Below are 72,089 nucleotides of genomic sequence, written 5' to 3'. Positions count from 1 at the left end.
CCCAAAATCATTTCTGGTTTATTTCTGCCTATTTGTATCATTCACGTGTAACACAAGCTCTCATAGAAATTCAAAAGACTCCCACCTACAACAGGATAATACTTCTGGTCTACTTTTACTTGCTTATTTCTTCACTTCAAAGGCCTGCATGTTTGAAGGATGATAAATTTTCTGATACAGGTCGTAGAAAACTGCACTGCTATTTGGGGGTAAAGTTCTTTCTTAAATATTAGAAGTACATCAGAAACTTTTTTTTTTTTTTTTTTTTTAATTATTCAGTCTGTAGCTGCTGTTCTTCCTGATTTAAGTTTGGTTGGAAATGCCACATCTTGCCTAGCTAGAGTTTCTTCTCCTGAAGAAAGCCTCATGAGCAGTATTATTTAGGGGAAGAACAGAAGATTTAGGGGAAGACCTAAACATAGGTCTTCAAGATATACAGCACAACTCCAGCACAAAAGGGAAAGGGCCAGGCCCCAGCCTAGTTTTTGTTATGGGGTTTCTTTCACTAGTCTGGTTAGCCCAACCACTCATACACATGTCGATAATGTGATCTGCAGTTAGTGAAACAGCACACATCTGCAACCAAAGTCTGGTTCATCTCCTAATCACTTCCAAACATTTCTTTCAGATTCTTCTTGCCACTCTTTTTTTTCAAGTCCCTAGTTGAATGGCTGAAAATACCTTTAAGTTTCCTTGGTAAATAAGAGCATGTACTTTTGTGAGGCACGTGCATGAAAAGCCAACGCTTACTTAAGATTTGGAATATTTAGCAGCAAAAAAGACTTGGATTATAAAACAAATGGGACAGAGGGGTAACTACACACAAAGCTTGTAAAGGTAAGGTTTTAGTTAGGAGGAGACTGGGAGCCTAGGTTACATACACACTGGGGAAAACACAGCTTTTGGAGGAATAAGCTGAAGATTACATAATAAAGTGCCAAAGCTTTGAAGTCTTAGTAACAGTCAGTACTTTCTAATAAATTAATCCCTATGTGAGGCAGGACGCAACAGCATGCTTGGCCAACACACCGTCATTCTTGAAAACAAGGTCAAGAACAGAATACCTCCTGTCCTAGGTAAACGCAGCACATCGTCTTCAAATTGCACTACAGGCACAGCAAAGGTCTGCTGATGAACTCTCAACAAAATGGGTGAGTGTAGCTGCCCATTATCACAAACTTAGTACTCTTGCTACTCATATCAAAGGACAAATGCTTACACTGGAACGGAAAACAATAATATGTTGTGTTTGGCACAGCTCTGACATTCTCTTTTCTTAATGATAAACATTTAAACTATCTAAAAGCAAGAAAGGACATTATTTTGTAGCATCTTGTACTTCTGTCCACCATTAGAAGATTTTTCTTGCTAAGTAAAGCCATTACAAGGGTCTTCTCTACAAAGGGTAGTATTGCCAGTATTGTCATTCAAGTTTCTAGATCCAGACAAAAAACAACACTTAATAAAAAAAAATTAGAGCTGAGACTATCAACAACACAAATTCCCTATATAATTTTCTCAGAGTAATAAATTAAATGCTTCAAACCAAAGTCAGACATATTAGCAGAAGACCAAGAGCCAGCCACAACAATATACCAGAAAACCTCAGAGACACCAGTTTTAGAAAATCCACAATTCTGTAATAAGTAGCATAGCCAACAATGTGGTGATTTCACATTAGTAAAATAAAACAGATTACCCCAGCAGGGCTCATAACTGCAAGCAGCAAACATTTCAACAAAGAATACATTAAATGCATGCCATCATTAACACCTGCTTTCCCCAGTCTCAGTTGTAGATATTTTTCCACAAATTCACTTTTCACTTACCTTGATGACTTCATTTCAGGAAGTCCCATTTCTGTCAGGTCATTGGCTTGAAGAGTCTGAAATTTTATCTTGGGGTAATTTCACTGTGGTCTCAGCAATAAAGCTAAAAGAAACATTTTAAAAGTTATTTAGAAGTCTCATTTTCAGGGCAAAATACCTTATATAAAAAAAAACAATTTAAAGTACAACACTCCCAAGGAATCGCAACTAAATAAAAATACACACAACTCTGCCATCTTAACTTTTGACCATCATTCTATACAATGTTAATTCATAGTCTTTTAATTCATAGTCTTCTTACATGATCTCAAGAGCATGGGGAAAAGTGGTACCAGCCTGCTAGGAGTGCTATATAGCCACAATATCCCATCCTTCTGAGTTTTCATATTCCATCTTCAAACAGATGTACTTAAACAAGTCCAGGAGGCAGCACACCAGAAACTCACATTAATTTACCAAAGACTATAACATTTGCTACCAATTAGAACTTACAAAAAGTGGGTTAAAAAAACCTACATAAGCCCATGAGCAAGGCTGAATAGTTGACAGCATGCTTATCATTAAATATTTGAGTTGGAAAGAACCCCTAAAGGTCACCTAGTTCAATTCTCCTGCAATGAACAGGAACATCTGCAGCTCAGTCAGGTTCTCAAAGCCCTTTCCAGCCTGACACTGAATGTCTCCAGGCAAAGGACATCCACCGGACCTCTGGGCAGCCTGCTGCAGTGCCTCACCTACCCTACTGTAAAAAAAATTCTTCCTTACACCCGGTGTAAGTCTCCCTTCTCTAGTTTGAAACCATTTTGCCTTGTTCTACCCCAGCAGATCCTGCTAAATAGTTTGTCCCCTTCTTTCTTACAGCTCCCTCTTAGATATTGAAAGGACACTATCAAACGTCTCAGAGCCTTCTCTTCTCCAGGCTGAACAGCCCCAACACTTTCAGCCCACCCTTGTAGGGCTTTCTGAGCTGCAAGAACACATTGCTGGCTCATGTTCAACTTACCATTCATCACTACCCCCACATCAGCACAGCTGTGCTCTGCTTCCATCCCCCAGCTTATACTGATAGCAGAGGTTTGCCACAGCCCAGGTGCAAGACATTGCACTTGAATTTATTGAACCTCATGATGTTCACCTGAGCCTACTGCTCCAGCCTGTCTAGCATCCCTTGGGTGTGTTGATCACACCACACAGCTTGGTGTCATCTGCAAACTGCTGAGGATGCACTCAGACCCACTGGTGAAGACATTAAAGAGCACAGGTCCCTGCACTGACCCCTGAGGAACACCACTCATCTCTGATCTCTATCCAGACATCGAGCCATTGACCACCACTCTCTGGGTACAATCTTGCAGCCAGATCCTCATCCATTGAGCAGTCTACCCATCAAACCCATATGATATTTCCAGAGAAGGATGTTTTTCCTCGCACCAGTACCACCAGCAAAAAGAGTAGCTCAGATGCCAATACATTGGCAATGAAGGCCATTACACAATTTTACATACACATTAAATGTTTTGAAAAGTGCTTCAGTAAACACATAGCATTGCCAGAAGGTGCATTAGGCACTGCACAAAACTACGAAGGCTACTACTCTTACAAAGAAGTGCTGAGGATTATATAAATCCAAACAGGATAAAGATTCTACTTCCTTTTAACTCCAAACAAAGGGCAGAACAGCAGATTAGGTCATTTCTTAAGTATAGATATCTCCAAGCAAAGGGAGTAATCAGCTACAAAGGACTCCCACTTATGCTGTGTTTTGAGAAAAGATTACTAAAAAGGAACGTAACATTACCATGACATTTGCCAACCAATATGCTGATTTGCAGAGTAGAACACTATCATAAAATTCAGATTATGTAACTTCTATAATCATTCTCAACCCCATTGTCACATGAGTTCACCAGAAAATACTTGTTTTCTATGAACTTTTGTAAATATACATCTAGAGCTAAGAAATATATCAGTGCCATTTTGACACTGTGTGCATCCACTAAGAGACTGGGCTTAGGACAAAACCATCAGGGAGATTTGATCCTGCCAAAAGTTTACTTGGCCAAGAGAGTTGTTTTAGTCATCTTTGCTCATTAACAAGATCAGACCAAAGCCTTTTCCTCTCTTTCTCATTCTCCAAAAGCAACAAGAGGATAAATTCCTACTTCAGTTCCTACAGATTTCACAATCCAGAAGAGAAGCATCTTGGTTCCTGCCTTTTGGAGAAACTTCAAAAGGATGAGGACTGCACAAACAGTCCTGCAATATTGGGCCAGAGCCATTGGTAAACAACAGTAGTTGAAATCCAAGCATAACTGACCAGTTTGTTATCCCAGTTCCCAAATCCCAATTCCTCATCCCTTAAAGCTAACATAAGCCATCTGTTATTTGATAATTAGAAAGAAACAAAGGGCTTTTTCAACAGGTAAAAGTGGGTTTAGAAAAAAAAGAGTGGTTTGGTTTCTATCAAAAAATAAAAGTCTCTTGGCTCACTGCAACACAAAATTTGTGAAGTAGTGATAAAAATGCAAGACAAGTTTAACACAGACACAGAATTCTCCAGCTAAATTTGCTGAGCGATTATGCCAGGGCTGGTTTATAACCAAACATATTAGTAGATCCTTGCCATGGTATACATTTCAGAGACTGGGTTTCAGAAACAAGCCAGCTCCACTTTTATGCATCCCCACATATCTGCGGCTCTACTTTTGCATAAGATATCTGCACCCTACATTTTGCTTCAGAGCTCAAGCTCTCACCTCAGGCCCTCTCATGGACTTGGCCGCCCCACTAGCAGGCCCACTGTCTTTTCCTCAGCACTTACAGAAAGCACTCAGACACAAAAGCACTGCATCAGCAGCCTCACCAGAGCTACTGAGGTACAACTCGAAGTTGCACCCAGAGCATCTGAAGTTTTACCTTCTAAAGCAAGAAAAAGATGGGATGGCCAGGTGGTATTCCAGTCACATTGACTCACTTTTCTTCCTTCTTTCAGATCAAAGGGAAAAAAAACACACTGTGACCTGTAGCTGAAATGTATCTACCGTATTTTAAACCACACTGAACACTTTTTTGTCTCTCCAGAGCAGTCCCCTTGGGACTGTACTTTGAGAAGGAGACAGTGAGAATTCAGTAGCTTGAGGGGCCATAATCAGACTGAAGCTCTTGTAAGTGGTTACCATAGTTAATTTTAAATAAAAAACGGTCCTCAAGAATATGCCTTCCCTCTCTCCCCACTGCTCTAGCACACCTGTACATCACAGGAAGGGCTGGCCAGCACAGCCCCCCTAACTCTTAACAGCGTGACTCACTAACGTTCTTAATTCCTGGAGCGCTGTCTTGATGGCATGTCAGCCCATGCAGCCAGTCCAAGGTGAGAGGTGATGCGATGGAAAGGTTCACTGTAATCTCAGACTTGATAGACAAGTCACCATCCAGAAACACAGATCTGCCACAGACTCTAAAACAAAATAGAGTGCTTGAGACTATATCTTTGGACATCACTTATAGTTCAGTTCTTAAATTCCAAGTATTCTAATAGATCTTTGCATAGCTAATGCCTGGGCCTGCCTTCTCACCAGCCACAAAGAGCAGGAAGACAGTGGATGGTAGAGGAGAACGTGGAATGCAAAACTGAGATCCTAGTAGCCAATGCTTCTTAAGCATGCTTACCTAACCAGAGCACAAGTGACTTGAGGTCAGTGACTGCCATCCATTCAAATGTCTGAAATTGAAGTGACTGAAAGCAAACCTGTACCAGATGCCACTAATAAGTCTGCAAGAAAATTGAGCTGCAGGTATCACCTCTCCATTGTCTTCAATGCCTACAGGCCTGCCTTGGGTTTCAGCTGTAACAGCAACTCTGTAACATCCAGGGTTGAGGACAAGGTGGTGAACTGCCACTTAGTATGGCGAGTCACCAGAAACAGCAGGCCCAATTGCCTCATTTGGTAAGCTTCTTCACCAGTTTCAGTGAATGGAAATACTGTTTTCCCCCTACTAATCAGACTTCTGGAATGGTTTCATGCTAGAAAACACTATTAATATCATTATTCAAAAAAATATTTACTATTTGTGAGTCATAATCAGGTCAATAAAACACTCCAATATGCAGAAATTTGGGAAGTTACCTATTATGTCTTTGCATGCGAGCAGTTGGAATTGTGACATACATACTTGCTGTTCGCTCCACATCTAGTGTCAAAATATGCTTCATGCCATAATAACATGAGCCTTGGCCTCAAAGAACAAGCACTATGCATGAGAAATTAAGGCTATGTTGATTGTCACACAGGTGCCTTCTAGTATGGTTGCACTGTAGGCAAACCTGTTAGGAAAGCCTGCAGCCACCAGAGCCATACCTACATACAAGCTATGAGAACAGAACACAGCACAGGGCTCAGAGACCACTGCTTAACATCTGCTCATGGATTGTTCCTTTTAGTAGTGTTGCAATGAAGCTATACCCAAACTCAGTTAAACAAAATAAATCTTGGCTTGCTGAGCTCACCAAGAGAGGCTTCTACTCTGACAACTTGATCTGCCCTCTATGGAAAAAGTCTTGCTTTTGCTTGTCTTAATACAAAACGCCAAATCTAAAGACTAAGGACAAGAAACTCTCATCCTAGTCTGCTGCAGTCATGCAACTCCATTCAAGATGTGGCTTACCGCTTTTACCAATCTTTATATTTTGAAGCTTTCTGCTTGCTGGAAAGTTTAATACACTAAGTGTAATTAAGCTGTTCTGGACTCCCTCAGAATTTACATTCTTACTTGTGACTGTGTATCAGCAATAGAAGAAAAAATAAATCCCCATAGCTCTCTGAAGCATGATAGAATAAGAGCGTGAGTTACGGCAGATATGTGACATAGCTCCTCCTTTTCTTATAGGCCATGCAGCACGATAAAAGCTTGAATCCGCCTGTGAAGTAGATGCCTCCTGCTTTTTGTCTAGACTTCCAGCTGAATAGTTTGTCACAGCAGTTACTCTTCTTTTAATCACGTGTACAAGGGACAAAAAGCCAAGACGGTGCAGTTTGCTCATCATTGGAAGAGCAACTGAAGCATATTTGATGTCGTAGCATTGTTACCAAAAACAGATCCCACACTTCTGAAAAAAATGCATGTTTAGAAAGGAAACCTGGTTTACTTTCAGTGCAGAGTGCCAGGTGCAATATTTCCACAAATCAAGCACAGCCTCTTGCTCATTCAGTTTTTGTGGGTTTTTTTTGTTTGTTTTTTTTTGTTTTTTTTTTTTTGGTTTGGTTTTGTTTTTGTTTTTTTTTTAAATATACTGTACTACATTATTAACGAGGTGGAGTAAAGAGACATCTACTACCTATATATTCACTGGGTTAAGCAAGCATTGTACTCCATCCCCTTTTTGGCTACTTTCCTTGGCCACCTGCACTTGAGCATTGTATGGGGGTCTTACACGACCCTCAGTGACTGTTTGGGAGTGCCCTCCTTACTCATTTTGCACAGTCCTTACTGCTTTTCAAGCTGAAGCATTAGGTCAGGCAGCACTGCCAAGAGCCAGATACATCTCATAAGTTGTTGCTAGGATCTCAGTCAGTATTACCACTTTCATTGTTCATTTTCTTCTTAATCTGATACAGACCATAAACTCTCCTCTACAGACCCAGCCGTTGCCAGCCTAGCAAAAAAAAAAAAAAACAAAAAACCACCTGCTTTAAAGCTAAATAATGGAACTCTTGTCACCTATAAATATTAACCAGAACAGAAATACTAGTGAGGGTGAAGAGTTATTAAAGATAAAGGGCAACTTTGTTATGAGATCAAGCAGCAATAAAACAAGAACAAATCTAGGCTTAAAATCAGAAAGCTTCAGAAGAGTTCTTGAACTAGACTTCATATCTCAATAAGTTAAAAAAAAAAAAGTAGATATTTGCAAAGGAGAACACAAGTTTGAAAGAAACACATCCTATTCTTCCACGTTCACAAAAGAGATTGCATTAGTTCAATCCTATTATCAGTTGTGGTTTATTTGCTCTTGGCCAGGCCACTATGATGCTCTAATCTAAATGTGTAAATCACTTATTTTAAACATCCACTGTTTTAAGATCTGGGATTGTTCCCTTGCTAAATAACAGCCATTCACCTAAGGTTTCAGAAGTTACATCTCTGGTCATTTCAGTACCTGAGCTTAGAAGTCTTTCATGTGAAACATGAAGACTTCTATGAGGATGAGAAATGAGGTATTTTGCAAATAATAAAAATACAGAAAAGCACAGGTTATTAGCAAAAACGTACACATGCACTGGATGCAAAGCCTCATTTCATGATGTCCTTCAGACTTCAGTGATTGCACTGGATTTTAATCCACCAGCACCGCTCCTGTAACTCCCCACTATTCTTTGTGGTAGAAAGCTCTTAGGAGCAGTATAACACAGTGGAAAGCACAGCAGTGCAGCAGAACAACAAGGTCCTAGGCTGCTCAAACACAGCACCTGTGTGTACAAAAATAAAAGAGACTACTTACCTACAAAAGGCCCAAGCACACAAGAGGGTCTCCAACAAGATACATTTGCCTTCACTGCCAACCCTTAAACGAGGCCTGGGAAGAGGTGGATGCTGGCTCCACCCCTTCTGCTCACTCAGGTACATTGCTTGCACCTGAGCTCCCCTGGGTTTGTCCCTGTCCTCCTACCAGGTGCTCAATCACTGCTTCAAGCTGTGACTTTGCATTTCCACTTCAGGCCACCAAGAGGAACCAAGCTTTATCTTATCTTCTTCTTCAGTAATCACATTGGCATTGAAGTTAGTATAACAGCATTATTACCCTAGATAGATAATAGTACTATTAACTGAACATCACAGATGGGCTAAGCCCGAACAGAAGTTGGTGTGGTACTCTAGAAAGTATTTTGATATTTCAGGAAGAGGATGAAGCAAGTATACTCTGAGAATGGATTCTTTTCTGCATGATGTACTTCACCTTTTTCTTGTTTATCGTAACACATTCCTCCTTTCTTCTCTCACATTTGCTTCTTCTATTTGCCACAGAGCTCTATTAGCCTTATAAAAGTTACTCATGTTTTAACAACTTCTTTACACGTTCTACCCTCCCTAAGCTGAAAAAATCTTACAATATCACAATGAGACTGCCAAATGAGCTGTAACTATCATTCACAGCTGGAGACAAACTTTGCTACACATAAAATGACAGGTTATGAAACAGCAGAGGCAGGATCCTCCATGCGAATTGAATTGAATCTAATTGATCCACCCGTGGACATCATTAAAGATGCTTCATCACCTGCAGCACTAAGTCTCCAGAATGATGCCTGTGGTGCCTTCCATCTCACAGGTCTGTCACGGTCTGTTTTGTTTAGGTAGCCATGTTACTGCATGGTTTCATTGCTGGCAGGAGTTGCAAAATCTGACTGTCCAGAATCTCTGAAGATCCCAGAATTTCATCCAAACCAAGAGTTGGGAAGAATTGGGAAACTTTGAACAGTCACTCCTTAACACACACCTATCTGGAGGCAACTCAGTGAGCACTCAGATAAAAGTAAAGTTTGTTTAGTGCTGCCTCCTGCTCCGTCAAAAGCCTGGCTAATTCAGGAACACCTGACTTCAATCTCCATTTCTCAGGGCGGCCAGGAGCACGCTCAATAAATGCAAGACAGTAGTTTGTAAATCCGAAGTTCACTGCAAACTTGCAGTTAACATGAAATCTTCTTTTCCCTAATTGGAAAAAAAAAAACAACAACCAAACTCCTCCCTGCCCACCTTGCACAACCGTTACTGAATTCTAATCAGTGTAGGCATGCAGTGTAACTGAAATCATTCCCACCTGGTGCAGCCTCCGTACCTCAGCAGCTGGGCTAAAAGATGGGACATTCTGGGAGAAGGAAGGGTTGAGTTTGCCTACTCCCTTTTTTTTTAATCTTTTGTGCTTTGATTGAATACCTTTTTCTCCCTCACATCAGCAGCTTTATCCTCACTTAGCTTTGTTGACCATACAGGCTGTCAGTAATGTATTCTTTCAGAATCAGAGTTACTATCAGCTCAAAGGTACAGATTTTATCTCCCAGCCAGCTCTGATTACGGTCCTTACTACTAAATATATCATAAACATGCATTTTGTGAGAGTTGTAACTGCTCTCACTGCCGATAGCTCACAGCATCGTGTGGAAATGCCTTCCTCAGCGCTGCCCTTCTGCCCCCCGATAAAAAGGCGGGAAAGCAGCAGCACGGCCAAGCGCGAGCCAGCAGCGGGTTTTCCTGCCTCAGCGCCGCCACGTGGCGAGGAGCGGGAACTGCAGCGCCGGGACGCGAGAGCCGCCGTTAAGTTGCATCATTGCAGGTGCAAACAAAAAACGCGTTCGTTCCCAAGGCTCCTGTGAGCTCCAGCATCTCGCAGAAATTCACACATGTCACGGCTAGGTAACAGTGCAGCGAGTTTGGAGTCTCTGTATGAGTCTTTGCCACAAGCTTTCTCCATGACGCCAGTATACAGAGCAACCAAGATCAAAGCTGGCTAATTCCTTAGTCACAATGGTGAGATCCGTCTCATGGACAACTTTGGTACCTGTGAGGCATACCTTAAAGTAAAAGAAATGTCAAAATCAAGTGAAGGACAGCTTTTCTAAAATACATAGCCTTCTTCCTCTCAACTTTTATCAGTGGGAATATTCACTTTTTGAACAGTTGTTCTCCAAGTTGCCCTCGCTGCTTCTTAGAAAATCTGCCACTTTCTGCTCCATTTAAAGATGTTATTGAGTTTCCCTAAAAATGCCGACGGGCACATTGTGGAACCCAGGATCTGACTGTGGAAATATGGTTAGCAGAGAGATTTTAATGAGATTTTGATACTTAAACCTGGTGTGAGAAGGGTCAGTCTCCTAATTGGATTAGACATTGAAGAGATTACAGGAGGGACTTTTTCTTCACAGCCTCCATGCTGAGCCTCCTCTCTTCAAGCAGGTCAGACCATCAATGTAACCTGATAAAGTGTTGGCACTTGATGCTGAATCAGCTATAAAGTCAGACATAAGTTTATTCTTTCTGCAGTGGGAAAAAGGACAACACCCCACTCCACATTTCTGCTGGAATAAATTCTTGGCATAACCACAAACGTCCAGTGAAACAAATGCTGGGAATTCTGACAGGATTTGTTCTGTCTGCAGACTTCACTGGCAGAAGCAAACCAACACAAAAATAAAACTACTTCTATCCCCAATCTCTCCGTGAGTTTTCTCCAACTAACGATCCCTACGGAGGTCCAAAATAGTACTTGAGGGCATCTCTGCCACTTCTGCTGCCATTTCTGTTCTGAACTCATGCAAAATAAGGGCATCGGGAGAACGACTTCTGTTTTCAGAGAAAAGCTTAGAGCTGGAGGACAGTGAGGGAGAAGATGCTGAAATATAAGTACATGGCCTAGAAGGTTACGTTCATCAGGATTTATGACTTGATGTTCTCCTTTCACACACCTCTCCTTCTTCCACCTCCTTCCCAACAAGCACAGACCTTACAGCTTAAGACACCTTTTAAGTAATTAGATCTGCCTTCCACAGTTTTTCAGTAGCACCAGCATTTTATTTTTTAATCTAAATTTAAAATTGGTGTGTGCTTTGGAGCAAAGGTTGGACTCTGAATTACTCTCCCTGATTTTGCATGTAAGTTTACAGCCATGGGATCAAGAAGCCTTAAAAGTGAAAGAAAAACTCTTACTGTTATAGCAAGAATAACCTACTTTCTCCAAAGACATAATTCTGGGTTGCTGCTGTTCCCATGTACAGCCTGTTGAGGAAAATAGAAACAATACTACTCATGAGAAGCAGAAGAAGCTGTTGTACTTCAACATCAGAATCAGTTTGCCATTCTAGGATGCAGCCTTACCAACTTCCAGGATGATGTTTTGTACTCTTAGTATGTATTCTTAAGATGCATGGCCTGATTTTACAGAGACCGTTTCCCTCAGTTATGTGCATTCTATGCCAGTTTTCGTTCACTACTCACATACCACTGGCAGACAGAAAAAAAAAGTAGATTAAGTAAGTGTTCAGTCCCAAAAGAAAGAGTAAAAGATACTTTTAAAGCTAAGAAATAAAACATTGTAAAAACCACATTGTATAAAATCACTGTATAAACTTCAACTCTGGGAACAATATTACTGCTGAGCTTTGTTCGTTGCAGAATTCTTGTCAATTTTAGTTTAAATGTGTGAAAAATGGTATGAGAGTTAGATGCTATCTAGAAGGCAGGGTGGAAGCAGGAGAAAATGTTCATCTGCTTCTTGTTTTTAGTAAGCTCATTTTAGTTGACTGGCCTGGCTGAGCACTTCAATAAGCTGTTCTGAGGCAAGAAATACCACCATAGATGCAAGGAAGTTGTTGAAAATGGTAATGAACAGAATCCAGACAAGCACACTTTTATGAAAAACAGTGCTTAAGCCAATCTGACAAGGAAAGAGTTATGCTAGCTAAAGCCCACAAACAAACATGGCCATGCTTCACCCTCGCACAGCTGGCCTCTGAGGAAGCTAATTGTACTTGCTCTTGAAAGAGAAAAGAGCAGATAAGCCACAAAGAGTCATATTGTGGGAACAGCTTGTATCAACTCTGGTGAAGGACATGAAAGGAGCCAACTGAAAATACATTCAATCCTTATTGTGGCCAGCTTATTTTGATGGGGACTATTTACATATTTCATTCAGATCTTTAATGTTTCTGTGGTGAACGTCTTTCTTTTTTGAGAAGCCTCAGCCATTAATTCCTTATTTACTTTTTTTTTTTTTTTTCCCTAATCTAATGGGAAGCAAATCAAGATATTTAGTCAAAGATGTAAATTTTAGAGCAGAATGAAACTTGTTACACTTGGGAAATTATTTTGGACATGTAACAAGAAAATCCAAGAAGATATCAGAAAGAAATTCTTTACCTTGAGGGTGTTAAGGGAACACTGGAACAGGTTGCACACTGAGGCTGTGGATGCCCCTCCTTGGAAGCATTTAAGGCCAGGCTGGATGGGGCTGTGAGCAACCTGGGTTAGAGGGAAGTGTCCCTGCCCATAGCAGAGATGGAACTAGATGATCTTCAAGGTTTGTTCCAACCCAAATCATTCCATGATTCTATGATGCAGTGTGCTTTGCTATACAGAGCAGGCAGCTTTTGCAATGTAGTAAATTTATGTGACTTGCTGCCTATATTAAGTTTTAAATTTAGAATTTACACATCTTAATTTTAAACTGAAATTCTTAGAATCATTACTGTTGCTTGGAGATTGAGTGTCCTGCAGAAAGAGTAATAGCTTCCTAACATTTGAAAGGCCCAACTAAAAATGAACTCCCACAGTTTCGGAGAAATTGAGGAGCAGCAATTAAGATCTGTTTCATAAGTTTTTTAACATTGGGTTCTTCCTTTAATTCTGTCTTCTGTAAACTATTTTGTATTCCCATGGCCAGCTGGCTGCTGATTTTGCCTGCTGTTGATGCACAAGGGAAGGGACTACACTACCAGTGACCATCCACACATCTTAGCAGTGACAACATTATACACAACTGCTGGACGTTAAGTCACAGTCTGTATAACAGATACACTTGTCTTAATTTAAATGAAAATTAGGATTTACTGACAGAAGCACATCTCAAATATGTTTCAGTCTGCTGAAGATAGGAGCTTTTCAAAAATACCTTTTTGAAATGTGAATGGTCTGTCAGAAAGGCAGAACTTAACTTCACTAAGATTCACTGCCTTCTCCTCCTATAGAAGTGCAAAAATACAAAACATGAAGAAGCTGCTTCTCATAAGCCCTCCAACTGTGTAGTGGCACACTGCCTACAGCTGACCTTCAAACGCTACCAATAGCTTACTGTATGTAAGCCTTGGAGCTTGCATCAGGAATAAAGGACTTCGCTGTACCTTCCTGACAGTGGCATTTCATTGAAAAATGGAAGAAGTTACGTCAAGAAGACATCTTCCAAGTTGGAGCTGGCAGGCAAAACATATGGTGAACTGTCTAGTAAAAACAAAACCAATTTTATTTGTAAAATAGTGCACTTTTTACTTCTTTAGCAGTGGATCCCACAATATACATGCATGCAGCATAGTCCCACACTCTCCTTATTACTTTTTATTTTTTCTTTAACATCATGGACTCACTGGCCTACTTGCACAGCACAGACTTCTTAAAGGTCAGAATCTCTGCCTGACTTTGCAATTAACCTGTTAGCAATGTCATTTCTGTGGGCAACATAAGCATCCTGCCACATTTCTATTTCAGCAATGCTATTTACATTATTTATATTGCCAGAAAATTATAGAAATCATTAAAAGCTGGAGTGCTTCAGTCTCGGACACGCTACGCGGGGATAAATTAGGCACATCTCCTATTGCCACTCAGCATTAGCCAAGTATCCTTTTACTTCTGAAATTATCCAGTTTGTTCGCCCCTCCTACTCATCACGCACAGTACAGGCACTGGCTCTAACAGTTCTTGAAGCACTAGGACAAGCTGCAGGAGCTGACAGAAAAACAAGCATCAAGACTGCCAGAAGGAAACATCTGCCTGGGTGGCAGGTTCTCCTGTGGCTGGCTGAAGAGGCGTGCCATGACAACGTTTTTCCTAACAGTGAGAGGTCTGCCTTCATAATGCTCAGGGCAGTGAGCGAATTTTGGTCAGAACTTGAAAACTGTACTCAATTTCCCATAGGCAGGGGCAGTCTATTCAGAGCTGCCAGAGCTTGGGGTGTGGCATGTGACCATTAAGCAAAAATCTCTGCAGAAATCCATCGTCTACTACCCTGCACTGTAGTTCTGACTGATGCTGTCTGGTGTGGCAAATTCAGAATGATGTGGTACCTCTCCCTGGGGGAAAACAGCACTTGGTATTGGCAGGATCTGCCTGCAAACCTGGGCCAGCAGCTACATACGTAGGGGGATAATTACTCCCGAATGGAATTAGAACTTTTGACCTCTAGAGCACAGCATGAGGCAGTTTCTTCCTTCCCAAAGGAATTACTGAAGAAGCAAACATTATTATGGGTGACGCAGATGAGAAAATGAGGAATGGGGACAGGGAGGAAAATGAATTGTTTAAGTGGAAATTTTAAAATTTATCGTGTTTCGTTTCCTATCAGCGCGTGGAGAATTCAGAGAAATACAGTTTAGATTAATAAAATGAAAAATTACCACTCAACATTAATTTACAAATAATTTAGGTAACTGTGGTGGTATTCCTTCAAGCCCAGAGTACCACCAAACCAGGCAGCCTAGTGCCCTCTCGTGGATTTGACTGTCTAAAGCAACATTTTATTTTTCTGAAAACAATGTTTGTGCTTTGAAGGCTGAGCTGCACCAGGAAAGCAATGCACAGTTCCTCACAGAGAGGAAAGCAGCTTTTTGATTGCCTGCTTTTTTTTGATTACTAGTTTTCTGAAGTGAAGGCTAAAGCAGGCAGCAAACAAGAAGTGTCCACTTTGTTCTAAAGTAGGATTCTTTTTTTTAAAAACATTTCTAATTATTAGAAATCTTGTCATAGAGTTTTTAGTTATAGTTAACTACATACGGCTCTGTACAGATAGTACCAACTTAGTCTGGTTGTATTTTGATCGCAATGTTCTCACCTCCTTAACAGAAAAGGGTTTTATTGCTGGGACAGGAATGGAAGATGATCATTCTGTTACCCTCAGAGTAGCTCATTGCTGGTTTGCTTCCTTGACCTTTCCCAAGCTACTTCCAGGTTACATCAACACACCCTTTCCAAAGGAAATCCACTACAGAGAGGGATATCTTGCCTAATTAGAACCGACTAAATCATAAGTGTTCATGAAGTACTGAATTAGTTTTTATCCACATAGCATAGAATAACCCTAGAGAACCCCATCTACTTCATCAGTAAGGATGTTCACTTGATTACTGATACTAAAAACACACCAAAAACACAACAGGCTACGTAGGTCAGGCAGTAGATGGCACTGAAATCCATCTATGAGATGGAGTTATGCCATCCAAATGCATAAAACTTCACGAGGACAAAGTGTATGCATGTCTCAGCATGTTTTTATTGTAAGTTTAGATTTGGTGAAAGAAAATAGATACCTCATAGCTGGACCCACAAAAGTCAGAGGAATAAAATGATTTTGTAAACATTACCATTTCTACAGAATACTTGCAAGTAAGTGTTAAAACTTACTGTTAATTTGCTTACTATTACTCATCCAAAAATGTAAAAATGATCTCTTTACAAAATTTTTTATTTACAAATAAGAAAGCTTTATTCTTTCCTTTTTTCCTTATTCTTTCAATTGCCTTAAGAATGTGAGTGAAATCAGTTTTTGTTTTCAAAACTTGACCGAAGACTGTTCTTGAAGAATCTTAATTCAGTAGAGCTCACCCTAAAGATGTTTTCTGGCTGTATTGCTGCTGGAATCTGCTACATACCAACACCATCCCTCTCCCATCTAGTATGTCCTATTTCCCAGAGAGAACCTGAACTATAAAACTCTTACATAAAGAAAACTTTATTATATTGTTCTTATTTAAGATAAAAATCTGCCTAGTTCTAGATTTCTGCCTTAGAAATGCTATTACAAAGTGAAACAACCAGGAACACTATTACAACTGAGATGACAGAACTAAGCCTATCAATCAGCAAGATCACACAGATCAGAGCAGTGTGTCAACCCTGATCTTTCTCCCCATACTACTAATCCATCCCATAGTGGTCAGCTCACAATCATCCAATGTAAAGGATCACTGCTTTCCCACACAGCTAGAACTCCTGAGGGCACAATATCTCATTTGTGTTTCATGGTCTATAGGCATCGAGTAGATCTCAGCTATTTAATAAGGCAGTAGCTCCAGACCCACGAGCCTTTACTCACTTCAGCACAACACCAGGCTTTCAAGACTAAGTTGGCACGTCCACAGAGCAGCACTTGTGCCATCTGGGCAAACACCAACCCCTCTGCACCACATTCCTCTGCACAGTCTGGATCTGACTCAACAGAAGCACTGAAATCAGATCACAGAAATTCTGTAAGGTGAAGACAGATACAGTATTCCCAAGCAATTCACTATAGCACACAGAACAGAGAATAGGTTCAAAGTATATGCAACATTTTATTGAAAAAATACGAATGTTCTGTACATAAAGTACAACTCAATGGGCTTGACAAAATCTCCAGAGACTTATTGGTTAATAAAGGTCATCTTTTCTTCCTTTTCCTCTAAGAACAAAGCAGACAATGAAGCAGCAGGTCCCTCATACTTGTGCAAACGCAATCCCATCACTGTGCGTGTAGCACAGCACTTGGCTCTGCACACGGGACTCCAACATGTTCAATGTACTTTGATGGATGGTCTGCAAGAAATTTAAAGCATGGAGGAACTGCGCAGGACTGGTCCTTCAATCAACTGATGATTCAAAATTTATTACGAGATCTCTGTATTCCTAAGCAGCCTTGTGTATCCATTATTTCTGACAAATAAATACAAAAATAAATAGGGATCTGGCCTCACAGAACCTCAAGTCTCAGAAGCAACACAATTTGTAGCAAGCTACATACATAATTCCAACTATATCAACATAATTTATTTAAATCTCTATCAATAAATGTATTAAAAGTATAAATTCTTATCCAATACTGAGAGTTTAGTTCTGGAAATAAACCCAGAAGAAAAAAAAAAAAAAGCTTTTTCAGTTCTCTTACAATTTAGTGTGCTCTTAGAAAATGCTTTATAGCTGAACTTCAGCAGAAACTAGCTGCTATATAATGTTATTCTATTCCCCAAACCTAATATAAAAAGCTTTTAAAATCTTTTTACAGTAACTGGCTTTCACGTCCTAACTTTACATACAGTTACTAAAAATACTGCACATGGCAGTGGTGTCCAAAAATAGGTTTAATGGTAAAACTACATGCACAAATGCTGGAGTATCAAAGCAGAAACTGAATAATGTGGCAGCTTCACAATTAAATTATGTTGCTAATTGGATGGTGTAACAACACTTTAACCCCAAAAGATATGTAAATTGCAAACGGAAAGACAATGAACAGAACTGGATGAGAAGAAAGTTAGGCAGAAAAACCTTTTCTTCTTCTCCAATTAAAACTGGAATGTCCGTTATCACCAATAAGGTAAATGTAGGCCAGCATTAGAAATTTGCACTAAATCAGGAGTAAATTGTGATGACTTCTCGTCCACCTCCTCTGACAAGTAATACTCTCTCCAGACCCTCCGTCAAGACTTCAAGAAACTCCATGTCTGTTTCAGGAAAGTCAAGGACAAAGAAGTGTTAAAATCAGAATGCACAGTGCCTCCCCCCTTCCAGAACTGTAGTAAAACATTGGATTCAGAATGTTATAGGCAACGAAAAACCAGAACTCTGAGCAGTCCTTTTAAGTTTATACTTATTTCAAATCAGGACTCAATTTGATACACCTGTATTCATCCTTCTAAATATAGATAAGGTGGCAATAGGACAGAGTTAGGGAACACTTATAAACTTTAGGAGTTTTTTGAAAGCAAGACTCTTTCACTTCCCCAGCAAAATGATCTGAGCACCAGGACACACAGACATTTCCTCTCACTTGTTGTTTGTGAATACTGCATGCTGTTTGGCCACAAGGGCTCAGCCTCTCTAGGGATGGCTGGAGGAGTAAGTAGCATCACCCAAAGTTACCCAGAGCCTCAAGTTCAAAATCTCTCCTGCAGCTGTAGCAGCTGTGCTTGAAACACCCTTATGCTGTGGAGTGTTTTTCTCTCTTCTTCAGCCAGCAAGCTGTTGTGTGCCAACTGTTACCACTGTTTCCCTCCAGAGTTAGGAGAAAACTACAAGCATTTGGTCTGTGATTCGCAACTCAATACACATACGATACACATATTTTTGGCACAGTTCAAAGAAAGGTTTGCTAACATGAAAGTACAAACCAAGGCTGAAGAGAAGCAATGGGCAGAAAACTAGAATGCCAGGAGGCTTTGCAGATTGCAACCCCCAGCTCTGGCCTTGCTTAGAGGCACGGTGCAAGTATTCTTCTAGGTATCTAAATACTGTAGGTTTGAATTTTAATTGTACCAGAGCATTGCGTTCACAGCTAAACTTCCAAATTCTGTTGTGAGAGAATATACCTGAGATATGCCCGCTCTATCAGCACTTCCTGCTCACTCAAGTTCAGACACTGTCCTGAATTCAGAGCACTGACTACTGTGAATGCCTCCTTAAACATCTGCTACATCCACTATTGAGAATTAATCTCTAAAGTCAGCACTGTAGACTTCGTTCCCTGATGCAGGCCCCAGCATCTAAATGACACTGTCATATGCCTTTCAGAATTAGCTTTTGCTCCTTCCCTAGAACATGTTAAGTGTTGTCAAACTGTTGACCCTTTCCTCTAGTGATAAAACAATCACAATGAATTGCATGTTGTTGCACAAGCAAGACTTGCAAGGACTTGGTAAATTACGTTAAACAAGAATCAAGACAACACTGATTTCAAATCTACAAGTCTTTCAGAGCAAATTCTATTTTAAGCAACTACTACGTTGCAGCCCCAAGCAAGTACTCTCCACTCAGTGGAAACTGTCACTTATTACAGTCTGACATTTGTGTCAAAACAACTTCAAGAACACACATTAAATAAAACGTTTGCATGTGGACCAGGCCTTGACTGAAAGGATACAGTTCTCATCACCATCAGTGTTCTTCGGAGGACCAGGCATATTCAGGAGAACGAGTCTGGCATCATGGGATCTATTAACAATAACTTCATTCAGCTTCACTGCTGTGTGCATCCTTCGGACATTAGATTGGTTCCTGCAGAAAAGCACATTTGGACTTCCTGTTAGAAACATGCATGAAAAACAGAATGTCCAAGAAGTCCCTAAAAGCATACCTTAAGGTCTCCTAAATACCCCGTTCAGTGTCAACTCAACCAACAGTACATTTCTTCAAATAATGACACAGATACTAAAAAGATCTCACAAAGTCCTTCAGATACTGCCAGCCCATCCATCTTAAGATTCCTGGAGTTAGGTCTCCAAGTGTTGAAGTTATGCTGCTCTTTGGGAAGCACGTTTTATAAAGATCTAGAGCTCTCACAAGAAGCTGAAAACACATTCGCCCGAGGGGACGTGCTCTTTGACCATGGGTGCTTCTGAATGCAAAGTCTTCACTTTTGGCAGCCTCCTCTAGATCCCCTCCTGTGGCAGCACAGACCTCCCATGGCTCAGTACCAGAACACCAGTTTTCTCAGATTCATCAGAATGAAGGCACAGGAGGGCAGCATTGTGTTCCATCCATGCTCTCTGTGAGTGGACTTGTCCTTTTGTGTGGAACAGCATTTGACATCTCCAGAAAAAGCCTGGTTTACTACAGCTTCCTACACTACGAATGGCTGGATGCATGCCTGCTTATGGGACTTTACTGATGTTTAATAAAGATTTTAACCTTTACTTCAGTTTGACACTAATCAACCTCTCTGCCTGGTTATTTGCAAAAAAAGCCCTATGATCTGATCTTTAAAATCACAATCATGCTTTCAAATCTGATCAGCCACTTGATTCAGAAATTGTGGGAGACAAGAAAATAGGTGCAGAATGACCTTACAAGCCTGCTCTTTCAGAATCCTGGCACACAATTAATTCTGTACACAGGCACATTATCAGTTTATCAGAATATATCACCACAAAATAACATCAATTCACGCAGGAATAGAACTGGAAAGTATCCGTTAGGAATTCTGAGTCAGGAACTGTTTCCTTCCTACAGGAAATCAATTATTATTTTGGTACTGAAAAAGGGAAAGCAAAACAGGAATAGACTGACAAAAAGGCAAATATATTTCCAGTTGTGAGGATTCTAGGATTTCCCACTTGTTTTGTTTCTTCATTTTAATGCATTAAAACAAGGTATTAGTAGACAGACTGAATATGAACACGCAGTTTTCCTGATTCAATTTTACACATTATGAGTTAAAAAGCCTTTAGTAACCTTGCTGCTCTTCCAAATACTTAGTTTTGCAAGAAGTATTTTATATATACAGAAAATAGAAGATGCAATAGTATGATTAATATTTGTTATACTAACAGCAGTCTATCCACTTCAAATTACTGCTGTTATTTCAAGTTCCTATTTAACATAGAGCAAGGACATCCTCTGTCTTCACCATGTCAGCTTCAGGAAGCCACAGACAACACAGAGAGGCAGCAGATTATGTTTACAGGAAGTGTGGAAGAAACCAGCACCAGAAACAATGCACTGCTATTAACTATATATAGTTGATATATATAGTTTTAGAAAAGTAATGGAAAATTAAAGGTTTGGTATTCTATGAAGTGACATTCAAAACTTGCATCTTTCCAGTGATGTGAAGGTGTAGACTATGAGAAAGGGCTTTTTGTTATTGTTCTGTTTGTTTGTTTTTTAAAGGGTCCAGAGACTGCCAGAAATAACAACATAGCAGTGTGGAGGAAAGATCCACAGTTTGTGAGACACTTTGCTTAAGAAAAAAGGTTCAGACCTGTAACTGTTTGGTTTTTCTCCATGATTTGTCAGCATAACTTTCAATTTGTTACGCGTTATTTATGATGATACTTAGCTTACGTGGCTAACCCTGCTCCCTTTAAAACCATTGCTAAGACTGCTTAATTCTAACTCACTTTCTGTTCTTTCCTTCCATAATTACATAGATTTTTCCTGCTCTTAGTTGAGATAACAAAGCGTTCCCTCAATCACCTTAAGGCACTTCTACGTTAAATAACAAACTTACAAGTTTTCCCACTCTCTGAAAGCATGGAAGAGGAAAAAGTACAGGCAGTTAACACCAAATTCAGCAGAATTTCTACAGTACACGAACTATATATGATTTCACCCTAGAGCAGATTTGATTCCTCACTGCTTTACTGCCAAGAAAAATCTGTAATTTTGTCAAGTATGCAAAGCTGGTGGGATGAACTCTTCATGCAAGATGCAATACATCAAGAGATCACAGGATATTAACATATTTTTATACGAAGCCACCATGAGCTTTACTTCAAGCTATTCAGGTGGTGCACACCACGTAACACTAAAATGGTTGTTCTATGTCCATACTCTTTCAACAATAAATTCATCTTAAAGGCTTTTAATCACAAACATATTCTATTCAGTCACTCATCATCCTCACAGCCTCTTCCTTGCTGTATTAAACATCCATATTTGATATTAGGTCAGTGAAGTTATCAGCCTTTTATTAATTGCCATTAGATCCGTGAAATTATCAGTCTGTTTCTTGGAGAGTGTGTTTTGTTAATGTATTTGGGAGGCAGGAGGAAAGAATAGGCTTTAATATCTCTGGTTCAGAATTGACTGTATCAAGTAAAATACTGAGGCATGTGTGCCAGATTTAATATGTTAGAAATTTCTCCGGATGCTAACTGCTGTCTTTTCTGTAGTCAGGTTCAATGTTTCCTGTGCAAGTCTAAACCAAGGATTAGAAGGGAAACATGATAAACTCATAGCTCAACTAGACTTTCGGGAGGTGCAAACCATTGACTCTGACAAGACTTACGGTTTAATGCTGATGAGATCTCTAAAGCTCCCCACAGCGCTGCCTCGGTTCCGCTTCTCAGCATCACATTTCTCTTTTGTCCAAGTCATCTGAATGTTCTCAGGCACAGTGTCCCCCTCATCTTCTTCATCTGAGTACAAGCTTTCCAGACGTGCTATTGAATGTCTGTCCTTTACTAGCTGAGCCTAGAGGGCATGTGAACAACAAGGTGAACTCAGAGTTTGTTTTACCATTTACAGTTCTTTCTAAGCAATGAAAGACTTTTTGTTCTATTGCATCTTTTATTACATGCAGTCAATTTAGTGCCTAGTACAGCTCAGTACTAAATGCCTGCCCTAACTAAAAATCCTACATAACCTGATTTAGATGATTGTGAGCCGTGCAGAATTCAGTCTAACGGATGCCTGTATCTATACAACAGAAAAGGAAAAAAAAGACTCTCCATCTCACATCATGACATGATCTGAAACAACCAGTGTTTGACACAAAATTGATGACAAAAAGTTGGACAAATGCATGCACAAAACTAAGACTGAATACTTCGAAGGCTAACAATCCAACCTACAGTGAAGCTTCCAGAAGGAAAACAGATTATTCTATAAACTGAGACAAGCCCTCAGACATCCCACACAAAATAAAAGTCAAAATTGGGTTCAGACTTACATCCTCACATCACTGAGCATCATCTGCATTGCAAACAGGAACAACATAAATTGTTTCTGCAGCTTATATGCTGGCATTGTTTTTTCCTAAAACAGATGATTTCTAACATGGGTTTGCATGTGCAGCAAGGCTATTTAGTGACAACAAGCAATTCTGGGAAACAAAACGCTACACCAAAGGTATTTCCTTTTAACTTTAGAATACAGGAGTTTAATTTAGAAGCAGCTATTATAAAACAGCACCCGGAAGGCACTGCGTCATGCACCTCAGCAGTCCACAGTAATCAACCACAAATGGCATACCTCTCTTTCCCGCTCTGTTTTTGTCAGCCTCATTTGCCTCAGCATCTGAGACCTCTGCTCCATCATAAGAGTTCTCTCATAAGTATATGCTGAAATATCACTATTATGCTGCAGAAATAAGAAAAAAATATTGCTTTCAAGTCATAATCAGACACCATCATTTCCATCATGAAGTGAAAAACAGGCTCAAGTCCCTTACCATTTCTACCACTTCTACCTCTGCCTCTATTCGGAGTTGATAGAGGAAAGTAGCCAAGTCCTTCTTCATCTGGATGCTGTTGTCATCCATCTGAGCCACAGTAAAAATTCTCATCTTGCATTTTCTCCAAACCTGGTGAGGGAACGTGAGTTCTCAATATATTTAATAACACTCTGCTTTATGAAATGAGCTTACGAATATAACTACTGTTGTTTATCTCTGCAAACAATGCTACTGGGCCTTTTTTCTTTACAGTAATGCATACTAAAGTAATTGGTAACAAACATTCTTTTTCTAAGCTCCTTACTTTGTGCTGTTTGAGTAGAAAAGGAAGAAGCATCAACATGCCTCCATCATGCACAATCCACCACACATCAATGTTGCCTTCATTGTAACGCTCATGGTTGCTGGGATAGAAAGACACATTTTTGGGAACCAGCAGAGCCAGGTGGGCTGCAGTTGTGCAACGAACAGTACCTGCCAAGAGGGGAAAGAACAAAGAACAAACAGTTATCTCCAATTCTGCCAGAGTCATCTATAGTAAAAAAAAACAACCAAAGAAAAAAAAACAACACTCAATAAGCAAATGTCAGTAAACTACAAAAGTTATCACTTACATAAAGAAAAGTACATAATGGGAGGCTTGCACAGACAGATCAGACAAACGACACAGCTAAGATAAAATAGACTTACATGAACACAAGCCCTATTTCATGTCTGAAATAAAGGCTGTGATCTTCAAAGCTAAATACAAGGAAGAAGCAGATGTTCTAATTTGCCTGTTAAGTAGTTGGATATCTGAGACAACAGGAGAATGACAGTGATAGGGCAAGGGCAGTGCTAGTTCCCATAGTAAAGATGGCTAGATTAGCACCCGTGGAAAGAGATTATCTAGGTAAAAAATAATAGTTTGCCACCAAAACAGTATCTCTCAAGTCCATCATTTTGAAGCATTCATTAGAAAGATTAATTTAACTACTAAATCAATCTTTGAAGAACTTTCATAGGCCTCCTTGCTACAATAAATGATATTTCAAATATAAATCAGTTTTGTAAGAAATCATCTACAGACAACTTGCTTATTCCTTTGCCTGAAAGCATAGCCATACTTTCCCCTCTCTCCTCAATCTCATCAGCTGGTCTCACATGAAAGATTTTAATTCCCTCAGAGCTTAGCCTCACTTGCTGTATTTACATCTTTTGTAACATAAATCCAGCACACACAACCCCAGCAATACCATGTAGTATATGAGACCACTTTTATTTTTTTAAGACTTAAGCTTTCTTAACTCAACATGAAGTTCATGATCAACAGAAGAAACAAAAACTGTAAAAATAATAATAATAATAAAAAATTTCACAAAAATTCAGTTAAAATCCCCAGTGTGTAACGTGTGTGTAATAATCACCTTGGTGCGCCATCTTTGGTCCCATCAAACCTTCAAAACTCACCTATAAACGTCTTCCATGACCTTGGATCTTCACTTTGCCTCCATCCATACGGCCATCCCAAAACCACAGTATTATGTTTCATGCCACCGAGCCCACAGGACTGGATCAAGTGGGCAATTCCCTCCCGAACTTTATTGGCTACAACTACTTGACAGAATCCTTTCACCTTCTCAATGTCCATCATATTTTTAATAGTCTGGAAGACAGTCAAGGAAAAACTTCATGTGCAAGAAGAATTCCATGCCTTTGTCTATCATTTGATTACAAAGTACGCTCCTGATACATAGGACCACAGGTAAAACACGCCCTAAGGCAAAGTTCAGCTCAATCACTTTCCTTAATAAAACGGAAGAGAAAATGCCCACTTGTATATAACACCTGATGCTAAAGCACACAAAATTCCCTTCCAAACACAATTTGATACAAAGATACAAGGCAAGCTTTTCTTTCGGGTTTGTGCTATAATCTCTTACAAAAACTGCAGCAGTTAGCAGTATCTGTTCCTACCCCACTTTCCATTTTCTAATCTTAAAACATCCACCTTTTTAAACATACAGTTAATTACCTTCACTTGGATTTCCAGTTTCAGATATCTATATGTAGTTTGATGTGTTGTTATATTCATTTAACATGTACAAGCACTAAATCCCCACTTGAATCCCACAGACACCCCACACAAGAACTCCCTGCCCTCTATTTGTTTAAAAATTAAACTCGTTCAACCTGTAGGCCTATGAATTCATTTTTCCTTTTTTAACAGTGCTCCTGTACAAAAACCTTTGGGGAAAACAATGATATGCAGATAAGACACAGATGAAAGCAGGCCTATAATGTCAGGTTTACACAATGAGAAGGATTAAATGATTTATTAACAATTTTTCAAGACCATCTTTTAATGCTTTTTGAGATAAATTTATCACCATGCAGAAAGAAATACAATGTTTGCTAATTTATAATAATTGAAAGTCACTGAAATGTTTCTTGTTATGTCAAGAAACTAAATAGTCATCTTCCTTTCATTAATCAGCATACATAAGCTTCCAGAGTAATTACTTTCTATAAATAAAGACAGTTATATGCAGTTGGGCTTCTTTTACAGATTGGAAAGCATTCATCCTATATTTTCAAAGAAAACTGACAGCTGAAATGTTTGCAAGCTCTTTAACAAACAACTGTAGCACTACTCAGCTCATACTGTATTTCATGGAAGTCTTACTGATATGCTTTTTGCCAGGAAAGATTATGAAATTCCTTTAGGGACTGATTTAGCACACTGACCTGTTCAGCAGCCTGGGCTTCTCCATAAGTTTCCAAGAAGTTCCCTTGGATGACTGATCCTATGATAGTCAAACCTTTGCCAGCTTTCAGCTGGGATGCAAACGTTAACAATCTTGGGTATTTTACATGCAAGTCTTCATCAAGTTTCAAAAGCACCAGCAACTGAGGCCTGGAAGAAATTGAAAGAGAATTAATTTTTTTATTAATAAATTACAAAGACACTTCTGAAAAACTGCCTCATTCATCACTTTAATTGTACCTGAATATTAACTCTGATAACCACACTCTCTCCCCTCCATTGGGAGGGCTTTAATTAATAATTTCTTTCTCTCGATTCAAAGCAGATTTGAGGCACTGAGGGAATTGTATTGTTTTGGCAGTCATAAAACCCATTCATGTACTTAGCTTAAGAGATTTTCATTAGTGTTTTATTACATGGTTGATTTTTCAAGGCTCTGTTAAGCACAGTTATGGCACATGGTCTGTGAGAAAGGCTGTCCCTCCAGACCTATCTTGTGCCAAAAGTTTGGGAAATACAAATGTTTTTATCATTCTGCTTTTTGTTCCTTAAGATATTTTTACAGATTAGTTACATTATTCTCTCTCTTAAGCTAAGGTTAAGCAAGTTCAAAAAGACTTACAGACTTTTTTTTTTTTTTTTTTTTTTTTAAAAAGGGAGATTCCTACTCCTCCTGCTCAGAGCCTGACAAGAGCTGCGCAACACAACTCAGAGGAGAGTTCTGTAATCTGGCTTAACATACAAAGCCAGAGGGAGAAACGTTGGCCTCTCTGTCAGTTTTTAAGCCTCAAATGGTAGCAGTGACTTCTTCATGCTCCCAGCAAATTACAGTAGGCCTCTGGAACTCTGCATGTGGCAATCTTTCAACAGGTTCCACTTCTGAATAGATATTCTGGGCGTTTAAATTCAATCACACAGATCCCCAAAATCTTGCTTGGAATCCAATTTAATGCCTTATGTGTACACAGACAATCAAATCAGTGCAATCTACTCGACTAAAATGAGTACCTCCAGTTCTTTGTGTGTGGTGGACCTTCCTCCAGTCTGAGTAAGGCATATCTCGCAGCACTGAGCGAAAGACCCCGGATACCATCACCCCATTCCTTCTCTGCACTGTGAAGAACACACAGTTTAGCCATCATTCAGTTTCATGAGCATTTAAATGCACATCCACAATCACGACACAGAGAAATTATTACCTTATGAGTTCAGTACTGTGATGCACAGCACGCATCACACGCACATATGTATAGCTATGTGTGATGCATATCACATGAGCAAAATGCAAATATTTCAGTCAAATGTGTGTGACACCACCTTCCTGCATGTAATTGTAATCAACACTCCAGAGGTTTCCCAAGCATAAACAACAGGCATTTCAATATTTGCTAAAATCAGGTTATACAATGATACCAGCCAGATTTAATCAGACATTAACAGCCTGCCTTCAGCTGTTCTGGGCCCGAAGCAGTTGTTTGTGGTAAATGAAAGGAAAAGTCCCCAACCAGGGTTTCTGCTTCTTGTGACCCACGTAAGTAATCAAACCTCTTCAGAGACTTAACAAAACACGTCCCTAAGATTTCAGTGGCTTTCGATTAAAATAATGAAAAAATTATATATATATTGCTAAGAAAAACCTCTATGTCACTCTCTGGACTGTGCCATTCCTTCATTAACTAAGATACAGGTTGGAGATAGTTAACAAGTAACACAGCCAGTCTTCTTCCTACCATCTCCTATTCAGTTAATACTTACCCTTGATATTCAATGTACTTGTAAATCATTCCTGCAATTAGCATAGCTACCAAAGCATAATACCAAGATGAAATGAACATCAGTGCCAGGCAAATACTCATGCCTAAAAATGAAAGAGCCCTAAAACAAAAAGCAAAGATATTAGTGAGTAGTGGGATAGAAAAGCAAATGCATAAAGAAAATCTAACTTCAATTATTAACTCCCTCCTTTTTCTTTAAACATTCTATGGCTTCCAGAGAACCTCCTATGTCTCCCACAGTTTCAGTATCCCGTTGTAAGAGCAAAACTCATTCCATTAATTATCTGGGTCAGATCCGCTATGAATATTACACTGATGTCCCCTTGTCTAAAACCAATATCCAGAAAAGAGAACATGCCCACAGCTCTCATGGAGAGGATTCTCCTCAGATCCACGCTGTACATCACACAGCAGGTGCTGAGCACACTGGACATTTGCTTACCAGTGATAGTATTTAAATCGGGGCCGCCAGTTTGGAGTTCTAAGAAGCGTTTGTACTGCACATGCTAGGTTAACAAAGAGGTAACACATCAAGAAAAACCTGCAGGAACAAACATATAACATCAGCAATACTTTTCAGCATACACATTGACAGACTATAACAACAGGGATTATTTATTATCGAAGTATGACTACCATATAGTTTTTATTAGCTGAATGATCAGCATACAGTTCTTAGATCTTCTAATTGGACAAATCGAAACGTATCTACAACATCAGCCCTATCTTTTACAACATTCTGTATTGGAAACAATATTTTTCCAAAGAAAATATGCCCATACTTAAAACACAGAACATTCCAGAACTTAAACAAATAGATTTATATTAAGAGCCACAGGTTAGAGAAATAATAAAAAAGGAACTCAGGCTCCAGTAATTTGTTTTACCAGTTTAGGATACGGTTATGACATACAATCAAATGACTAAAACTTAAACACATGTTTTCTGTGTTTTGTTTCAGTTCACAGTTTTTTGTTTGTTTTTACAGTAACCGCCTTGCTTCTTACATTGAGAGAATGGGAGCCACCATGTCAAGGGAAGCAATAAGGATTCCCAGCTCAGCAATTAACGCTGTTAATAGAAGAGCCCATGTTGGTTCGCCGTTTGCTTTGCCATGACCAAAAACCTGAAGAAACATAAACAATTTGCAACTTTCACCATTAGATATCAAGCATATTTTCCACGTATTTCATAAGTATAAAATAAAAAAAGGCAATCTATTTAGAGAAACGCTAATAATTTTCTTAACACTCTTTTCTCTATCTAAAGAGAAAGGAGTTTCTGTATCTAAACATAGAATTCTCTATCTAAAGATAGATAGTTCTCTATCTAAAGAAAGGAGTTAACTACAATGGTTTTCCCTGGTTCATCAAATTAGATGTGAATGTTCACAAAATTACCATATAAGTAAATTCAAAGTCCTTTAAAAATATTCCAGTTTTTAACAAAGAAAAACAGAGCATGGAAAAAAAAAATATTGACCTTCATTTGAATGCTGGGAAAACAAATCTGACTTCCAGGAGCACAAAGTCAAATCACTGGCTAGTTACTATGTACAGAGTGTCATTTTTTATATATGTACCCAGAGGAAAGGAATGATGTTGTCCTTCGCTATCGCCTGCAGCAACCGGGGGGCTCCAGTAAGGCTCTGTAGACCTGCTCCACAGGTAGAAAAGAAGGACCCAATCACAATGACCCACGGAGAGGGCCATGAAAGGGTGCCCACCACTAAGTTCTTGTTCACTGCATCGCCGTACCTGCAGAGAGGAACAGCAAGACACTGACATTTAAAGGAGAATTTTGATAGTCATGTTCAGTTTTCTTGGTCAGTTTGAAAATGTCATGTAAATATTAACTATCAGATATTCTTTGCAATGGGAAAGATAGGAAGTAGCAAATAATCTCAGTTACTTCTAATACACAGCTAGCAAACATCCATAACCCAATTTCAGCAATTTGAACTTATTTTTTCTATTATACATTATAAAATTCTTATTTCATTGTCAGTATGCAATTTCGTACTTGCATTGGGAAAGATCTGCATTTCTTAATAACAACAACAAAAAGACTTTGAAAACACTCAGCACAACCCAACATCAGACAATTCTACAGGCAGATTTAGTGTTTTTATTTGGTAGTTTGGTTTGTTTGCTGTTCCCCTCAGACTTAATTATATTCACATGTACTTCCCTATTTGTCCACAGGCATGAGACAATCAGTGTGAGAGAAGCTTCAAAAATAAAAAGTACTTGTAGACTCTGGTACTGGACACATCATTATGAGTTAACAGACAAAAATGTTAAATAAATAATCTAGGGGCAGAGTTAACCAAATATTAACCTTTATCCAGTCATGGATGTCTGGTTGGGTTTCTTATTTTGGTTTCTGTGTGAGAAACATACAACTATGGTTTAAAAGTCACCTAGAGGTAAAGGCAAAAAAATAGAAAACAATAATTACAGAAGATGGTGGGGGAAAACCAGCACCCCTTGCTAAAAGAAAAAGAAAGTACAGTATTAAAGCAGTAAAGCTTAATGGTTACTTACTTATCTCTTAGGACTACACCTTCTATGCAGGCTCCAAATAACAATACACAACTGAAGTCTTGAGTACAGATCGTGCTAAGGAAGCAGGATTTATTTAGACATGGCAGATGAAAACTAGAAAGTATTGGGAAAAGTTCACTATCTGCCTCTGTCCTAAAGCATCTGAACTACACTATTTCCACTGGTGAGTAAATTAACATCCCACTGCTCATATATACTTTCTAATACAAGCGACAAACAGTTACTGTTCTAAGTTTCAATTTTTAAATAATACTGCTTGAAGTGTTACAATAAAGATGATAACCTTCTAGGAAGTATAACTTGCACGTAAATATCAATTTAATCTACAACTATAGAACAGAAAATAATATTAAAATACTTTTTCCTGCTTCTCCTCTTGCGTCTGAAGATATTTTGAACAGATGGCAAATAATAACAGACGGCACTTTCTCCTGTTGTGATCTCTGAGGGCATTCACATCACCAGTAAGTCTTTGAATATTTATTTTGTTATTAAACTCTACTATTTCTGCACTGGGAAGTATAACATAATTCAATTTTCCTGGCTCTAGCATTCCAGGAAAGGTTTTGATCTGGTGACTGAAATGTAGATGTTTAAATCATAAGCTCTACTTCCATCTCTGAAACACAATTTAAAAATACAAAGTATAAGAAAAGAAGAAACACTGTTTTCTCCTAGAAATTATGTGCAAGCTTTCCACTGGGTGGTGTAATAATATTTACATGTGAATTTACATTCTGAATGAAAATAACACTGAAGCTTGGCCACACTGGTTTAATAGGTATTACACTCAGAGGAAATATTTTTATTGCTGTTGGCTGTTTGGGTTTTTTGTGTTTTTTTTGTTTGTTTGTTTGTTTAAGTACAAGCTCAGTTCCAGTAATAACATACGGAAAAGTCAGCTCCTAAAAAGCTGGGATCCTGACTTGCAAGGTCTGGCAAAAAACAGTTTCAAAACAGCAGAAGATCCAGAAGAAGCACCTCTGCAGCCAAGCACCCCTTGGGGGCATTTATTCAGAAAGCTCTTAAAATTTTACTTCGAAGGTCTTACCATTAGTGTTTTTTGGTGGTGGTGGTTTATCATTTTGGGGTTTTGTTTGTTTGCTTGGGAGCTTAGAAGGATGGGTTGTCTGTTTTTTTTTTTTTCAGAAAGTCTCCTATCCTGATAAATTGGGGCTAAGGAAATCGATGGCCAGCTGAAGCTGAAAAACATCCCTTTAGCAGCAAAAAAGATTTTTAAGAAGACAGCTTTTCCTACGCAAAGCTCCCATGGCTCCATACACGGAACCCGAGATCTTCAACTGGAACAAAGGCTGTTCCTGTGAACACACTCAGCACCTAGAAATCCAGATTGAGGGACATCCTCATCATTTGCAAATAAAGTGCTCTGTTCTCACTGGAAATTATGAGTCATTCACAGCAACACAGAGCTTACTACTGAGTACAGTCATTGTAAAACTTCCACACCTGCCAGCAGGGGATGTATTAAACAACTAGACTAGTTTGTCTCGTCTTAAAGTGCTCAACAAAGCATACACTACTTTAAGTCACTCAAACAAAAAAGACATTAAAGGACCTGAAATTTATGATTTCTGTGGATGAAGCTTTCTCTCATCAGTCCACTACACCCTAAGAAAAATATGAATTTGTATTTGTATAGTCTGAAAAGCTACAGACAATTATGTAGCAAAGAAAAGCAATTAAAATACAAAAGAACAAAACAAAACACACCAAAAAAAAGGAGTTGGAAAACCATAGGATAGCAATTTAGCTTTCAGACTAAGAACTTTTTTTTTGTGTTGGAGACCAATCATATTCACACTAATTTAGTCACCTGAAAGCAGTTCCACAAATCAGATACATAAGCACTCATGTGAGTCACTAGCAATGCACCAGGACTGTACTGACTTTAAAAGGATACAGACTAATGACGTGGTGACAATAGCAAGAATTGTTCCAACAGGAATGGATTTTTGTGCATCTTTGAGGTCCCCTGATCTGTTTGAACCAGCCATGATGCCTGAAAATACATTACGGACATAAGATCAAGGTTAGAGACCCACAGTGTCCCTTTCCCTAATATTCTCACCTGTCACTGATGGGAAGAAGATGCCAACGAGCACCATGAATGAAGTAGATATATCCGAAAGCACATACAGATGAAAGTTGCTCTTCTGGCCTGCTACATCAACAGAGGGATGATGTGCTTTCTCCAGTATCTCTCCTTTCTCCAAATAATTGCTCCACAAGTTGTCTTCAGCATCATCATCACACCACAGAAAAGTAAAGCATATTTCAGTTCAGACTTGTTCTCATTGCAGTGAATCTACTACTGAAGATTACAAATGTAATTCTTTCAATTCACTGAACAACACGAATTAAGACACACAAGTTACGGGAAAGAAAATTTCTATTTCATGCTTTCAAAAACAAAACAAAATGAAGACATACATGCAAATGGTCAACACAAATCTAAGCACATTTTATCCTCTAAAATTACTACATGTAACTTTCTTTTAGCTTCATACCAATTTTAATCCCCAGAAATACACTAAGCCTTTTTAATGGGTAACTATATCCATATACACACAACTGCAAATTAACAGCAGCAATATTTATCAGAGATCTGGATTTATACTGGTTTGCTCTTTAGATAGGGGAAAGCATATGGAATTATGCTGGACTATTTTTATACAAGTTATATATTTTTATATTTTTAGAAGCCACACCTTTTAAAATGCCACTAGCAGCTCCTGGAATGCCTGCTATCTCTGTAACATTGTTCAGTAGAAAATATTCATCACAGTTCTCAGTGGTTAAGTTTGTATTGTGGCAGAAGTTCTCCCAAAGCTTAGAGGCCACGGTGATATTATCCTTAACTATGGTTTTGGCACAAACATCAAACTGATCTCTTATCAAAGTCCTGTTGCCCAACATGCAAATTCTGGAAGGAAAATGTAAAAAACAGCATTATTATACAGCACCTACAGTATGAAATCTGCCTTTCTCCATCACCCCCCTTTCCATCATGGAAGCTTCAAGTGGCTCTGGTTTTCTACGTTATTTCTCAGCTTCAAAAAGATGGTGGTAGCAGGAAGAAGACGATGCATCTGTTTAGCTTGAAGGTTGGATGTTTCCACCAATTTTGGGAGATGTGCAAAATTGTGATTTAATGAATTTGGCAACAGGGATCAATTTACATTAAATAAGGAAAGGGAAACATTAAGCAACATTTTTATTTTCATTTTAACAGAACTGTAGGAATGGAAGACACTAAGAATATCTGAAGATACTGTGAAAGGCGTTATACCAGTTTCTGAGCAGCAGCACTTAAGTGATTTCTGACATTTTAGCTTCAGCATTAGAAGTATACAATTCAGTCACAATAAGCAAAAGTTCTTCTTGTCAGAAGATAATATTTATCTTTCCTGGAATCATCCAGTGCCTGTTGTAATTCACCTCACCACCTAACTTTATTCCAGCACTCTAGATTTTTAACACACATCTCTAAAGAGAGATCCACAGACAGTGTGATACAACATAAATAACAGCCTGCTGCCATTGAAGTTTATTCAGCCTCTCTTCCCATTGCCATAAAATGCTCACTGAGAGCAGGGAGGGCGTGAAAATTTGCTATTTTCTGCCATTTTAATAAGTTGTATTAGTTCACAGATCTCAAGCACTCAAGCCAAGAAAATGGAAGACACAAGGCCACTTTAGGAGCCTTGGCCTCCTGTATAAAAGATAAGCACAATATTCAGTTATTGCCATAAAAGAAAAAGGAGTAAAGCCCAATGAAGGGTGATAGGGAGTACATTCAAGAACAATACAAAGATAATGAGAGGAAGTGAAGACACTATTTTTTACAGCTGTGAACCTGCCATTGTTGTACATTACTATAATCTTTGGGCCCTAAATATCTGAAGGGAGCACTTGAGGGTTGCGACTGCTCAGTCACAACACTGAAATGTAGATAATTATGCAGCCTCAACTCCTCTATTTCCATATTCCATCTCCTGCCAGCAATATCAGGAAATACTGTTTGCATTTCTGGTAAAACACATGCATACACATTATTGCTGCTTCAGCTCTGAGTTTAAGAATCCTTATCACAAGCTTAACAAGCCAAGGGACATACTTCCAGAGCAGAGCTTCTCTTGCAGTAAACTCAACTACTTTCAAATTAAAGGGAAGCTCCACTGGAGCTTCAGCATGAACTCATCATACCTCCCTCATTCCCAAGAGATGTTCTACTTCTGAGGGAGCAACTGCAATGCACCACCAGTTTCCAACCACAAAAGCAGCACATCGTTTCTTACTGGCCAGGGGAAAATGGAGCTGCCACGCTCTTCCTTGTTGAGGAGGATTGCATGAATTCTTGCCTGAAAGTAACTCAATAGCTGTAGGCTAAGATACTGGATTGTCTTTGTGGGAAGCAGAGAAACATCAACCTCCATCAATCTTGTACACAAACAGTACAATCTGGTTCTATTGAAACAGTTAAGGAATGTGACAATATTTTAGCCCAAGGAATTTCTATTCTATTCTTATTCCATAAGCTCTGCATATACTATACAAGTATATATTACTATATACAGCTAAAAAATTATCTGGAAATGATTCACAAAAAAGAAACTTTGACAATGTATTAGGATAAAGTTTTAAGTAACTTCCATTGAATCCCATCTTCCAAACCTGTAGTCAAAGCTATACCCCACCAAGGAAGAAATATTACTCACGGAAATTCAGGTGGATCAAAGATGGACTTGATAGCTCCAGCATAAATGGATAATATGGATATTACTACGCAGGCCAAGAAGAGGGAAGCAAATTTGTTAACATATTTCACACCTACAAAGACCACCACTGCCATTAAGATGAGGAATACAGTTCCATACACCCTCATGTTGTTTAGCATAGCACTGGATGCATCATGGGCACCGGATGGATAAAAAATTGCTGCTTGTGGCACAATATATGTCTGAAATAAGAAGAAAGCAAGCTGAAGGAGCACAGAAACAGAACTCTGTCTATACTACTGTAGTGATCTTGTTCCCATACCAAAAACGTTTATCACTGCAGCATGCTCTTCACCAGGAACCATCCTTGAGTTTACAGGAAAAAAAAATCGAGGGCTACTAACCCTATTTCAGTAGGGCAACTGAGCCAACATTATCAATGATGAGCATGGGTCTTTAATTTAGTCATACTTTCATCCATGTTTTCAGTAGACTTTGCATTCTAGATATCGACAGTGTGTATAACTTTAAAAGGTCAACACTGACCATAGTGAATTAGAGACCTTCTGGTCTGATTTGTGAATGTGTATGCAAATATGGGACAAGAATACTGCAGTATTTTCTGCCAGCTGTCTTAAAATCATGACTATTCCAGTATTACTCACCAATAAAATCTCAATGGCACCAAGAATGTACATCGCTCCTGCAAATGTTGTTCCCAAATAAAAGCACAGCCCTACAGCTCCACCAAACTCTGGGCCTAATGACCTGGATATCATGAAATAGGAGCCACCAGCTATGAAACAAGAGATGTGAGAGTAAAATTGTCATTTCTTGATTACTACAACAACAAAAACGTACAAAACTATAGTGCATATCTGCTTTTCTAAGGTTTCAATTAAACTAATTTTTTATCAGTACAGTGATAAATAAAATCAAATATTTTGCCTAATTGATACTGAAGAGGAATACTAGGTATTAATTCAGGCTCTGTATCCTTACTTAATTAAATGTATCTGGAATAAATCATGTTAATAGCTTACAGCAACATTTTTTTCCACTAATGAGCAGCATCAGACTACACTTACCTGGAACAACACCATTTGTAGCAATAGCACTCATTGATATGGTTGTCAGCATAGTCTGCAAAAACAAGAAAAAGGAATTAATAGGGTCAACAACATATCCAAATTCTAACTTATTCCTTGTTAGAGTAAACCTCCCACAATATTTCTATTTATTATACCTTGACAGGTCATTATCTGAAAGAAAACGAGTTAGCAGGAATTTAATCATCATGCTGTTAAGGCTTTTGCCTGAGAAATGCCTGTTGTATCAAGTCAAGCAATGGCTGTCTGCAGACAAAGCACAGTAACAGAATAGGCATCCCTCCCTTCACAGAGCTGGAATTCTGGCAGAGGCTTCTGCAGCAAGGCAGGCAGTCTGAGACAGACAGAAAAAAACTGTTTGCAGAACCAACACCACTTTTTTTTTTTTTTTTTTTACTGTATCTACACTAGAAATAGTTTGACAGTTTAGAAATATTATCACACGTACATTAAAAATAAAAATCACATGCCTATCAAACAAAGCAGGAGAGCCTAGCATAAATCTGGCTTTTCACTACACATACATCTACAAAGAAGCCTCCCCAAGTTTCTTGACAGTTTCACAGGGGTTACATGCCAGGCATTGTTTTAGCTATATACTTACACAGCAGCAGCAGAGTAATACAATCAGGAAGGACTGAAGAACACCAGCCATTCCTACCATCCAAGTCAGCCGAAGGAAGAGAATAACCCCAAAAATGTTCTGCATGCAAGGTAAATACACTCCCATCAGGGTGCCCATGCTGGGTGACTGAAAAAAAAAGTACATAGCATTCATTACCTGGAATTATTCAAAGCACAGGTAACCAAGATTATACAACTTCAGTTTCTCAAATGACACAAATCTGAGAAACGTAAGGGAGATGTACACCAATTACTACTGTCCTCCACTTCCACAAAAGCAAACTGCTAATACTGAAACCATCAATTTATAAACAAATTCACATCTATCCTATGAGAACAAGCTGAGAGAGCTGGGGCTGACCTCATTAGCAGCCCTCCAGTACCTGATCAGTGCCTATAGGAAAGCTGGGGAGGGACTTTTTGAATGGGCATGTAGTGGATGAGAGGAAATGGTTTTAGACTGACAGAGGGTAGATTTAGCCTAGATATTAGGAAGAAATTTTAGACTGTGAGGACGGTGAGACACTGGAACAGGTTGCCCAGAGGGGTTGTGAATGCCCCTTCCCTGGAAGCATTCAAGGCCAGGCTGGACGGGGCTTTGAGCAACCTGGACTAGAGGAAGGTGTCCCTGCCCACAGCAGGGGGGTTGGAACTGGATGATCTTAAAGGTCTCTTCCAACCCAAACCATTCTATGGTTCTATGATCTTCACATTTGCAATCATATTCAGCATTTAACAAGAGTTATTAAGAGTTATTATTAAGAATTATTAAAAATACATTTTTAGTTATTTTATCGTAGAACCACAGAATTTTTATGATGAAACCAGGTGAGGGCTACAGATTCACAGTAGGATAGATCCTATCTTACTCCTAGAATTCAAAACATAATTTTGTGTTTTAAGTACAAGAGATTTTGAAGCACTGTAGAGAAATGCACATTTTTTTCATTCTGTGTATTTTACAGAATCAGTGATCAGAATTAGAATCAGTGATTCTACCTTTCTTCTGCTTAAATCATTTTAGCATCAGACTCTGAATTACTTTTGACAGTGACTGAGAAAATGTAAATTACTCAGGTGACTTCACAGGAACTTCACATTGCTGGCATCTGACACAGTATCTTACAGAATTCTCTTTGCCTAAATAGTTACTTTCAGGGGACAATCAGATCCCAAATGCTGATATCAAAGTGTTGCTGGTAAGGATTTTATTTCAAGGAATAGAAGTGTTTCCACCATTGGCACATCTGACACTCACAGAAATTCAGAGTCCCAAATTGCTGTGGTTTTCTGCCAACGTTTTCCACTGCTTCCATTTCCTAAGGTTTTCTTTTATGTTTAAAATTACAAAGAATACAGAAACATGGGGGAATAGAGAGTAGACTTCTAAATACCTCTCAATTTTCATAGTTTTTCCTATAAACAAACTTGAATTCCTAAACATATTACAGATGAGTAGCATCTAAGGAAACCCATGAACAATTGTCTGAACTACAAGGATGTTAAAAGGAACTACTGACTCAATTTTCTGAAGTAAGCTTCGAATTCCCTCAGTGACTAAAGTTAATCAGATCAATCAGTTTCCCCATACATGCTGTAACTTGTGTGAACCTCTTGACCACATGCTGATGGTCTGCAATGGACATACCATTGAGACCTGCCAGAATGGGGCAAGAGAGCTGTTACTCAGCAGCTCCAGTGCCACACTACAAAGAAGTCCCTAAAACTTCAACTGCCATATGTACTAAGATTACCATTCTACAGAACTAAAAGCTGTGCCATGATTATGTGTAAGGATGGAAGGAACTGTCATCTTCTGACACTAACAGAAATGATTTTTAAAAGAGTTGTTTCAATGCTACAGTAGAGGATCTTCTCAGGCTGTTCTGTATAGTATACCTGCTTCCTCTGAACAGGTTTCTCCTCTGCAGCAAGGGCAGGTGGAGCACAGTTGTTGTATATTCCATATGCAGTTTTCCAAGCACTAGCAAGGCAGGTGAGTTTTTAGCCTGTCCTTTACACATCTCTCAGCACCTGCTTCCTTTGCATAACAATTTGCTTTATTCCAGCACATTCCTATTTGATCCATTTGGCAGATTTGCTCTACTGTTCATCATCTTCCCCTCCCCATTCATTTGAAATAGCTTTTTAATGTGCATCAAGTTACAACTTAACTCTAGCCACAGAGGAAAAGGAGCCGTGCATTAATTGCACAGTTATGAGATTACTGCTGAGTAGAGCAGCTTAGGAGATGCGTAAGTGACTGCCAGCAGACAAAACCCAAACCACAGAATTACTGAGTGTACTTGAGGCACTTAGGACAAATTTAATACGGAGTTTACTCTGTATTTTCCTGCCCTGCGGAATACAAAATACCACCATGAAATGATGCACAAACCCTGCTTGCACCAGCCTGCTCACAGAAATATTTAACATGAGTTAAACTGCAGCGACTTAATCCTCCTTACACATTTTATAATCAGCAGCCTCCATTGGAATGAGTGTAACGAAACCTGTACTGAAGCCTCAGCAGAATACAGTCTGAAACAAAAAGGTTATTAAGTTCAGTCTCTACAGCTGTCAAACAAACAAGTTAGTTGCCTCACGCTGCATAAAGGAAATTAAGCAGACATTTTGAAGAATGTTTTCGTTCAACTGAGAAGGGAAAGAATAATCTTGAAAAATCTCAGTTGCAATGCAGATCATGTTTCTGCATGCACAGTGTTCACTCTTATCAGCTGTAGACATGATTGATATCAGTATTGATCTGAATCTGAAGGACACTGTTTCCATTGTACCAGTATGACAGGTTATCAAAGCACTTTGCTGCAGGGCTCAGGAACATAGATCAGTAATGACAGCTTTTGCGGTTGCTCTGTAGCATGAGGACAGACAGCAGCACAGAAATGCACTGCCTTATTAAAGATACATGAACTGAAATACTGAATGTAATTTCTACCGTGAGAAGGGGATATTTTCACAGTGCTGTGACTGAGTGCTTTAATATAAGACTGTACTTAGAAAACATTAACAGCAATCAAAATCTCTACCCTATTACAATTTTTTTCTGATGTCTAAAGAATTATGCAATCAAAAATATTTAATGTGAATGCTGAAACAGGGTAGCATGCCCATATCAACCTCTTTTCATAAAATCGTAGGGGTTTTGCACTGAAATTCTTCTCATCTTTGTTTGCACCTTCTACAAACTGTGTTGATCATTCCAAAAGTTCAGAAGGGAGGACCATCACGTAATATATTTTCTGGAGTCTGTGGAAATGTCAAGTCTCTTTTGGTTGTGTCACCTGAGAAAGCAGATGTCACGAACAAGGCAAAGCACATCATTCTCTGCTCACTTAAGCTTAACATTTGGAAGAAAGATCTCTTTTCTTTTTTAAATACCTGCCATTCAGATTTCTGTACTAGATGTGCACACAGTTTTGTGCACTTTCTCATGCTCTCCTCTCTAATTTAAAAGGGTACGATTTGGGGGATACCAGATCTAGAGTCTGCTAACCCTCCTCACTCCACTTCTGGTCTACAAGATGCCAATTCCAGTAAGTGACACAACAGGACAGGCAGCTCACATTTGGTCACACCAGCTGGACACATACTAGCTGAGCACAGCTGACAGAATACTCAGCAATGAATCAGTTATCAAAGCTAATGCTCAAAACCAGAATGTGCCACCTGCTTCTCATCTGTACGGTTCTGTAACAATTATAGTGTACAGCATTGCATAGTTGCTAGTTTTGAATTTTCAGTTTTTAATCATAATTATTGGTCAAGAACTCAACTATATTCTACAAGATGTTTAAACTCTCATATTGCTTAAGACAAGATGGGGATAAGAAATTCAAACTACTGTTATGATATTGCAATTGATGTAATTTATCTCCGAGACAGACAAGTTAGGCAAATATTCACTTAAGGAAAATACAGTGTTTACATCGAAAATCCTGAGATATTAACACAGGATGATTCTGTCACTTTTGGAATAGTTACCCAACTCACTTTACAGCAACCATCTGAGAAGTCTGTAAGCACACATTTTAGTAGGGCATAATTTTGGACAACCAGAAGCCCAAAGTGCATGTTACCAAAGAAGCAGAGCTTTCACAAGGACTGTCTTGCCTTTAAGTTAAAAACAACCTCTCACTTGCCTGTTATTTGCTGCATTTCTTTCCTACAAAGCTATACTGTAACTTCTTTAACCAACATTACACTACACCACCAAATTCTCCTAATTCTTTGTCAACACAAAAATAAGCAATGAGCTTACAGATTAGACTGCATCTTACTTTGGTATCCTGGATAGGCAGTTGATGAGGAAATAAATGGGAAAAATGCACAGAACTGTTTCAAATGGTAATGGCTGTACTTATTTGAATCTCCCTTCATTTTACCTTTGTTAAGATAATAATCAATCTGCAAGAAGTAATTTTATTTTTTTTTTTGTCTTATGCAACATCACCATATTAACAGCTGATCTTTGGCTTTATTTCCCTCAAAAGCATGCTGAACATAGATGCAGATGAAATTTCATATTGGTTATATGAAGGTAAAAACTTTGAACAGACTCAACAGTTAACGTAATACTAAGTACCATACAAAAGCAATAGTTAAAATGTTTAAATTATTTTTTAAAAGTAAGGTTGAAGTACCAAAACCCAGTTACAGTACCTAGACAACCTTCACTCAGACCTGTAGTGATGACATACTGACCACAGTATCACAATACTTTAGCATTTGTGGTCTTGGATAAAATTCAACTTCAAGAATCATGTTGACTAAGTAACTTTATTAACATGAGTGTAAAAACAAGCAGAGTAAAGAAACAATGTGTGTAAGAAAGCTGGAATCCAGCAGTCAGCAGGGATTTACACGTTTCCTCTTTGAGAACAACAGTGCTGTTTTTCAGCATTATCACTTCTTTCTGTTCGAAACACCTGAAGACTTTCTGACAGTGCTGTAGGATGAAATCTGTAGGATTCAAATGCTATCTCAGTTTTTAAAATTTTCTTTTGAAAGAAAAAAAAAATTGCAAGCAAACTGATAGGCCTGCAAATGCAATAAAATGCAACCATGCCAGTAAAATTTTAGCACTAACTGAAGTGCTTGCCTGGCTGCCAGACCACTAAGAACAGCAGTTAGAACACAGTGCTTGCGATAGAAATCAAACAACCAACAATCAAACCCCACCTTCAGCTTAGTTACTACAGCCAGCCCAAAGAGGCTAAAGATCTCAATTCAGATCCTTTGGGGTGGAATTCAGTTGATTAAACGCCTAGCAACCACAATGATACTTCAGCTGCCCCAGGGCGCCCAATCTGACCTCCACCCACCACTCTTGAGGGGTGTTGCCTCCTGCAAGCCCTGTGTCATACCTACCAGGCTCACAGATCTCAAATGCTTCCAGGAACCTAAACCAGCACTGTGAAAAAGTTGTGGGCTTTTTTTGTCACTGTTGATTTGACTCACTGCTAAAAGCATATCCTATCTATCTAAATCCATACTGGGTATATGCAACGGTACTGTAGTGCATTATCCCCAACCACTGTTTTGGTTCCAGTTTTGTTTTTGTTTTTTATCACCTTACTACTCACCAACAAGCTCTTTGCAAAGCTATCATGACACCTTCAAACTACAGAAGTTAAGATAAAGCGGAAAGGGGTCCAGTTCTCCAAAACCACACATGGAATCACTGAGTTGATTAGCTGGCCATGGAAAGAATCTTTACTCACTTTTGATACTTTCTTCTTGGAACCATCAGTGTTTTCTGCTTCTTCATGTTCCTTAACACCTTGGGTAAGGTTAGTGTAGTTGACCAGCTTGCCAAGCAGAGATGACACTTTTGGTCGAATATCAAGTTCTTCCTGTGGAAGAAGACAACCAGTCAACTTCTGTGAATCACAGCATTGAGGGAGAGCTGCTGGGGTCAGGCCTTCCATGAGTAAAAGCAAGGGAATCAGAGAGTATTTAATTGCACTGATGAGAGGATTTATTTTCTGAAACAAGGGCAATTCTGCTAGGAAATGGCAACAGGTGTGCATTATATACCACCCTCCCCTTCTCCTTAGGTACTGATAAAACAAATTGTATCAGTAAAGACAAATTCTGAGCTCTGTGGCTGTAAGAAATTGAATACATGCCTTATATGCAGCTCTAACATAATTGACAAAAAGAGATACACTTTTAAAAGGGTCAAGTTTACAAGTAAGGCAGCAATATCATTGCAGACTGAGGTCTGATTGTTTTATTATATTTTTCAAACTTTGTAATCTTATTCATGTGGATCTAGATTTCTTTTTTTTTTTTTTTTTTTAAATCCCAGAAGCCACATCTGCAGTGCCTCACAGTTTTACATTCTTCCCATCCAACATCTGCTTCTGAAAGCATTTTCAAGGCCAAATCTGTGGCTTCTCCATGCAAACAAATACTTTCCTCAGACAAAGAAAAAAAAAAAAAAAAAAAAAAGCAGCCCAGTGAAACAGCTAGCCTGCAAAGAAACAAAACCAGGACAAAGTCACTCCCTTACTCTCTCTCTCTCTGAAACTGAACTGCTTTACATGTCAAATTGCACAATATGTAATGCAAGGCAAAGAGAAATTACTCTCTATACAGAAAATAAAATCTGATTAAGACAGATTTCATTGTCTGGAGCTTTATCGTATATTCATGTGCTGTCACGAAGTTTCTAGGGGGATCTGATGCATAAACCCACTCCGAACGGTTGAAAGGATGCCATGAACTAAGTATCCTTTTTCTTACTCTTTCCTCAGATCTCATCTGTGAAATCTACAGGTTTCATCTTCAAAAATCTGGTTATGATTACTTCCAGAAAGAGGTTGAGGTAACATGCTCCCCATTCAGTTGGGCAGCATAGCCTTTGGGATGTTCTGTTCCTCCTCTTTAGTACTACAGAAACAGCCTGCAGTCCTGCTGTGCTGTTGCTTATGAGAAAAGCAGGCGCGTAAGTAACAGCAGATCAAATTCCACAAACTGCCAGCCCTCCACAACATGCAAGTGAGTTCATCCTGATCACAAATTTACTGTGCTTTGGAGGAAGGAGACACCAGAGCTGGGAGCATGCTTCAAAGTCTTTAGCTCAAGCACACTGCCATAAAAACAAAGTTGTAGTGTTTCCAGGGCAGCAGGCACATAAGTATGTGTTAGGCTCAGTGCCACACAGCTGAACTCTGCAAGGGTCAACCTGGCTGGGCATAGGAACTGAGTTCCCAGCATGTGAAACATAGGGTGCAAGTTCCCAGGATGGCTGTGAAGCCATTATTCAGGAGCTTTGCTGGAAAACAGCTGCAGAGCCAATCACATACTCTCTGCACCGCTCCCCAGAACCTCAACTTCTGAAAATACCTTTTAGAAACTTGGTCTTGGCAGACCATGACATATTTTCACTTACTGCAGTGCCAGTGAGGTGAGGAGGACGACTGTGCTCAATTTTGTATGGGTCCAGCTGGTGTAACCACAGCTTTGCTGTTTAAACTACTCAGGTCACTTCTGCTACCATTATGTTTTAGTACTTTATAGACTTAAACACACCAAAGGCTTTTAGCTATCAGGATCCCCATCAGTGAGAGTTAGGTACCAAAGCACCTGAGCCTTTGCAATGCTCCACATTCCACTGAATGATAAATAACATGTGTTCAGTCCCTCCGGGTTTGGAAGATCACAAATCACATCAAAACTGTGAAAAACAGTCAGAAATTACCTCAAACAGGGCCAGATTTTTGTCATAGTAATCACCTCCTTTGCTGGCTTCTGAACTGTTGAGAAAAGGGCTGTTTTCTTTATGGTTGCCATGACCTGAAAAGAAAAAAAGAAATAGGTTTTGGAAAGAGCAAGAGAATTCCCAAGGAAACTTTTTAACGCTGACATCAGAAACCACAGGGAATAAACTTGTTTGTTCAACTTAATCTGTTTCTTTTTAGTATCTCATGTTATGCAACAGAACCTATATCAGAGCTGTTACTCCGACAAAGGAGTTTCTTCTGTTTCTGTTCCTGTTTTCAGTAAAGCAGATGAGCAAGTCACCGCAAAGCAAAGCGTACAAGCAGGGGCACAGCTACACTGCTGTCTGCACCTCTGTTCTCAAATGTTTCCTTTGATAACTGCTTCTTACACAGAGCTGTGACAAATGAAAAGACACTTCTTTCACACCCGGAAATCACTACTGAAGCCAAGAGAACCGTTTGGGCACCATGTGCAAACACACTGCGTAGATCTAATGAAACTGAACAATACCAAGACCAAACTCTGTTACTACAATACTTGTAAATATTAACCAGAAACCTCCTTTCTTTTTCCTACTCTTCTCTTTTCTTTTTTATTCCCCCCTCCCCCACCCATGCCAACTAATTTCTAGATCTCAAAACATGCTCACTTCATGAAGTATTGTGAAGCCTTATCCTTATTGTGTTTTGAACGCAGGCTGTGCATTCTTCACTCCTCTAATTCTTTCAGATTAAGACCTAACATCAGATATAGTAAAAGTAAAGCATAAGACAACCTGAGAGATCAGTAGATCTTTCTGAAATAGGTAGAAATTAAATGAATAAAGGGCACAATGAAACAAAATTATCTCTGCCAAAATTAAAAAGAAAAAAAATGAAGTTGATTCCAGCAATAAGTTCTCTGACCTGTGGCTCCCCTTACAAAAATTCCTTTCTTTTGCCTATAATTCTTCCCTCCCTGCTCTTTCAGCCAATACAAACTAAGATTTCCAAGAGTGTCTCCTTAAGAGAAAATCAATCCAAGGAATGATCTTTCTCTTTACAAAAACAGTAACCACTAAAGAAATTGAAAATGAAAGGAAAAATGGATTGTCTCAAACGGAAAGACTGCAAGCTAAAGTACAACACACTGAATGTATAAAAAGCACAAGATTAAAGATCTGGATTTTTTGGTGCATGCTTTCAACAACTATGGTAATCAATTGAAAAAGGCCATATTAAAATAATTTAGCATAACAGAAGCGAATGCATTTCTGCATTTTGAAGTCTAAATCAACTTACAGAATTAATCTAGAAGGCAAAACACGCAACTCCTCCCCTACTCACATGGATCAGCATATACCACCACACTGTTACAAGTAATTGCTATGGGCAAAATAATAGGACAAATGTCAGTGCTGTTCTTACTGAGGGCAAGTAATGCGAGGGAAGAAGCGCTGCTTGCTTGAAGCTGCACACAGGTGCTTCAGGCAAAGCTGTTAGGGGAAAACAAGAAACCACAAACAACAGATGTCTTAGTAAGTTTTTGGAATAATCATCAAGCTGACCATAAGCACTTGTAGATAGCAGTGCACTGTGACTATGAGCCTATTGCTTTTCTCACAGTTCTCACAACACCAAAATGTGACACAGCAGCTGCCTTGCACAAGTGGGCTCAGACTACCTGCACACTTTAATACAATGTAAGAGATGTTGATGTTGCTGTATATTGTAAAATTTCCGCATGACTTGAAAAGAACAACTGTAGGCTTAGCAACACAGTATGAAAATTACATGTTTTTCAATTCCAGTGAGACAAATATTTAGTAAACAAGCCATAATAATTGCTTGCTTGCTGTATGCGTTAGGTCTTTGATTGGCAAAGAGAGCATACTAGACCAATTTTATTGCAGTACATATTGTGTGCTGTGCTGAAGTCCATTCTATTCTATTTTGATCAAAGCACAGTTGCTATTCTTGCTGAGGAAATTGAGTCACGAGTTTTACACGAAATTGAAAACGGGCGGTCTATTTGACTAACAAAATTGAGAAGTTTAGTTTGTGCAGTACCTCATTACACTTTGTTTTCTCACCTCTTACATACTCCAGTAACTCTTCTTTTTTTAAATAAAAATAATATTTAAAAATTATTTGACGTCCTGGATTTCTTTGTTCTTTCACCTTACAGAACCTGCTTATCACTGTCTTGAAAGCAAAATGGGTATTCCATTATTTATAATGCTTATAGAGCTTTTTTTTTTTTTAAGTATATTAAATCACGCTGTTGTCAAGACAACCCATACATTCAATCCCACATTTTCAGATTAGATGACAATTGCTTTGCTCATTCAAAATGCCAGGCCACACATCTTCATTTTACTCCACTTCAGAATTTTTCACAATTGGACTCTTCAGAAGCTCTACGTCTCTCTCAAAAAGAACATCTGACTCCTCTCTATTCACCATTTGTGTTTTCTAGCATCACCAAATTCCTTCCCTCTTGCCTTTCCTTTTGAATTTAATTCCTTGGTGGGATTGCTCTGGGTACCCTTCCGCCCAATGGAAGCCCAAACAAAGCTAACTGCAATAGAAAAATCAGTAAAACAAGGGACTGGAATTAGAGTATTGTTTTTTGCAATTGCTAGGGCGTGCTTTTCTCTATGAACATTAACTCCCTTCTCAAACACTGTGCTCCATATCCTCCATTTTCAGGCATGGTACGTTTACATTCAAATTCTGTGGAAGGACATCAATCTTTTAATTTTACCAATAGGTGGATCTAGGTGCTGCAAAGTTGTGTCCCACATCAAAAAGAGTACTATATTGAAAAGTTAAGAAAAGCTAATTAAATGGTAGCCAAAATCACCTTCACTAACTGTTGTACATTCAGTGTAGTCTCTGCCTTTCATACACATTCTAAAACACATCACCAAAGTATTAATCTGATCTCCTCTAGTGATTTCTATATTCTGTTTCCAATTTCCTCAACAAGAATCACAAGTGTCCTTTGACCAAAATAAAATCAGATGGAGCGTAGCAAAGCACGTAATACAAAATACAATAAAATATTTGTCCAGTATATTTTGTTTGCCAATGAGCAATACCAGCACATTCAAACGGACTTACTTGCATGGGAAGAGCTTGTTATCTCCGTTAGTTTTGGAAGAGAGCGGAGGTGACCTCGGAAAGACACGCCAGGGAATTCTTGCCCCAGCTTCACGTGAGGATAGCTTACATTCTGAAGCATGAAGTCTCCTGGATAAGCACCATCTTGTGACACAGGTACTGTTTTCCACATCCTTAATTACTGAGTCTTTGGTCTTGGACAGTAGCTATGCAGTGTTAGCTTTCATGATGCAACTGTTTTGCATGGAACGTTTCATAAAGAGAGAGCTACATACTCTGCAACAGAGAATAATTTATTTGCCTTAATTCCTAACTAATTTTTTAAAATTATTATTATTTTTAGGTATGTAAACTACATTCCAATTTGGTTGATGTTTTCACTTGTTTCATTACTTCTCAGTCTTCACTATCTTTCAATAACGAAGGCTTCTTAATTATTAAATTATTAATACCTTCTGAATCCTGCCAATTCTCTTCCAAACCAAATCATTCTATTTACAGCCACCACTTCAATTGTACGGTCTATCTTCAGTTCTCCATCACAGTTCCCTGAGCTTTTTACAGCCCATCCACCCAGGCATGGACACAGGTCTACAGAACAGCATTCATCGTGTGAATCACATGCGTTCCATAAAACTTCAAAGATGTCCAATGAAACAAAACCTAAAAATCCTAAGTATGCACGCTCCTATACATGCAAACACATAAGCCCAGGAGACAAAACAAAAATAATTAGAGGATGTCCAAATCTTTACCCAACATTTACCTGGTTGCCATGGTGGCAGAGCTGCGCCAGGCAGTCGGTGGACAGGTTTTATTTTGTTATTGTCTTAGACAAGCTAAGCTTTTTGGAGAAGGCTAAGAACAGAGGACAGTGTCCACATTATTGTGTTGTTTCTGGACACACTGGGATGGAGAAACAGTTTTCCCACTAGAACGCTGTATGCACAAGACTTCGTTGAAAGCCATTGCATTTTGGTTAGTGAAGGATTAAAAAAAAAAGAATTCAAGGAAAACTACAGAAAAAACTCAGGCTAAAATAACGATAAGAATGACAGATCAGCAAGTATAAAAGGAAGCCAAACAATTAGGCACAGTGCAACTATCATAAAGAAAGACCAGGAAGCTTCACGGTGATAAAGTGTACTCGGCCAGACTGGTACAAGAATAATCATCCCTTTGAGAAGCTGGCAGGAGCAGCTGCATGACTTCACCTGTTAAGGTTTTGTTCTCTTCTATTGTCAGTTCCCAAACTCCCTGAAAGAAAACTACCACTCCCCTAGTCCTTCATCAAGCTCAGTTAAATGAAATTAGTATATCCTTTGGACATGACTAATCCAGAAACATTCAGCTAGTTCTTACAGAGTTATTTATCCATCTTACAAAGTGCTTTATCTACATGACAAGTTAAGGCGTGCTGAAGGCACAGATGGACATTGTACGACTAGCTTTTGTCTAAGCAACACATAGAACAAGGAAGATATACTAATGCAAATTCATCTTAAAACTTTTTAAAAAGTATTCCCAAGAGCACTTTGATCACAAATCCACACTACTTTGCTTTTACAGGCATATATCTGGGTTGATTAAATGAAAGTCAGCAGAGGCACATACACCATCCTCCCATCACACCTGCACTCAGAGCATCTCAAGAGGAACCCAGTCTCTCCGATGTGCTTTGCAGGGCAGGCAAGCTGGACAAAGCCCCCAGTTACAGCTACAAGCTGTGATGACAGTGTACTGAGTGCCCATCATTCTCCCTGCCTAAATTAACAATTCTAATTCTTAATTTATGTATTACATCCTTTGAAATCAGAGCTAGAACTGAAGTGTTAGGTCTGAAAAAGGAAGGAACTTGTTGGTTCATTTACCTCTTCATAACTGAGGAACAGTAGAGATTCACTAAAAAAACAGAAGCTCAAATTAAAGTCTTCTCCCACAACACAGTTTCATTTCTGGAGCAGTATAACAGCTAATGTCTTGTTTGTAATTTTACTATACACATACAGGTTCCTTTCTGCACACTACAGCAAAAGTATTTTTGTAATGAGACAGGCTGCACAGCAGCTAGCAGCACTTTTCAAACATCACTGGTCACAAAGCCTGTGACAGCTAGAGATAAATGGAGAGGTTTTCATGCACAGAGAACATTACTACATCTTATATATTTAATCTATCCCTTATAGTTTTAGCATTCCATCTACAAATTAACAATTAGAAACTAGAATGGATACACAAACAGCTGGAATGGGATTCCTTTAGCCTAATGTCAGCTATCTAAACACTAGGCAGTTACGTTCAACTAATCATGTACCTCACTCTTTAGTCAGGACAAAACAGCTGAATCTGTTGATCCCTGGAGAGCATCCCCTGTACGTGCATATTGGCAAGCTGAAAATTATCCAGAATTTAGCTGGAAATTTTGCCCCCAAAACAAGAACAGTTTGCTAGACTTACTGTTCTCCCAAGGGCTCCCAAGGATGCAAATGGATACACACATGATGGATATTCTAGAGCAGGAAAAGTTATGGAAACAATGGGATTGCTGCAAACAAATTATATTCAGGTAGAATATTTCTTTACTGCACAACCAAATAGTTTTATTAGTCAATGCAATTTTGTGCAGACATTTGTTCACAGCTTTAAGGATTAAACTTCCATTAAAAAAAAGCTGTCCAAACCCATTTCCATTACACTTCAGGGTTTGTTGTTGTTTTGTTGTGGTTTTTTTTTTTTTTTTTCAATTTGTTTGTTGTTATTAAGAAGAACCGTTGTGACAGTTTTCGACAAAGCAAATTCCAAGTGTTAGTAGTGATAATACTTCCCCAAACAACTGTACCACAAGATAAAACTCGGTTCCCTGATAAAGGCTGTGCAATGCTCAGATAGCTTTCCTCATACCATACAATAACAGTGAAGTTCTGCAGAACTGAGTGTTGCTGAACAGAAAAGCCAAAATAATTTTCTTGTCTTTTCCAAGCAGTTTAAGAACCCTGATACCTCTGCCTTCAGCAGCAAAGTACTGAAATTGTTAAAGTGCATGAAGGGACCACCATGTTAAGATAGCAATCCATGCAACAAGGCTGCGTGGGAGGAGAGAACAGCAGAATGAAAGGGCAGATCAGTGATCTCTACCCAGACAGCTTTTTGGCAGCAAAAGTAAACTGTGCTTTAAGCAGGCTCAAACTACCACTTACACTGACAATACTGAACTCTCATATGCCACAGCTGGATGTTTATTTCTAGAAGAATCTGCAGTTGAAAGCCAAACTATTGATACTTGTGGGTGTTTTTAAGAGCGTAATTTGCTCATTCACTGCTATAAGACTAGCACATAACATTATTTACTTCACTATGGATTAGCACTCTCATTAAAATTTTGTATTTACTGGATTTTACCCCGACAAGTGAAGTGCTTCTTAAGCACTACACTGCAGATATCTACACATTTACACTCACCAGCTTCAGCACCTGCAAAAGCTTCACAAAGCACGGTTTTACCAAAGATAAGTTAAAAGCTGTATTGCTGATAATACATTAGTTCTTCTGAAACAGTTCAGAGTTCCAAACACTGTGTTTGTGGTCTGCGTGAAGGAAAGAGACAAAGCTTTCCCACACAACCTACACAACATTTAGGCTGCAGCAAAGTAAATAACTAAATGAACAGCTAAGCAGAGGTAGCTGATTTCTCCCTAAATAAAAAGGCATGAAATTACTACTGGTCTTCTACTGTACTTTGCAAATCTAGGCTAGGGAACAGTTCTACCAAACAAATTAGCTAATACTTTACAATTCAAAGGATTTAGCAATGTAATAGCCCACTGTTTCAGAAAGTACAACGATTTCACTCTTCAGTTAAGATACACTGATAGCTTCAGAACACTATAATCCTCTGTGGATATTAATATCAACATGAAGTACTTACCCTTCAGCAATAACTCTTTGCCATTTGCAGTAATTTGGTTTACCATTATTCTTCTTTCTGCTTTTAGTGCATGCTTTAGAAAATGCCTTCTCTGGCAAGTCCTGAGGATCAGACAAGTTTAATACTGTATTCCCAAAAGAAGTTCTTCTACCTCCTCTGACAAAGTGACTGCTGCCTGCAGAGCTGAATGGAATCGATCTCTTTCAGGAAACAAAAGGGTTCCTTAAAGAAAGCTAAGCCAACGCTGATACAATCCTGGCATTATAATCTTTTAAATAGTGAGAAAATAGGCAAATATCAAGATCTTACTGAAAACACTGTTTGTGAAATTGGACTCAGCCACGTCCAAGAGGCACATTGCACGCTGTTTGCACACTTACTCAGAAGAGTGTGAGCCACAAATCTGCTGCTTGCTTAGTGTGGAATCAGACAGCATTTTAAACTAGCTAATGCCATGAAAATTACAGCTCTGTGACGTTTGCCCTCCGGGCATTTCAGCTTTCAAGTGAAAACAGTGATGTATTTCTTTCCATCTTCAATAACTTTTACTATGATTACCCATTAGGGGATAAATCATATGAAAGATGCAACAAAATAAATAAATCTGTACGATGAAATGGAGGCTTATATAAGAGACATGTAGATACTAACAATGGTTTTAAGTAGTTCATAATTACTAGAACCCCATGCATTCTGTTTGTTTATAAGGTAATCTTCCAAATACCACACACACCACACCAGCTCCTTTATCCAGCAATCACCAAGAATGCCTGTGATTAAAATGCCAAGTCACTTTTGAGAAAATGGATTTAGGAACTCACACACTGCTTCAGAGCTTTCATAACCTAACTCTTCATTGCCAGCTGAAAAACACTACAGTGAAGTACAAAGGTTGTTTTTATAATACACTTCAGAGGTTCCTTCATGTGGAAGAACTCCAAATCATTTCTCACGACTATCATCCCCGAAACTCAGTCCCCTCACACGCATGAAGGCATCTCAGATAGAACACACCCTGTGTCAAAATACAGCAAGGAACATGTTATTGCTATCCCTGTCTCAGGGGAAGCCTCTTTCCCTGCAGAAAAGCAATCCCAGTTTCTCTGAGACACCAACACACATCTGTGAGACTGGCATATAGGTTCCATGCAAAATTTACTTCACTTCTCTCTTTGATATCAAAGAAGGGAAATTGTTTTCCACCTCGTAACCCATTCAGCTGACCACAGGAAGAAAGATGAACATACATAAGAAATAAAACATATGCCAAAACAAATAACAACAACTAGAAGCCATGGAGTGAGAACAAGCAGCTGGGAACAGCTCAGAGAACTTCCTACAGAGAACACATAGAACTAATGGAGATACAGGCAAGAGTGCTTTGTATCTCCAGACATACATAAAATGAATGAAAAAGGTTTAAATTACTTTGAGAATGTCTGTACGTTTTATGCATTGCATTGCACAATGCACACACATTTACTGTCCATTCCTGAAAGACAGTGGGAACACATCTCTAATCAGTTACAGCTTACACTTAAGTTCCAAACACTTTATTCATTTTCAACTAATTCGTATAGAAAGGAGTTAGTAACATTTTTCTTGCACTGAAAATTATTTACTAATTTTTAGCCAAAGAGGGCTGCTGGTGGTAAGCAGAAGGACAAAAAAAGAGCTATGCTTCTGTGGGCACCAAAGATGAAGAGCTGATTTTTCCGTGTGGTGCTAAAATAAAAAACAAACCTCACTGCTCCATTGGTTACAATACTTACAAAATGCTGAAAAAGTCAAATTCAGCCTGGGACATCTCCAAGCAAAGAAATCACTCCCTCCCTATCAAAAAATTTGGAGGGTGGAGACATTGCTTATATGATAAGCAACAAACCACATTACTGGTAATATATATATATATATTCCAGCACACAATTATCCAGAGCTTGTAGCTCTTCTGAAATAGCACAAAATACTACATGCTGCAGCACAGCACAAAACAAGACAAAGCCAGGTGTCTGGAAAAAGCAATGGCTTTTACCATTGTTTTACAGAAAGTTTGTCAGTTTGCAAGAGCATCAGAGCAAATTGAGAGCAGCATGTGACAACTCATGGAGACTCTTCACGAGGCAACAGGTAATACTGGTTCACTTCTCTTCTGCTCCACCAGTCAGGAGTTAAATCGAGTACATGCAGGAGAAGGCTGGTCAGAAGAAACTCATGGACACGTGGTGGAGCTCAGCCCTGCTAAACGTATACTTCTACCAAAAAACCCAGATCACAGCATCTTCAAAGAGGGCAAAGGCAAAGCACCACATTAAAAATTATTCCCAGCACGTTGCCTTAAGTTACAGCTCTAAAGCTTCCTGCGTGTACACTGGGGGATATCTTACGAAAAGGCACATAAATATCCTACTGCCTGGTTAGTCAGTATTGGGTTTTTCCTGTCCTATTTGGCTGACACGTCCCTGAAATTTATCCATGACATTGCTGCTGTGTTCTCTGGAAAATACAGACACATAAAAAATGAATGATCTGTCTCTGCTTGAGCAATGTAAATTCCAAGTTATATCTGTACTAGAACTGAATTTGGATAAGCTTGGCAGAGTTTGCTTCAGGTACTTCAGAAACAGCTGTGCTCTGGAAATCATGCGCAGTACAGGATGCCAAATACAAATTATGAATGTAGGGAAAGGAAGAAATCCCAGGGAGAAGTGACAAAATACCTTAAACTAGTATTCCTGCTGAATATTTCATATTGTAAAAATGACAGACTGGACAGTAATGACCTTAGCAGAGGAAAATCAGAAAATGTTCAGGAGCGGTCAGTTCTGAAATTAGACATGCAGAACCATCAGGGAACATCTACTTCAGTATTATGTATCAGCTTTGAATACAAACTTACACAAAGTGGATCAGGACGACAAAGCTTCCAAACACAAAAGTAGAAAACAGAAGAGAAGCAGTTAATGCACTATCCTCCATCAAAGAGCACAGCAACCATAAAGTCTCCTTGAACTGCTCAGGGCCTGCCTCAGGCCCGACCTCCTACACGGAAATGCAGAAATGGACTTTGCACAGTGACTACGCTTGGGGCTGCTCAGATCAATAGCTCAGAGTTATAACACAAGGCTGCATTACTATCAATAATTTTATGAAAAATAATTTTACTCCAGGGCATTTTTTATTTTATTTTATTTTTTACTGCAGCAATCAGCAATATAAAGTATGCAAGAGCAAGTCTCAGCAAGTGGCTCCTCCTTAGAAGTTACCCTCAACCAGCAAATAAGTGGTTTCCCATGGCACACTATAAGAATCCCTATTTTTTCTTTGACATGGAACTGAAAGGCAGAAGTTTAGCCTAAATGGCTCTATGGAGATACCTCTGATGATTGAATGGTGTTCTAAATCCTACAACACAAACAAATTCTGGCTATAGACAGGAAAATGAAAAATGGTAATTAGGCTATAGAAAGAAAAAAAACCACCACCAGTTTCATTCAAGCTTAATTAGCTTGAACCTATACATAGTACAGCGTGCCTCTGTCCTAAACAGAGCCTGCGTCATCTCTCCTCTCCCAGGGTCTTGTTATACAATCCCTGCTGCAGCTCCCTGCGAGCCAACTTCCAGCATAAGCTTCAGCTTTGATCCTAATTGTCAAAGTAATCAATAGATTGCATCCTAGTTATGTTACAGACCACGTGTCAGTCAATGAAAGAGCTGGGTCTCTAGGAGCATGCAGGTCATCCTGAGCAAATTAACTGTTCTGGATTTGAGAGGATGGACCGTTGAGACAAATTTGCAGGGGATTAGGCAAACCCAGAAACAGAGCAGCAGCAGAAATGCTGCTAAGCCACATCCAACACAAACCAGCTGCCTGGTTTCTTGCCATTTCACAGTGACCACCCACACAAAGATGGTACGACGGCTGTCCCCTTCACTAGTACAGCAGTCTCCTCTCTCACCTTAAGCTGCAGCTGCCCAGCACAGCCTGGCACCCGCCTTCCATCTGCCACTTAGCAAAATGCCATTTCATTTACATCTGCAACAAGTCTCAGGCTGCCTCCAGCGAGCAAAGACAGCTAACTTGGCAGTTTTGCCAAGTGATCAACCTTCCCCACTCATCCATAAGCTAATGGAATCAAAGCTCTTTTTGGTCAATTAGTGCTTTATTCTGCACATTAAATCCCACCTCTCTGTTCTACAGGGCGGAATGAAGATCAAAAGATGATTCAAAAAAAATTCCACCAAGTACCTTTAATAGCAGCAAATAACTGAGGGGAAAATGTATTCCCAGCACTGTCATAACATATACCTCTGTTGCTTAGACATGTATTAAGGCTGCTGGAAAAAACCAGCCATCTTTTTCCAGGCCAAATGTAATATCTACCACAAAAAAACTAAATCCCTATTATATGACCTGTTTGAAAAAATGCTACTTCTTCAACTCCAGGAACTTCACAAGTGATAATTTGAGACTCTGGCAGCAATGCTTAAAAAATAAGGGCAACTCAGGACAAACAGGCAGTACGCACCCTACAAAACAACCTCCAGAGAGGTGTGCACTGAATGACATAAGAAAGGTACCTGCTCCACGTGCTACCTCTCATATTCTGAAAAGAAGAGAGCTGTACTACAAACCACTTTATGCAATGCTGTCATACCCTGAAGAGAAGCTTGCCATACAGGGATTATAAGACCCGTATTTTCCGTATTTATATTACTAGGGTTCTGGCAATTATTAACTGCTTAGAATCATTAAATTAGTATCTACATGACTCTTACATAACTCATACAGATTTATCTTTCACATGATTGATCCTCTAACGGGTAATCACTTTATAATTAAAGACAAAACATAATAAATACCTGTCAAGATTCTGCTAATATTTTTGGTGTATGCTATTTCTCTGTTTTGAGTACTGTTTGCTTAGCACTCACTAAGGCAGCCAGAGTGAAAGATGCACAGTTCTCCACGTGTGACAAAAATTGAACTATACTGAAAGAAATCACCCAAAGCAGCACAGTGAAAGAACAAAATACAGCAATACTCACTTGGCATCATTTAAACAGATGTCTACTGAAAACCAATAAAGAGGCTTTACAAGATCAAACAGCAAAAAGTATTGAAACTTAGTCAACAAGGTTACAAAGTACCTTAGCCACCATTCTAAGTAGAACTTCAGAGCACAAGTCAAATTTAAACCTCACTTTTAGGAGCAGGCAAAAATGTAATCCTTTATTTTGCTGCAGCTGGGGTGAGAGAGGAAAGGCAATGTCAGTATTTTCTTTAAGGAAATGAAATCCTGCAGAAATTTGTAAGGGCAAGTTAAATGAAACAAACATAAATCAGTTTTATATGTGAGGGAGGTAGGTACCAAAAACACAATATAACTAATCCAAAGACTGATTTTAATTCCTTTAGGGAAGTACAGAGATTGAACAAGAAACACCGCTTCAGTATGCAACAAAAATAAGAAACCATAGTTGAGGAATAGCTTGGGATGGGTACTCAGCAAGTCAAAAGGAGTGTGCGTTTACAGAGGGGTTTAGATAGAAAATCCATGTACTTTCACATGCAATTGCTTAATCTTCTAACAGAGGTGTGCTCCTAAGCAAAAATAAATACATTAGTAAACCAACTGCTACAAAAGACTGGCAGCAGCTTTTCCTTTTCAATTCTTATTTTTATAACCCTTTTTTTTTTTTTTTTTTTTTGCAACATACAGACCTGTCCACCCACAGTCACAGGAGTTGCCTTCAACTCTCTTAGACATATCACAAAGATTCTCTAGTGAGCTTTTCCAAATAACTCAAATACCAAAGAACCCGCAGAAAGGACCGTGTTTTCCTATATTTAGTGAAGCCTCCTGCAGCCAGCAGCTGGCACACAAACCACTTGGTGCTGGACAGCTGCAGCCTGACCAGCTCTGCCTTAACCACTGCCCAGCTTAGAAGTATGAGAAATGTCTTTACCAAAAGTGATCGTTTATGCAGTAATCTGAACTTTTTTCTCCTCTCATACAACCATTTTTTTAAATTGAATTTAACTCAGTAAAGCTGCATGGTACTAAGAAGATCCAGGAATCTGAGTATCTGCCATGGACTCCATGAAAGCCAGTCACACCAGATCTCACACCAGATCTTAGAAAAATTCCTTTGCTTTCAGGTTACAATTTTTTTCACCTATCCAAGCGTTACACATAGCTAATGGTGTCACAAAGCACTTCTCCACTTTCATTTTTCACATACCACATGCTTATCTCTCCTTATCTCCAGCAAGGGCCCACTTATCTCTGCACCTGTGTTGTTGAGAAAAGCATTCTGGAGTTCTGTGCTGCAAACAGTGTTGTGCTAACTGCCAATGTACCAGGAGCAAAAAAGCACTGGGCTTCACAAGGATGACCGTGCTGCTAAGCCTCCTTTCAGGATCTGCATTTCCAATGACAACCACAGCACTGTATATTAATTATATTCACTGTTGAAGGGATTAACTCAAATCAAAATATCTCAATCTCTTCACATAACAGGAACCAATATTGGCATATTCAGTACTCATAGGACTCAAAATTCCACTTTAAGCTTTACGGAGACAGGAAATTGTGATGCAAACCTTAGCAGAATACGGTTTCTCTTGTTGCTGTTTTCTTCCCAACAGAAAAGAAAAAAAAAAAACCCTTCCTCATTAAAATTAGGTTTAAGGAGAAGAAATATCCATACCATTTTCATCAAAACAATAGTTAACTATTCACAAGAAGAGGAAGTTCACTGACATCAGTGTACTTCTCAAGTTATTTTTCTCCCTAACAGTTCTGAGCTTCTGCCTCAAATTCCCAAGCCCCCTCTTGCATGACTTCTTTCTGCAGTTTTGAGGCAACAGGAATACTGCTGAAGGCACACATGCCACAGGGCTTACGCAAAAACCTGCTGCTATGACAACTCTAACAGCACCACTTACCCACATTGCTGCTAGCAGAAATTTTAGCTTGAATTTAAGATAACCTAAAATATTTTTAGCCACTTACTTCTCTCACCCCTATTTAGCTGTAGTATCTAATTTGTTATGACTAACTTTACCTTGTCTCTGGTCTTCGCCAAAACATTCATATATAAGAATGAAGTGCTTTGCAAAGGGATTTGCTTAACTTCATTAGATGTACCTTCAGATGTATTTTATGCCAGCTTTATCTTAAGTCTTGAAAGCAACTTAAAACCTTTACTAACAAATTATTTCATATTTAAAGCAGTGGACTGAGAAAAAGCTTAAAATAAAAATTAACTGTCATCACAGGAGAACTTTCTTGATCCATGTTCTCTGGTTCAAAAATAGTTTATTAAAACCGACTGGCATTATCTGCTGCTGCACAAGGACACAGTGCATACTGATGCAGACTGTAAGCATGAGGAAAAGATCTCGAGTCTAGTTAGAAAAATGTGGGCTAAAAAAAAAGCATGTGATAACTAGAACATAAGCAGAGCTATTCATTAGCAAAAACTAAGAGCGGCAGCTGACCAAAGTTAGTTAGTGACACCAAGCTGATTAGCATCTCATTTCCACAAACAAAAGTCACAGGAGGATAAATAAGTTCCCTCAGGAAACATGATGTTGTCTCATTTCAGTTAACAGGGTGTACAACCACTGTAAAGCTGAGATTCTTATTACAGCAAAGCTTATTCACTGTGGGTTTTTTTCATTTGTTTGTTTTTTAATATTATTTAGATTCCACTTTCCCATTTCTTACCCTGTGTACCCAACCTAACACACTGGCGTTGTTTCAAAGACTGAAGAGATGCCAAATTCACATTTCTCATCCCTGCTGGTCCATGAAGCAAGGCTCACATGTTTGTCATAGGATCACAGCATTAGTCTTTGTGCTTCTTTTTCTAAATGGAAGATGTCAAAATCTATTATGAGCAGCAGGAAGGATCTGCTTATTCACAACCAAACAATGAAGCTGTCTGGGAAGGCTAAATTATTACACACTGACCAATATCTCCTTAGGCAAATTGTTGATGAGAAATTCTGGTGCAGAATGGCTTCACTTCTGTGTTGCTGAGATGACATCACATCACTTGACATTCTAAGTGAAGTTGAATTTAAAAAAAAGAAAGAAAAATAACAAGGCTATGATAAATAAAGGTTTGAGTAAGAAGGTTAGGGGGAAATGACCTCAGAATCATAAGCTCCAGAGATGGTGCAAGGAGTGTCTGACCAACAAATCTGCTACTTCACATGCAGAACTGAGTAACAACGCTCAATCCTAAGCTTGAAGGGCCATATCATCACTCAGTCACTTTAACCCATCTCCAATCAAACTGAGCAGCCCGAAGAAGTCTTTAAAAGTCTTTGAATAAGGTTTCTGACTAGCAAGCTGCTTTAACACTTGCCTGGAAAATATTCAGTAATTCTCTTATACTGACTTTGGTGGCAGTACTTGACTGAACAGGAAGACTGGACAAATGGCATTGTTTGGGCAGCTATGTGTGCATTCACAGCACCAGCATGAATCATGTGCTCTTGGACAGGGCCACAATCAAAAACTATGAATTTGTGCATTTAAGTTAAAGTTTATCTTATCTGGAACCACAGGTGTCACCAACACCAATCAGTCAATTCCTCCAGAGCCCCATAATCAGCTGCCACAGAAAGCTCTGGAAGGCTGCTCTCCTCAATGCTGCAGGCTCTGGCAAGCATTAAGCAGCTGTAAGGTACTTGGGCTTCAACGGCAGGAACCCAGCTCTACCATGCCGTTTTTTCAGCTCTTCCCTAGGTAGCAGAGGCTTCTTTGCTCTGCACAATATATAAAAGGAAGCACCAAGAACCAGAGGAGTAATTTGAGTGAGATTTTAAATTCCCCTCTACTGAACCATAACCCAGGAAACCTCAGAGAAGACAGAAGAGGCCAGTGGGGAAGAACACACTTGTCACTACAGGTAGGGAAGAGAATGTATCTGCATACACATACCCTGAGGATATGAAACAACACTTAATTACTGTGAAAGTAAATTAAAAAATAGAAGACAGTTACAGTTCAAACAGAAACAGAACTCAACTACCATACGTTAATGGAGATTTTCCAGATGTTCAGCAAAACAAAGACTAAGCTGACTTCCAGCAGCATGGTTCTGCATGCAGCACAGACCACAACTTGCCAGCTACTGACAGACTTAGAGCATGCTGCTCGCACACATCCTACAGGCACTGCTACCCAAACGACAGACCACTTGAACTGACTGACCTTCCCTTTTGCACCACGGCACTTGTTTCCACAAGTCCCAACCAACCCATGGGGACAGCTAACAAGGGAAGAAAGTACCCCACAAAAGACATCTATTGCTGCCTTACATGTTAATGATATAGTAAGTAACATGAGCTTAACACAGATCTGTTCATAAAATGAAGTCAAGGCCATATGCAGCCTTAAGGCTAGCGCCTCAAATTGTCTGTAATAGCATACAAATTGGGAAGAAAATTTATCTTTCATCGCTCCTAAGTGCCCAGGTTAGGAAGAACTAACGTAATAGGCATGAGACCTACATGAAATCTAAAATTCTTTTGAAAACTATGCAAAAGAAAAGAAATTGTATGTCAGAAATTGAAACACTGAAGTACAAATTCAAAGAGAGCCAAACAGGGTGCTAAGCTGGGAACCTGGCATTCATCTCATGACAGCTGAGTATCATCCAGCGAAATAAACCTTTCCCATTCCTTGCGCAGAGTTCTGAGCAGCATGGCCTCCCTTCAGCACTTACATTGTGCACCCCATAACACCTGCATTCCGAAAAGTCTGACAGCACAGACAAGGGAGAACAGGTCAGGTGTTTACTGATTTTTCTTTTGTTGCCTAGAATCACAAGTGATTCACAGAGGGCAAGTCAGATTCACACCCTGAGTACAGGCGAACCTCTTCCCAAAGGTTACAAGGCTAGACATAACCAGTGCAAAAAAACACAAGAGATACTGCAAAGAGCTGAAACAGCTTTTTACCAGAACTATTCCGCTCTCTGAATCTGAGCGTTCTTCCTTTTCTCACAGGAAACAACCATCCTATTTACGCTGACTTACTGAGTTACAGAAAAACACCAAGACAGGCTGAGCGCTGACACCGCTTACTTAATGAAGCCGTACAGCCTCCTCACCGCCCAAAATCCCGTCCCGTTTACAGGAACCTCTTCTGTAATCGGAATACATTAGCGGCTAACAACAAAAAGCGGAGCTGCCCAAGAGGAGCAGCTGGGAAATCCTCCCGCACACAATGCACTTGCTGTAGCACCCAGGGCCCGGCTAAGGTCTCGCCAAGCAGAGAGGTTTTGTAACAACAGCAGCAGGAACAGCAAGCGATCACCCGAGATCCGACCGAAGAGAGTGCTCTACCGCCCGTTTCTCCGAGGCGGAGAGCCCAAATATCTGAGCGTACCTCCACGCACCCCCATCGGCTCCGAAGCCGCGGCTTGCGGGAGGCCCGATAACGGCGGCGCGCCGGGCTACCGGCCAGCAAGGGAGGCCCCGGGGCGGCTCCTCCGCGCGGCCGGGCACACCCCGACCCCGCAACCCCGGGGAACCTCCCGCCCGGGAGCCGTCACCGGCTGACAGCGCTGCGTGCGGCGCCCGGGCGCCGCTGACGGCGGAGCCGCCGCCCCCGAGAGCCGCCTTTGTCTGAGCGGGGATCCGACCACGCTCGCTCCGGGAGCGGCACCGGCGCCCCCCGCCCGGCCGTGCCCGCTCACCGTCGGAGCTGACGGTGTCGTAGGAGTCGCCGGCGGCGGGCGCGGCGGCCGGCTCCCGGTAGTCCACCCAGCTCAGCCCTTCTACGCTGTCATACTCGGCGCGGTGCTTGTCCTCCACCGGCACCACGGTGAAGTGCGGCATGGCTGGCGGGGCGGAGAGAGCTCCCCGCGGCACCGCGGCGAGGCAGGCGGGATGCGGCGCAGAGCCGGCGGCGCATTCCTGCCCCGTGCGGTCACTTCCTCTCAGGAAACCGCGCTCCTCAACTCCACCCATTCCCCTCCGAACGCCGGGGCGGTGAGGCGGAGCGGCGGCCGCCGCCCCCGGGGCCGCGAGCGGGAAACGGGGCGCGCGGAGGGGGTCGCGCCGCCGGGCGTGGGCGTGGAGGAGGGGCCGGAGGCGGCGCGGACAACGGGCGCCTTCCTCCTCCCGCAGCCGCCGCGGCGACACCGGGCCCGAGGGCGGTGGGAGTCGGGGCGGGGCGGGACTCCCTCCGCTCCGCGCCCTGGGGGGACGCTTCCCTCCCCCGCCGCCATTTGCTGGGCCTCGGCAGGGCTGGAGCCGGCGGCCCCGGGGATCGCGAACCCCGAGAGACCCGTGCCGCGATGGCAAATACTGCGGGATGCCGCGGTAGCAGAGCACGCCAGTTAGAAACGCTCGCGAATACCCACTGAACTTTAAGTCCCGGGCCTCGGTTGTTCGGCAACGGCTTAATTAAAGACACGCTGTCATCCCGAGAGCCGGTTTATCTTTATCGTTCCAGATAACGATATCGTTCCAGCTCCAGATGCGGCAGCTGCCCCCCGTTTCCCGTGTTTGTGCAGGCGGCGGGTGGCTGATCTGTGCTGCGCCAAAGCCTCAGCAACAGCATGGCGAACAGCAAGCCCGAGGGAGGCAGGGAGAAAAACGTGACTGCACAAAGAGGCTGGGGGAGCACGGAGTAAAATCCCTCTCTCGGGAAATGCGAATGCTAGCTAGAGCCGCGATGTTCCTAGCCCTATGCAAAGCAGACAGTTGCTAAGGCAGCAGACTGCCAGGACAGATGAACTTGGCCCCTCTGCTTAGGAGGGGATGCGAGCCGGAGCCGCACCGTTATTAATGGCAGCCCGCCGGTCCATAGGGCCGGGCACCGCTGTGTCTCAGCCTCGTCACCGAGGCAACAAAATTCTATTCTGCCTGCACGTGAGAAAAAAAAACTGGCAGGCACCGCGGCCTGTTTCATAGTTGTAATCCTCATATGGGCTTTAAAGATCAATTAATAGTTGCTAATGCTATTTATTGTCTGCTTTAGGAAGTTACTCTTGAATGCAAAATGATCCCTATTTAATATATTATGCACTCATCAGAGCAGAAAGCTTTACAGAACTGCTTGTGCATTTTGCTACATATGTTTTACTACAGAGTATCAACTCAAACTAGTTTTGTAGATTTTTGATTGAAAATACATCTTAATAAATCAGCAACAAGTCAATCCTGAACTATTCTGTTTTGTTTTGTACAGGAGTCTGTGGGAGGATAGAAGCCCTAGGACAGAGACTGAGGGAAGACTTTCAACACTCCTCGTAGTGAGAAAAACCTTATCTCTAACATTAAGAATTTGTCCTGCCTTTTTGACCAGGCAACCCTTAGGTCACTTAGAGAAAGAAAACCTGTAATGAGCAGAGGAGAGACAAGCAAGAGGGAAAATGCTTTGTTCACAGGTAATGTCTACTCTTAATTAGGTGGGTTTTGAAATAAACAGTCAGAATCCATGCTGTGGAGTGGCTGCAGCCAAGGGGTTACAGGTCTCTCAGTTCACTTCACACAAACTTGTCGATAGACCACCTCTGGGGAAAGCCAGAACAATTACTCCTCCTAGCACTGATCCGACAAGCGGAAAGACTTCTAAGACTGCTGTATTTTCATATACACTACATTCTACTTGTGTCGTTTTGCTCAGTTAAGGAAGACAACAGTGTATCTTCATGTGACCATGTGTATCTCAGTAACAACTTCTGTGGGTGGGTAATTTAGAAAGCATTTCTTTTGATTTTAGAAATGTTAGTACAGACAGACAGGAAGCATGCCGGTGTGCTACTCCTTCCACTGACTTATCTCCAGCAATGTATTTTCTCCCAGAGGAATGCATAAAAATTGACCGAAAGGTAGCATTTTCTGCTTAACCTCTTAAGGTTGAATTCCATTTCATTACTGCTCACAAGTATGAGAGTCTAGAGTCCACCAAGAAAACAGGAAAATTAATGATTAATTGACAGGGAACAAAGAATTTTACATAGAAAGACAAGATGAGAACTTACCATTAAGTAATTTAGTTTGTGCTTAGTCTCGTGTCTTCATTTCTGTTTTTGACTTTATAGAACTCTGGTCTAAGTAAGCAGTCCTAGAGGGAAAAAAGGAAAAGATGGAGATTATAAGAATTTTAAAGGGTTAATATTTTTGCAGTCACTCTTGTTCAGGAAGAAGAATGGTCTGGCAAGGAGCTGTCTTGGTTTAGGTACCAAAAATGTATCAAGGCCACTACAGAATGATTAAGTGCCATTAAACTGGTGGCACTTAAATTGTATGCCATTAGGGAAAAGAAAAAAAGTCAAGCTTATCCACATAGACAGACAACTCCCCTCTCTGGAATGGAAACTGTATCCAAATGTTTTAGGAGAGAATTTGGCCAAGGAAATACTCAAGTGTATTGAAACAAAAAAATATTTCTTTTGCCTGAAGAGGATGACTTTTTACTGATTTGTAGACCACCAATATTTATAGATAGGAAGCTGTCTGCCTATATCAACTTTTTTAGCATATGGGTTGTAACAGAACTGAAATTTCAACCTAAGTGACTGGGGTTTTTTGGTGTTGTTTTTTTTGTTTATTTGTTTGTTTTAAATATGAATACTGACTTTGACTTCTAAAAAGCCACCACAAGCCTTACAAGTTTCTAGTATCAGTACAAAACTGAAGGAAATAAAAAAAGCAAGCTGGTGTAGAATACTATAGCATTTGTACAAAATGATACCTCTAATTAAATAATTTAACTCAAAGAAGAAGGTTGTATGAGAAACTGAGTCTTCTGGAAGGATGGTTCACTAAGCTGCTGAAGATCCTGATACAAGTCATCCGGGCAAGCAAGCAAGGTCAAGTTTGCCTTGAACACTTCATATTACAGGTGACACCAGTTAAGTATTTAAAAAATAATAATAATTTTAAAAGCTTGGCTTTTACATTCCAGCATGAGATAGCAGTTGCATACCACGTTTGTTAGTTGTTGACTTACAAGTGCAAGGTGTTCTTTCACATCCTCAACAGACAACGATCTACAGCTTCTGGCACGATTTGCCTATGCTCATCCTAGGAGAAAGCGAATGCAGAATTACTATTGGTAAAGTTACCACAGCTTGACTCAGCCTTCACCAGGTGATGTAGTACATCAAATGCCTTTTTATATGAGCCCCAGAGTACTGTTAGCTTGCAGACTTGCAGTGTGCAACGTTAACAAGAAACAAACAACAGAACATAACAGCATTTCAACTCCTTCACAGTGGAAATGATCTGCTATTTAAAGATAAGACAACCCAGCATCAGAAACTGTGTTTGGAAATGGCTTTTATGTTTCCTACTTCCTGGAAGGAACAAATACTTGCAAGTTTTAAAGCTAACACATAAATACAGATATTTAAATACCACAACTTCAGCTGTACTACAGGCTGGAAGTATTCTATTTGGACTACGATGGTTTGCTCTAAGGAATTTAAAGGGTTATTGCAAGGGATCCAGATGCCCCATCATGTTGTGCTGGAATATGTACCACAATGAGTCTGTAATTTATTTGTTTTAAGGGACTTTTTCCCCCACTCAAATGTAATTGGGTGACAAGCAGCCTAGTGCTGACCATCAGAAAAGCTGTCATAACAAAACATGCCACAGCCAAGGTACAGCTCCACTGAACACAAGGCTTGGCAGAAATCCTGCAAATTCACTGCTAGGATTTGATCACAGTGAGCTTCCTTTTTCAGCACATTCCTGCTTCTCCACATCCGAGGATCAATCCAGCTTTATGAACAAAGCAGGCCAGAAACTGGTAACCTGGTAGAAATATTTCTCACTGCCAAATGTTGGCTTCTATTTAATGATAAGCAGTCAGTGAAAGAGGTCTGCTGGAGAGGACAACGTGTGCATCTATGCATTAAGAACTGAGCACAGAGTAATGAGATTTTATGGGAGATACAAAGTACAGTATAAGACATTTCAGGGGAAAAGTAAGGCAAAGAAAGGTCAAGCTGTATTTGTACAAGGGCTGGTATGTTACCTGAAATGGAACATTTTTGCTGTTTCTCTCCTAGAAAATATGCTTACGTATTAAAAGACCACAAGAGGACACTATGGTGCCACTTATCATCAAAATTTGTTTACTTCAAGGAACTTCCTCCTTCCCCACTTTCGAAGTTACTCATAACTGCATTTGGTGCATGAAATAGACATTTTCTACAAATACATATTAAACTCCTCTTTAGACTGAAAAATTACTAAGTCTAAATTTTTTTATTTCTCCCTTCAAACTCAGTTTTAGTACTTTAAAATAAGACAAACTAGACCAAAGTTTTCTCCACTAAAATTGTTAAATATTGCAGTAATTTTCAGTGGAGGATTAAGATGCTGAAAAAACATTCCGTGGTTTGTTGTGCTTCCTTTTATCCTTCCATTTTTCTCTTTTTTTTTTTTTTTTTTTTAACATAAAATTTTTCAGTTCAGGTGGATTTTCAGCACTTACATTTGCTGTGATCTATTTATTTTTTAATGAATGACTCAGAGAAGAAACTTCCATTTTATTTGTCTGAGAGAACTCATAGTAGCTTCAGTTCTAGTATTAGCTGTTTTAAGATCGATTTTGTTTCTCAGCAAAGCTCATAGAGAAACCTGAATTCTTGCTTGCCAGGTATTGTGCCTTTCTTTCATTGTAAAACTGCTGACTTCATAAGTGAAAGAAACATTTTATGAAAATACTGAGGTGAGATTACAGAGAAAGAACTTCAGAGAAAAATACCCACCCATAAGGGAGAGAATCATCCTAGCAAAGTTTACAAATCAACAGAAACAGAGCAAAATGAAGCGATCTCTCACTTGAGAGGAGTAGAAGCAGCAGTGTTTCTGTGAGGTAGGTTAAATGCTGAACATTCATTACACTGTTTTTTTTTTACAGTTTTTTGGCTCTCATGACAGATTTTTTCATGACAGAAGCAGTTGAACCAGGTCTAATATCTCCTCTGAGATCACAGGAATATGATGCACAGAAGAAAGGTTGTTTGCTGCTTTTACTCTGAATGAAAAAAAATCATGAATTGCAACAACTTCTCAAACAGCATACAGACGAGGTTGTCACCTCTGCAATTTGAGGAACTCACTGTGTGAACAGCTCATCTGATAATACTAGACAACAGGTAACCAAGGTTTTATCTTAGTCACCAGAGATCTTGACGTTTATGAAAAACAGAACTGGGATGAAAATACTTTCCTCCTATGGAATTTTGTTTTTCTCTGACAAAAATTACATAATCACCTTATAAATAAATGTGAAGGTTAATAAAAGATTTTAGGTTCAATTATTTTTTTTCCCCATGATAGGAGCACCAAACACCCAACAACCATCATAAGGTGTTTTCTTTGTAGATGTCAGGCTTGTAAGTTGTCAAGATAATTACCTGAAAGGAGGTCATAACAAGGTGGAGGTCAGCCTCTTTTTCCAGGTAACAGAAATAGGATGAGAAGTAACAGCCTTTAAAGTTGCACAAGGGGAGGGTGAGGTTAGATATTTGGAAAAATTTATTCTTTGAAAGAGTGGTGAGTTATTGGAACAGGCTGTCCAGGGAGGCAGTGAAGTCACTGTCCCTGGAGGTTTCAAGAAAATAGTAGGCGTTGCACTGAAGAACATGATTTATTGGGCATGGTGAGGTTGGGTCGACAATTGGACTAGATGATTTTCGTGGTCTTCCCAACCCTAATGATTTATGATTCTATGATAAAAATCAATATCAGATGAAAAATACATGTTTAATAGAACACTGACTTAAATGCTCCAAAGTGGCCCAGAAGGATAGTCCAGCATCAGCCTGCTCTGAACACAGTTCAGTTAATCTACAGGCTGCTCTGGGTCTATGAATCAAATCTAATCTAATCAAATTGTAAGCACAAATGCAAATATTTGTTTTTCTTTTTTCAAGAGAATGGAGGAGGAAAGGAGTTGTAGACTAACCACTTTGCATTTTCAGAATTTGAAGTAAGTTGATCTATTCCACATGCGTTAGTTCAGGGAAGGGTGAACAAACGAGCAACTTATCAGTAACGTAACAGGGTAGAAAGTGCAACGACAGCAGAGCAGCAAGATCCCATGCTGCAGCTACTGAGAATTTGCTGAAACGTAGCAGCCATGGGCACAGAAATAAGGGAAAGAAGCTGTTTACATTCGGAAGGCCTCAGGTACGCAGGGATCTCCAACAGTATACATTTGCCTCCACCGCCAACCCTTAAATGAGGTCGGAGAAGGGGTGGATCCAGCTCCCCTGGGCTGGCCCTCCCTACCAGGTGCTTAATCAGTACTTCAGGCCATGACTTAGCATTTCTGTTACAAATAGCAAACAGAGTAAATCCAAGCTTCAGTTGCTGCAGTCTTGCTCTGCTTTTCTGCTTCTCCTCTAATTGTGAGCACTTAACTTTGTCAGAGATGATCAGTAGAAAACCCATTTTGGAGAGAGGAAAAAGAGTAATTCCAGATAGATCAGCCTCCTAAACTAGTTTACCATGTATTTAAACAATCAGTAATGCTGTCACAAGCATAACAACGTGCAGCCAAGATTCAGGGTAGCACTGAGACAGTCAAAGTTGACAGCTGTACTTCACTTCAGAAGATGATGGAGATGTGATATTTGTCCTTTCAAAGTTGATTCTGTGGTGCAGATGCCTACTGAACTTTATGTTTAAGTTCTCCGCATCCAATGTAAAATGTGTAAAAATCCTTTTGTGGCCTAAACAAGTCGCTCACTGAGTCAGTCTCATGCAAGCAATTTATTTGAAGTTTTCTCAGGTAACTTTGTATGGAGCAATGGAAAGCAGGACTTCTGTGTCACTGCACATCTGTGCAAAACGTTGTAAAGTAGAGGTTATCTTACCTTGATGCAGTCTGTCTAGTTCCACATAGCTTGATCAAGTGAGCTGCTGCCAGAACACTGTCATCAAGGACTTGCTGCAATGACACTGTGTCACCCACATTTCCCTTTCAGAAGTACCTGCTAAAACTTCTCTCCAGGTTAGGCTGCATTTGAATGAAGATGAAGCTAACTACCCACCTCCAGGAGCCTTAAAGCCTGTAGGCTTGAATCTATCTGACTTTCTTCTGTCTACCGTGGCGGAACTAGCTTCCAATGCAGAGAGGCTCAGTAGCCTCACAATACCATGACCTTCCTTCTGCAGCAAAGTTGCACAGGGTTTATTTCAGGGCTTCATATGGTTTTGAACTTTACACTGTTTTGTGAGATTGCAACAGCATCTAGAAAATTTTAAGCAATATTTTATTTAATTTCATAGTTTTCCATGAGATTACAAATTAAATGTTACACAAAAGTCAGAAAATAAGCACAAATACACTACACATAAAACAAGGAAGTAAACCACAGTTACCTGTACTATCATGAAATCAGAACAATACAAAGGTATTATCCACAACTTCAAGGAGACAAATGTATTTTGAATCCATGCTTCAGTAATGGGAAAAAAGAGTAGAAATTAGGCAGGAAATTGACAACACAGAAATAAAAAGGCATCTTACATTTCAAATATGCAATTGACTTACTATCACAGTACTATTTTTGTGAACAGAGACCATGGGTGGCAGTTTTCCAGCAGCTTTTGAAACTATTAGCAGAAGAATGCAAAGTAAATATCTACCTTATAGCATTTATCATTTGACTAGCATCACTTGCTGTAAAAACAATTTGTGATACCAGTTAAGCAGTATTGAGAAGACAGAACTTGTGCTGAAATTCTCCACTGTATGTCCATAAACAGTCTTAGTATTTGTTGAGAAACTTTCTTAAAAACTTGGTTTGTTTGCACTAAAATATTCAACACAGCTTGCAAATAATTCCTCAAGTGCCTCTAACATATTCAGAATATACTTATCAATGAGACCAGCCTATCAGATGAGCTAATTAAGCTTCATTTTGAAGCAACAGCAGGAACTGTCTTCCTCCAGAAACACTACTGGCACACATACACAGGAATGGCCATCCGCAGGAGCAGCCTCAAGTTATTCTAGAGAAAAACTGACTTGCTGTTTCAATTCTGTTCCTGCTTGACATTATCCTCAAATTAAACAAGAGTACCTACAACACTACCTGAACATCTGCTCCTTTATTCTGCTAACATCCGAATATGAGCCACCTACCTTTTCCCTTCAGTAATTCTCCAGCTTCCCATTGTCCTGGTCAGGGTTCAAAAATGAGTTTAGTACTACAGAATAGTTCTCTAAAGCTAAATGTAGGTATGAAAACTGAATTCAAGTATCCACATTATCCAGTTTGTTGTCTAAACTAAAAACAAAAACCAAAAAACACACACACGCACTCTTCTACACCTACTAGGGTGGGGGTGTCTTCTTCTAACCAGTGGTGACTCCTGTACCATGTAAAAAGAAGTTATGTTTGACAAAATCCTGGTACAGCTGTCTCAATATCATAATCGTGCCCACTAAAGCCTGTGTGGTACTGCTGATTCTAGACCCTGGTATTAACATCAAATGCCACAACATGTGTACCAAAATCATGTGTCATGTAGTACAGGATTTATTAAGCACAACTATTTTCTATTTACAAAGTTGCTCCTGGTTTGATCAGGGTGATAGAATTTCTCACTTCTAATTCTAAATGCTTTTGCCACAACATTTAAAATCTACGCTAACTTTCAAGTGTGCAGGTGAAAGTATGGAAATGGTATTAAATATTCTAGCCTAGGTCTACATTAACAGCTCGTCCCTCAGAAGGTAACTAGTGGCATTAATTTTCTTCATTCTTTCCAGAATCCACAATACTATAAATAATAATATAGTATTAAATATGGTACAAATACAAGCGATAGACTAAATGACTGTGCCATAGAAGGAAATCCAAAAGACCTGTCAGGTTGAATCTGAATATTATGTAGGTCTAGGCGACAGGAATTTTGTACTTCTTCATGAGGAATTTCACTCTCACCCACATCCATCCATTCTCCATTATTGTTCCGCACCTAGAAAAATTCAAAAGATTGCCCTTGAAAGCCAGATTGATACGATGGCAAAAATCTTAATGTAGCTGGCAAATTCAATGCTATTTCAAGTGAAGCAACTCAAACTGCATTGCAAAAGCATATTTGAACTCGAGTAAAACAACATCATTATCCTCATATTTGCATTCCAATGAAATATTTCACAGTAATAGTTGCAAATGAATTATAGCAATAGTCACAGTACTGGCTTTTCTTTGCCTCAGCTTCCAC

The 72,089-nt window shown here is 39.7% G+C and overlaps 2 protein-coding genes across 5 annotated transcripts in view; both read right to left on the bottom strand.

Moving 5' to 3' along the window:
• Positions 1–16,894: 16,894 nt before the first annotated feature.
• On the bottom strand, positions 16,895–62,732 carry SLC12A4 (solute carrier family 12 member 4). Of its 3 annotated transcripts, none has more exons than XM_042821270.1 (24): positions 62,576–62,732; positions 44,804–44,898; positions 42,819–42,950; positions 37,055–37,201; positions 36,430–36,484; positions 36,007–36,137; positions 35,342–35,583; positions 33,332–33,546; positions 32,692–32,856; positions 32,524–32,622; positions 30,582–30,639; positions 29,618–29,792; positions 29,043–29,161; positions 28,478–28,576; positions 28,016–28,135; positions 27,269–27,373; positions 26,242–26,410; positions 24,964–25,159; positions 23,819–23,988; positions 23,512–23,643; positions 23,313–23,420; positions 22,348–22,532; positions 19,480–19,613; positions 16,895–18,064 (listed from the first exon to the last, which is right to left on the bottom strand). In XM_042821270.1, the coding sequence occupies exons 1-24, from the start codon at positions 62,715–62,717 to the stop codon at positions 17,973–17,975; spliced, it is 3,285 nt and encodes a 1,094-aa protein (XP_042677204.1). In that variant the 5' UTR covers positions 62,718–62,732; the 3' UTR covers positions 16,895–17,972. The 3 variants fall into 3 exon arrangements, with proteins under 3 accessions (XP_042677204.1, XP_042677206.1, XP_042677205.1); XM_042821272.1 differs by lacking the exon at positions 62,576–62,732 and adding an exon at positions 62,266–62,318; XM_042821271.1 differs by lacking the exon at positions 62,576–62,732 and adding an exon at positions 47,931–48,206.
• A 7,377-nt stretch (positions 62,733–70,109) lies between these two features.
• The window catches only part of LOC122161913 (dipeptidase 2-like), a 14,152-nt gene continuing 12,172 nt past the window's right edge, over positions 70,110–72,089 (bottom strand). For both annotated transcript variants that reach the window (XM_042821682.1, XM_042821683.1), the window contains one exon: positions 70,110–71,840. In XM_042821682.1, the coding sequence (XP_042677616.1) occupies positions 71,643–71,840 (198 nt within the window). In that variant the 3' untranslated portion in view covers positions 70,110–71,642. The remainder of the gene's footprint in view (positions 71,841–72,089) is intronic.

The sequence above is a fragment of the Centrocercus urophasianus genome, unplaced genomic scaffold (assembly GCF_019232065.1).
Source record: "Centrocercus urophasianus isolate 14NV4802_14NV808 unplaced genomic scaffold, USGS_Curo_1.0 seq_2, whole genome shotgun sequence".
NCBI lineage: Eukaryota > Metazoa > Chordata > Aves > Galliformes > Phasianidae > Centrocercus > Centrocercus urophasianus.
This window is presented reverse-complemented; position numbering and strand designations above follow the sequence as displayed.

Excerpts from the sequence above, each read along its gene's own strand:
- SLC12A4 (XM_042821271.1), bottom strand. The coding sequence starts at position 48,102 with ATGTGGAAAACAGTACCTGTGTCACAAGATGGTGCTTATCCAGGAGAC. Across the intron at positions 36,485-37,054 it reads TATTACTCTGCTGCTGCTGT|ACTATGCTGACAACCATATC; the intron begins GTAAGTATATAG and ends TTGTTTTTGCAG. Across the intron at positions 33,547-35,341 it reads TTTGATCCACCTGAATTTCC|AATTTGCATGTTGGGCAACA; the intron begins GTGAGTAATATT and ends TTTTCCTTCCAG.